Genomic DNA, 72,089 nt, shown 5'->3' on the forward strand with positions numbered 1-72,089 from the left:
GGCCATGTCCGAAGCAATGGATACTATCATCATATATACAGGGTGAGTCACTAAATATTGTCACCAAGAATAGCTCGGAAAGTACGATAGGAGCTGAAAAGATTGTGGGACATTAGTTGCAAAGGACTACGGAAGTAATGTTACGACGTTGGTTCTTTCTTGCAAGGTGGGGTCGCTTCAGAAGTACGAAGGTCAACTTGGTTGTTTTAAATGGGATGCTACAATTTGGTACACATTTTCTGATAGCAGGTATCGAGGCGAATCCAATTATGTGTAACAGTAAGAACTTTCAAGGTCAACTAAGGTCGCAAAGGTGGCATGAACGTACATTTACAGATGGTGTTAGAACTGGTGACCATTTGTACCAAAGCAATGCTACAATCTTCTTATCATGGACTGAGTGGTATACCTTATCATATTGGCATTTATCGAAGCACATGCTCCGACAATTCTCTCTCGTGTATCTTCAGGTGTAGTTGCAAACGTCTTTATAAACAATTTCTTATACGTATCGTCACAAGAAGAATCCAGAGGCGTGAAGTCTGGTGAAGGAGCCGCCCACGACACATCTCCTCCGCGTCCCGTCCCACGGTCTGGGCACTGTGTTTGCAGCTCATTTGTAGCCACTAGCGAAACATTTTCCGGGCACCCATCGTGTTGAAATCACACTCATATCCCTGTTCCTAAGGGTATTTCTTCCAAAAACAAACCTAATGTTTCTAGCAGGAATGTGGTTTAGTTCCTATCATTAAGATATTCTTCGATGAAATAGAGGCCTATAATTCTGTCCTCCAGAATCCCACACCATACATTCACCTACCACAGTTTTTTGGTGTGTTACTTGCCAAAGCCAACATGGATTTTCAGTTGCCCAATAATGCTTGTTATGCTAATTAACATTTCCATGGTTCGTAAATATACCCTCGTCAGTATGTAAAATCAAATTAGTAAATGTGTCATCCCTCTGTATCTGAAGTTGATCCCATCGGTAGAGTTCCGTGCGACACATACAATCTGAACCAGTTAATTCTTGGTTGATACTGATATGGTAAGCGTGATATTTATGGCGAAGCAGAATACGAACAACACTACTTTGGCTCATGCCAGATTCCCTTGCGATTTGACGCCGACTGCCGGCCGCGGTGGTCAAGTGGATGTAGGCGCATCAGTCTGGAACCGCGTGACTGCTACGGTCGTAGGTTCGAATCCTGCCTCGGGCATGGATGTGTGTGATGTCCTTAGGTTAGTTAGGTTCAAGTAGTTCTAAGTTGTAGGTGACTGATGACCTCGAATGTTAAGTCCCATGGTGCTCAGAGCCATTTGAACCATTTTGTTGACGCCGACGAACAGAAGGATCTCAAACCACTGTGGCAAGAGTACCAATTTTCGTTTCCTGGCTTGTAACTTCCCTTTGCCGAATATGTTTCCGATGCATTAAAGATCCAGTTGTTCTCAGTTTATCACTGACATATTTAAATGTAGGGCATGTACGGTGAGTACGTTAAGGATATCTTTCAGCGCATAATTCCTTAGCTTTCTTTGGCATTCTCAGTAAATGAGAAGCATGTCGGCTTGTTTTTCGAAGGAATACATCATTCACATTCTCTTGATTCGACGATACTAGTCTTACAGTTCCTATTAGTACTGTATTGGGAAACAGTCGAATGTTTTTTACGTGTCAATTGCTCGTTAGATGGATACGCCGTATTCTTCGAATAGTTTCTATCTGCACAATATACGAGACAGAACTCTCACAACATGTGCTTCGATAAGCACCGAGATGATAAAAAATACAACTCAATCGATGATCAGACGATTGCAGCACTGCATTGATACCAATGGTCATCATTTCGAACACCTTCCGTAAATGGATGTTCATGCAACGTTTTCGATCTTATTTGACCTTCGAAGACCTTACTGTTACACGTAATTGGATTCGTCTCGATACCTGCTATCAGAAAAACAATACCAAACTATAGCATGCCATTAAAAAAAATTGACTTTAATATCTCTGACGCGACGCGACCTAGCAACAAAAAGAGCCTACGTCATATTATAGCCCCCGTTGTCCCATGCAACATTTGTCCCACAAATGTTTGAGCTACTGTTATACTTTCGGAGTTATTCTAGGTGGCAATAGTTAGTGCCTCTCCCTGGATTGTCAGACTGCGTGATGAGTGACTGAGGGATGTACATGCAATTATTAACCAGCAAACTGTCAGTAATTAAATGTGTATCTGAGTGTTCATACCGTTGTTCTATCACGCAGTGGAAGACAGTCGGTGGTGTTGTATATTAATGAAGTAATATATTTGCTTCAGTATTTCAAATTCATAAGAATACTGATATTTGGAATTTGCCTATCTGCAAGAAATAAGTTGGAAGAAAGTTAACGTTCACTAACGACTTATTATTGATCGAGCAGTGCAACTGCCTAAAATTATGAGAGAAGCAACAACGTTCATAGGTCATAGTTTGAATCAGCCTAAGAGAAAATAACGCAGCAGGAGACAGTTGATTAATTAGGTTAATCATCAGATATTCGGCGTGTACTACGGGCGTTGCACGACACGTCTGTTCGCTGAAGAACCAAGAATTACGGAAGTATAAAGCGCCTAAAGCGTGCGGACATCCCAATAGCGAAGTCCTAGCGGCAAACGTAAGTCGTCTCGTTGTTAGCGTTGTACGTGGGCAATGCTGGTAGTTCAGGCTGTAGCGCCAGATCTAGTTGACAAGCCTACGTACTGCTGGAGCGGTTGTCGTGTTCATAGGGGAAGGATGTGTCTCCCGTCACACTTTATAATTTGGTTAGGTTCAGTCGTGTATAATTGCGAGGAAGAGTCTGGTAGAGGTAATATGATATATTAATGCTTTTTCGGAGAGTTTTGACAGCTAAATTTGCAATTTAGACAGCATTTCTTAATGCCACTTGTTCCTTTGAAGTAAGGAAATGTGTAATAATACATCGGTTCCATTTGGACGTTAGAGTCGCAGAAAGACGGTTTTGCTAAAATTTATAAATGGAAGGTTGTTGATTCAATGTGGCAGTTACCTACAACATAATGTTTGTATCAACCGATTAATAAACTAAATTGATAAGCTTTAAAATTTATACCGAGATCTGTGCGTCAGAAAAATGTTCTCCTTGTACTGTAAGGACTTGGTGGCACTTCTGTGACTTATCAGCATGAAAATATACCAGTGTTATTTGCTTAAGAGGTTATCTCACTTAGTTAACTAAATCACACCTGACGTATATAGCACATGTACAAGTGAAATAGGGTAACAGACAATAGACAACAGCGTAAGGATCGACCCAGTATAATTAATTTCCGATAGCTTTTCTTGAATGAGATGCACTGTTCGTGACTCTAGCCCAGACAGCGCACTTGTGGAGCTTACCAGGGTAAATGAGGAATTACGAAGAGAGAAATCGTTCCACCGCAGTTCGTCTGAAAACCAAATTGCTGCTTTGATTCCCCGTCATTGTACAACCAAAACTCTATCACTAAAACCGCTATAATTGGTGGGATATTAAGCGTTAATCACCACCTTACGTTAGCTATTTTTTATGGTTGACGCCAACAATAAGCAACTCTTTCAACCAAGTTCCATGAGAATCACAACAGGTGTTTATGCACAGATCGTGCTCGTTTCCTATGTTCTCGATAATTACAATTCTGGTAATCCACTCCGAGTGAAAAATTAATTTTGCACAGGAAACTGTTATCAGTGATTTTCTTATGTAAACAACAGCGATCACTGGTATGAAATGAATATTACAGAATGAATTTTTTACAACGCAGCAAATTAGTAATTGTTTACTTTTTTAAAATGACAAAACATTGGTCCTTATCATTAATCTTATCGCCAGAGGAGAAAGTTTCTGAGTAGAGAAGTTAATCAGAAAGAATAGAATAATATAATATTACTGTTTCTGAAAATACTAATGTAGGTAAATTGAGACAAATACGTTATTTTTGTTCAGTATTTACTGCAATGTAGCGCATTGGGAAGACTGTTGCATTGGATGCTCAGTATTCTGTGAACATATGGCTTAACTGCATTAATGTCATATCTGTAAATCAGTACTACTTAAAACGCAACTCAGCCATGGCTGATCCCAAGCCCGGTTGAGATAGGTGGAGGGGGACGAGTCACACCTCGTTACCCCCCGCGGTTGGCTGTGCGGTTTAATGCTCGGCTTTCCGGGCAAGAAGGAGCGGCTGGTCGCCGGCACGAATCCGCGGCGGAGTTTTTAGGCGGTTTTCCGTCTGCCTCGGCGAATGCGGGCTGGTTCCTCTCATTCCGCCTCAGTTACACTATGTCGGCGATTGAAGCGCAAATAAATTCTCCACGTTAGCTTATACCACCATTACTCTACGTTGCAAACATAGGTGTTACACTCGTCTGGAGTGAGACGTTCCCTGGGGGTCAACCGGGAGCCGAACCGCAAAATACCCCTGGGTACGGTGTGGGACAGCAGAGGGGTGAAGTGGACAGAGGTAGTCGTCATGGGGTTGCGGACCACTGCGGCTGCGGCGGGGACGGAGCCTCTCCGTCGTTTCTAGGTCCTCGGTTAACATAACATAACACAACATAACATAACATAACAACTCGTTAAAAAACCTTGACCCGGGTGATAGTACCTCCAGGGATACGGTGATGATCTCAACGGCAGCGAAGGTGGAGAAGATGGACGTCGGTACGGCGTAGCCGGCGGAAGAGGCGCCTTTTCTCTTTTCTTACAAAAAGAGTACAAGTTGCGACTGAATCCCAGGGGGGCGGCTACAGACAGAATCTGACTCATAGTGGGCGGCTGATTTTAGGCTTGGCATCCTACTGCCTATGTGGAAAGTAACGGGAAACTACCACATTACATTCACAAGCGATGCATGGTATGTCCCTCCATGTAAAAGTTTCTGCCCATAAGCCTCCCCCTCCCCCCCCAATTGGGATCTCTGGGAGGGGAACACATTGAGAGTAGACGTATTTGAAAGGAAGAAAGGGATAGTGAAGGGAGGAAACATACGGTTTGGAACGCGGAATGTGAGAACACTACTGCCAGCAGGAAAAATAAAGAATGGAAAACAGGAGATGAAAAGGAACAGATTAGAAGCCCTCGGTTTGTGTGAAATGAGATGGGGAGAGAATGGGGAGATAAGACAGTGGATATGATAAGCTCTTTCACTCAGGGGAGATCAAGATTGGTGAAAATGGAGTAGTAATGTTGATAGGCGAAAGTTGAATGATAAGATAATTAAGGTACAATATATTGATGGAAGACTGATCATGATACCACTGAAGGGTACTTCAAAAGATTTGGTATAATTACTGGTATATATGCCAACCAGCCAGCATAAATATGACGAAGAATATTATGAGAAAATCCAAGAACTCATCGAGAAAGAAAAAGAATTGCCTGCGTTATCATAATGGGGGAATGGAATGCAGTGGTGGGTGAAGTAAGAGATGAAGATACAGTAGGAAAATTTGGATTAGGAATAAGAAATGAGAGAGGTGAACAACTAATTAGTTTCTGTATAGAAAATTCATTAGCAGTGGGTAACACATTATCTGAACACCACAAAAGGAGAAGTTACACTTGGATATCAAATTTGAATAGCGAAAGATATCAGCTGGACTACAGGCTGATACAAAAAATGTTTAGGAACTGTTTGAAGAATGCTAGAGCGTATCCAGGAGTGGATATCAATTCAGACCACCACCTAGTGATGGGAGAAATACAAGTGAAGTTGAAAAAAGTCTGGAGAGGTAAAGCAAACGAAAGACTAAACATTGAAAGACTCAAAGTGGTAGGAAAGGCATGAGATTTGGAGAACAAATTTAAGGAAAAATGGCAAAGAGGTAGTGTTGATGAAAGTGTTAATGACAAGTGAATAAATATGAGGGAAGGACCAATGGACTCTGCCAGAGAATTACTAGGAATTAGAGTATCCCAAAGCACCAGGAATGAATGGATAACAGAAAACAAGTTGAAACAGATGGAAGAGAGGAAAAAGTGGAAAAGTGTAGAAACTGAAGATGGCAAAAAGAGGTACAGGAAACTGAATAATGAATTAAGAAGAGAAACTGAAGAAGCTAGAGAAAAATTGATGAAACAGAAATGCGATGAAACAGAGAAATTGGAGAGAGAGGGAAAATATGAAATGATGTATAGTTTGGCTAGTGAGGCAGTTTTTGAACGTAAAAGAAAGAGGAATAACATGAAAATAGAAAGAGCGGATGGTACTCTAGCACAAGAACCACAGGAGGTTTTGAACAGATGGCAAGAATGTATTGAATGTCTGTATAAGGGGGATGAAATGGCAAGCGAAATTAGGGTTGAAGAGGAGCAATATGTGCAGGAAGATGGAAATGGATTTACCATTTTGGAAGCAGAAGTAGAAAAGGCGGTGAAGGAGATGAAGTATAGGAAGGCATATGGAATTGATGATTTTCCTGCTGAATTGTTGAAGAGTCTGGGAAAGAAGGCCAGAAAAGAAATAGTCTACATCTTTAACGAGATATATGACAAAGGGGAATGGCCTGAGGACTTCGTTGCAACAGTTATGATACCAACAGGAAAAAGAGAAACACTGAAAAGTGAGAAGAGCACCGGATCATAAGTCTAATTTCTCATGCAGCTAAAGTCTTGCTGAGAAAGTTGAATAGAATGTTATATGGCAAGCGTGATTGCAGAGGAGCAGTTCGGATTTAGAAGAGGAAAAGGAACAAGAGGTGCTATTGGCCTGTTAAGAACTAAAGGGGAAAAGGGTAGAGATATTTTTTGCTGCTTTTATAGATTTAGAAAAGGCTTTTGACAGAGTTCAGTGGAACAAGCTGATGGATATTTTGAAGAGGAAAGGAGTAGACTGGAAAGAGGGACGACTGATAAAGAATCTATATTTACACCAGAAAGTAAGGATAACGATTGGAAATGAATTGTCAGAAGGAAGCAGCATTGGACGAGTTGTTAAACAAGGTTTCGGCCTTTCCCCACCATTGTATAACGTATACCTTGAAGAGGTTATTGCGAAAAACTTAGATGGAAAAGAGGAACATGTATAGGTGGAAAGAGAATAGAATGTATTAGATTTGCTGATGACATGGCATTCGTGGCAGAAATTGAGCGAACAGTGAATAACAAGTTCAACGTTCTAAATGAAGCTTGTGTGGAATATGGGATGTAAATAAACACAGCAAAAACAATGAGTATGGTCATCAGTACAAGACGCAAACTGTCCAATATTTAAATAGCGCAATATACCATTAGCCAAGTAAGTGAATTTAATAATTTTGTAAACACAATAACTGAGGAGATGTCAGGAGGAGGTGAAAACTCGAATTTCCACAGCGAAGGACGCATTCAACAGAAATAGAAGGCTCTTATGTGGCAAATTAGATAAAGGCCTAAGGAAAAATCTTGGCCAATGTTTTGTCTGGTGTACGGCATTATACAGGGCAGAAACAAGGACGCTGAGACGAAAGGATGAAAAAAGATTAGAAGCATGGAATGGAGAGAATAGGCTGGATGGAAAGAGTGAGTAATGAAAGAGTATTGGAAAGGGTTGGTGAGAGAAGATGGCCAGCCGCAGTGGCCGAGCGGTTCTAGGCGCTACGGTAGCAGTTTCGAATCCTGCCTCGGGCATGAATGTGTGTGATGTCCTTAGGTTAGTTAGGCCGAAGTTGTTCTAAGTTCTAGGGGACTGATGACCTCAGACGTTAAGTCCCATAGTGCTCAAAGCCATTTGAACCATTTGAGAGAAGATGTTTGCTGATGGTTGCAAGAGAAAGGAAAAAGAACTGGTTGGGACATTCATTGAGAAGCTAGTGCTTGCTAGTAGGTGCTTTGGAAGGATTGGTTAGTGGGAGAAGACTGAGAGGAAGAAGGAGAAACAAGATAATAGACGACATAAAGGGAAGAGGAAATTATGCAGCCGGGAGAGGATGGCAGAAGACCGGACAGCCTAGAGAACTACCATGTGAAACCCTGCCTTCTGGCAGAACACAGATACTGATTTAAAACGCATTATATAAGTACATTGTAGCCTCATCAGTTCTTTTCACAACGACTCATTTGTAAGACTGAAGATGACACGTTGTGGCGCAACACTGTGATAAGATGAATCCATAATACTACGAATTTTGAACAAAGACCCGCAAGCATTAAAATCAATTACTGAAACAAAATAAGAGGATACTGTTTCATGTAACTATTTCATTTCTTCTGCCGATTTACGGATGCGAATTTACGACATCCGTCATATTATGACTCTCTCTGAACGTAGTGCGGGCACTTCGAAATTATGTGTCATCTGAACTACTGAGGCATTTCGTATGTCATTAATTCATTGCATTCTTTACCATGGTATTAGACATAAGTACATAATGAATCCCCCTAATCATGAACTACGTCTTTAAAGAATTTAGTGTTTACTCTAAGGTAGATTTAGAAGAGATACGTCGCAGAAAGGGTATTCTGAACATGAAATGATGCCTTAGTGGTCATAACGACATAGTAATAGTACAGAGCTGATTCCTGTGGTCAGCTCACAAACATTATTGTCAAAACTGTACATTCACTGTCATCAGTCAGCGGGAACGGCGAGAAAATTTTAAATTAATTGGCTTGTCCCTTCGTTTAATTAATGCGATAACAATAATACCACGATGTGAAATCAGCGGTCCGTGCAGTTAGCGCTAACAGGCACATTTGGCTCGACAAATGTTTCGTGCGGCCATTACACACACTGACGCGCTTACTCAGTCGCATTATCGCCCAATTTTCAAGTGTTATCTAAATAGCTCGTAAATAACGAGGTGCGGAATTTCGAAACGGACTTATACCGAAAATCAGACAACACAATTTCCTTTTGTGCGAAACGGACTCTTCAAATTCAACCACTGACAACTGAAGCGCAAGTATAACAAATTTGTCGTATACACCAAACTCGCAAATTGGTGTACTTTCTGTACTGGTATTACCGAAAAATGCTTTGGGATACATTACTCGTGTTTGTTCGACTAATTCTGAATACTACTTTCCGTTTATCTAGTGCTGTGTGCTGTAATGTTAGAGTACACTCAGACATACAGAAAGTCGTAGCTAATGCTATCGTCTTGTACCAAGTATTGCCACGTGTCGTAATACAGAGATGCGTTTTCACTGCTTTAATAGCTTACTATTCCATCGTACAGAATCTGCAGATTCCGCTCCTTTTAAGTGGAGCGTCCTTAATTTTCTGTGGACTCTACATCTACATTAACAAGATGACCATGCAGTTAAATCTCAAGTGCTTGGCAAAGCCTTCATCGAACCACTTTCGAACTATGTCTCTACCATTCAACTCTGGAATAGCAAGAGGAAAAACTTTCCCCGAGAGCTCTGATTCCTCTTATTCCATAACTATGGTGTTCTGTCAAGTTGACAGTGGACCAAATAATTTCTCATTCGGAGGAGAAAATTGGTGAATGACATTTCATGAAATGATTTCTCCGTAACTATAAACCCCGTTGTTTTAGTGATTGCCACCCAAGCTCGCGTATAATTTCTCTGAGACCCATTCTTGCATTTCGTAATACTACAAAAAAGCAACCCTTGTTTGAATTTTTCGGTGTACTCCGCTAAATCTGAATTAGTATGCAATACCACGCACCAGTATTCCAGAAGAGTACAGACAAACGTACTCTAACATTCTCTTTAGTAGATTTGTTGCATCTTCTAAGAGTTCTGCCAATAAAACGTAGTCCTTGGTTCGCATTTTCCACGTGGTAGCTCCAAATTTAAGGTGTTCGTCTATGTGGTCCCTAGGTATTTCGTTGAACTGACACTCTTTAGATCTGTGTGGTTAGTCGTGTAACCGAAATTTAACGGACCCCTATTAGTAATAATGTGGAGCATAGAAAGAGAAGTTTATTTTCAAAACAGCCAAGATGGCTAATGTACAGCATTTATTGAGATGATCAGCTTCAAAAAACTACGTTGGCATTATAAAATCTCTAGCAGAAGATCTTATAATGCCATCGTAGTTTCCTGAAATTGGGCATCAAAGTAAATACTGTAGAATTGCGATTCTGACTGTTTGAAGTTGTACTTTGTTTCTGGATTAATCTAGGTCACGGCCTACATTCACAATGTCAAAAACGTGGAGTATCTCACGCTCACTTTGCGTCAATACTGTTACGTTCTAGGCAGTGTAGTTGAACGCAACTATTTAACTTCCATTCTGGTTTTCGTAAAGTGAATGCTTGTGCTATCGTACTTTCCTCACCACAGTTTATATTTCCTTTTCCCCTGCACACTGCTGTAATAAAAATGTATCCCATTTCGTCATCTAGAGCTACATTAGCATCTTTATTCTGACAATGTGTGTGACAGAACTTGTGCCGCTAGCTTTCCCACATTTCGCTTTCATGGTGCGTGGGAATAACTACCACATCCCACCCATACCCGAAATTAATGAAACAGCACAAACTGACGAGGCATTAGAAACCCTCACTAACGCCGTCCAAGACGCCATGGTAGACACCATACCTGATCGCAACTCACAACAACGCAGTGCGGCCCTGTCCCAGGAAACCCTGGGCCTAATCTCAATGAGGAATCGCCTCAGGAGACAATGGCAGCGCACCAGGCGTCCGTACGTCAAATGGCACATTAACAGGCTGCAGGGCATTATACACGATAAAATACAATCACAAACAACACAACAGTGGAACCAAAAACTCGAAGGGCTGGACACCGCACGACCTGGCGTGTGGCAACTAGCCCGACACTTCACCAAGGAGAAAATATACACCCCAACGCTTCAAGGGCCTGAATGACCTGCATTCTCAGCGGAAGAGAAAGCAGAACTAATGGCCCTCACACTCGCAGCGTCATTCACTCCGAACCTGGTACCATCAGATCCAGTGTTTACACTTGCTACTGACCAAGAGGTTACACACATTCTAGCCCAACCATTGCGCGACGACATTCGACATGCTAGCACAGCCGAAGTCTCCTGGGCTATAATGCATTCCGCTGCTAGAAAAGCCCCTGGTCACGATGGCATTCAAAACCGTGTCCTCCAGGAGTTCGCGGATAAAGCAACTGAGTCCCTAAGACACATAACGAAAGCCATACTAAAACACCAACACGTTTTCGCCTTTTGGAAGACCGCCTAGATCCTGATGTTCAAGAAGCCGGGAAAAGACCACAGTCTCTCCCAAAATTACCGACCCATCAGCCTTCTGAGCTCGCTCAGTGAGACTGTTGAGCAGGTGATTTTCAAACACATCACTAGGCATTGCATAACAAATGACATCCTGAGACCGGAGCAATTCGGCTTCAGGAATCACCACTCCACAACACAACAACTCCTACGGGGCGTTGAACATATAACATATGGCTTCAACGTAAAAAAGCTACAGGGGCGGTGTTCCTGGACATCGAAAAGGCTTTCGACCGTCTATGGCACAACGGCCTCATCCGCAAACTCAGCGACGCGGGAGTCCCCGACGGGCTGCTGCGTCTAATACACTCATACCTCACAGACAGGAGTTTCAACACTGACGTGCAGGGAAAACAATCAACACGACACGGTATACATGCGGGAGTACCCAAGGGAAGCATCCTAGTGCCCCTACGGTTCAACCTCAACATAAACGATCTCCCAACCACACACAACACAACGATGGCAATCTACGCGGATGACACAGCCATCCTCGTGCAAGACTGGAAACCATCAAACATTGTGTCACGCCTACAGACTGCACTCAGGGTGGCTGAGCCTTGCTTGGAGAAATGGCGTGTTAGAGTAAACGTCGACAAGTGCCAAGCCGTTCTGTTCACTAGAAGACCGAAGCGCGAGGCTCAAACAGCTCTATCCTATGCTCAACAGGCGTAGCACACTGACCAGAAGGCTGTCGAGGTCCATCTACATGACGCTTATCCGACCCTTGATGACGTACGCAGCTCCTGTCTGGGGATACTCTGCGCCTACACGCCTGCGCTGTCAGCAACTCATACATAACAAAGTACTCAAAATCATAAGCAATGCTCCACGATACACACGCATCGCTGACCTTCACCGGGAATACCGACTTGAGACTCTCACGGAGGTAATCCACAAACTCACCACAAGACTGTGCAGAAACTCCAGACACTCGTAGAATCCGTTTATTCTGAATCTGGGGAACTACGACCATAACCATAGATGGAAACATAAAAGACCAAAAGACATACTTGTAAGGACCTAACATCTATGGCCAAGCATACGCAAACATAACGGTACAGGCGAGCCCCTGTTAATCAGGCGCCATTACTGGATATCCATCTGGAATACACTGCCGAATAACTGGCACCACGCAGGGAAGTCGTACCGTACACTGCATGCAGACCAACTCCACACATCCCCCACACAATGAGATGATCTATGGCCGATCTCCCACTACTGTATAACGATTTTGATAGTTCCAGGAATGTAGCGGCTGCAGCAACTGGGATACACCGAAAATCTCTTGCCACGGTAATGATGCATGATACCAATACTAACAAATGCAAACTTGTATGAACTATCGCAGCTAGTAAGCCACTACTGCTCTTACCACCCATCCCACTGTCGCACAGGTTTTTTTCCCACGGCACGAGCCATGGCACTTTTCTCCCTCATCTCTTCAAATCGCTGCCCTCACTCGCGTTTCGTCCGCTGTCTATCACCTGATGGACGGTGTTAATGCGTAGTCTTACCTAGACGCACGGATAACATCACAGCCGAGCATCCTAACATGTTTACGGAGGTGACAGTAGAACATTTGGTTTGGTCACCACGTTCAAATGGCTCTGGTTCTGAGAAGTGTGGGACATAACATCTCAGGTCATAAGTCCGCTACAACTTAGAACTACTTAAATCTAACTAACCTAAGGACATCCCACATATCCATGTCCGTGGCGGGATTCGAGCCTGTGACGGTAGTGGTCACGCGGTTCCAGACTCAAGCGCCTAGAACCGCTCGGCCAATAACGACCATTACGGATCTGTATTACTTCTGATTCCTCTAATTTGCTCGTGGATGCCATTTCACGATACGTCTCTGCGAAGAGGTCATGTCCTGCCCGACGACTTTTCTCGGAACATACGCTCCCAAAAACCCAAGGGGAAGTCTCTGTGCTGTACAGTGCCGATCGTGTAACGTCTGCCGCTAGCAGTTTGTTAGGCGTATACGATATGCTCTCGCATTTAGTAAACGATCTTATGACGAAATCGCACTCTCTTCGGTGTGCCTACTCATCTGGTAATTCAGTCTTATAAGGGACAACACTGGTGAGCGAAATTAAAGAATCGGTCAGACAAGTTTTTTAAGTAAGGTCTTTTCGAGAAGAAGACGATTTCCTTAAGATTCCGCTAAGAACCTCAGTCAGCCATAATGGTTTCCAACAAATAGTTTTTTATGGTTATTCCACTGCAGCTCTCTCCGAACGTTTTGATGGCCGATATTGTGATGCTTTCGTATTGGATCACCTCGGCAACGTATGCGGAAAACGTTATTTTTTATGTTCAGGATCATTTCAGAGTCCTGGCACCAGTTGTCGATCTTTTCCAGATGTTTCAGCTCTTCGCTACAGTCTTTTGGCGTTGAAATCCCTCTGGACTACAGCATTGTCCGCGAACAGCACCAACGAGCACTCTCGCTATCCACGAGGCAATGCGTGCATATTAAATGCAATGACGGCCCTGTTACACTCCCTTGCGGTACTCTAGATGATGTTTTTACATATGTCAATTTAAGCTCGTTGAGAACGTCATGTTTATTAGAACAATGTTTTGAATTTAGTCATGACTCTGGTAGGATATTTGGAAACATATTTGTGTATTCTTCCCCCCACGAACCATGGACCTTGCCGTTGTTGGGCAGGCTTGCGTGCTGAGCGATACAGATAGCCGTACCGTTGGTGCAACCACAACGGAGGGGTATCTGTTGACAGGCCAGACAAACGCGTAGTTCCTGAAGAGGGGCAGCAGCCTTTTCAGTAGTTGCAGGGGCAACAGTCTGGATGATTGACTGATCTGGCCTTGTAAAACTAACCAAAACGGCCTTGCTGCGGCGTCTTCTTGGGTAAAATATTCCGGAGGTAACATAGTCCCCCATTCGGATCTCCGGGCGGGGACTACTCAAGAGGACGTCGTTATCAGGAGAAAGAAAACTGGCGTTCTACGGATCGGAGCATGGAATGTCAGATCCCTTAATCGGGCAGATGGGTTAGAAAATTTAAGAAGGGAAATGGATAGGTTAAAGATAGATATAGTGGGAATTAGTGAAGTTCGGCGGCGGGAGGAACAAGACTTTGGATTAATAAAGAATAAAAGAATAGGAATACGGGTAAGCTACTACAAACAGCATAGTGAACGCATTATTGTGGGCAAGATGGGCACGAAGCCCACACCTACTACGGTAGTACTAGCTTAAATGGCAGCTATCTCTGCAGATGACGAAGACATTGAAGAAATGTATGATGAAATAAGAGAAACTATTCAGATAGTGAAAGACGAAAATTTAATAGTGATGGGTGACTGGAATACGGTAGTAGGAAAAGGGAGAGAAGGAAACGTAGTGGGTGAATATGGATTGCGGGTAAGAAATAAAAGAGGAAGCCGTCTGGTAGAATTTTGTGCAGAGCACAACTTCATCATAGCTAACACTCTGTTCAAGAATCATGAAAGAAGGTAGTATACATGGAAGAACCCTGGAGATACTAAAAGGTATCAGATAGATTATATAATGGTAAGACAGAGATTTAGGAAGCAGTTCTTAAATTGTAAGGCATATCCAGGGGCTGCTGTGGACTCTGACCACAATCTGTTGGTTATGAACTGTAGATTGAAACTGAAGAGAGTGCAAAAACGTGGGAATTTAAGGAGATGGGACCTGGATAACCTGAAAGAACCATAGGTTGTACAGAGTATCAGGGAGAGCATAAGGGAACAAATGGCAGGAATGTGGAAAATAAATACAGTGGAAGAAGAATGGGTAGCTTTGAGGGATGAAGTAGTCAAGGCAGCAGAGGATCATGTAGGTAAAAAGACGAGGGCTAGTAGAAATCACTGGGTAACAGAAGGAATATTGAATTTAATTGATGAATGAAGAAAATATAAATATACACTAAATGAAGCAGGCAAACAGGAATACAAACGTCTCAAAAATAAGATCGAAAGGAAGTGCAAAATGGCTAAGCAGGGATGGCTAGAGGATAAATGTAAGGATGTAGAGGCTTATCTCACTAGAGGTAAGATAGATACTGCCTACAGGAAAATTAAAGAGATCTTAGACAAAAAGAGAACCACTTGTATGAATATCAAGAGCTCAGAATGGGAACCCAGTTCTAAGCAAAGAAGGGAAAGCAGAAAGGTGGAAGGAGCATGTAGAGGGTCTATACTAGGGCAATGTACTTGAGGACAATATTATGGAAATAGAAGTGGATGAAGATGAAGATGAAATGGAAGATGTGATACTGCGTGAAGAGTTCGACAGAGCACTGAAAGAATTGAGTCGAAACAAGGCCCTGGGATTTGACAACATTCCATTAGAACTACTGACGGCCTTGAGAGAGCCAGTCCTGACAAAACTCTAATATCTGGTGAGCAAGATGTATGAGAATAGGCGAAATACCCTCAGACCTCAAGAAGAATATAATAATCCCAATCCCGAAGAAAGCAGGTGTTGACAGATGTGCAAATTACCGAACTATAAGTCAGGGCTGCAAAATAATAACGCGAATTCTTTATATACGAATGGAAAAACTAGTAGAAGCCGACCTCGGGGAAGATTAGTTTGGATTCCGTAGAAATATTGGAGCACGTGAGGCAATACTGACCCTACGGCTTATCTTAGAAGCTAGATTAAGGAAAGGCAAACCTACGTTTCTAGGATTTGTATACTTAGAGAAAGCTTTTGACAATGTTGACTGGAATACTCTCTTTCAAATGCTGAAGGTGGCAGGGTAAAGTATAGGGAGCGAAAGGCTATTTACAATTTGTGTAGAAACCAAATGGCTGTTATAAGGGTTGAGTAGCATGAAAGGGAAGCAGTGGTTGGGAAGGGAGTGAGACAGTGTTTAACCTATCCCCAATGTTATTCAATCTGTATATTGAGCAAGCAGTGAAGGAAACAAAAGAAAAATTCGGAGTAGGTATTGAAATCCATGGAGAAGAAATAAAAATTTTGAGGTTCGCCGATGACATCGTAATTCTGTCAGAGACAGCAAAGGACTTGGAAGAGCAGTCGAACGGAATGGATGGTGTCTTGAAGGGAGGATATAAGATGAACATCAACAAAAGCAAAACGAGGATAATGGAATGTAGTCGAAGTAATTTGCGTGATACTGAGGGAATGAGACACTTCAAGTAGTAGAGGAGTTTTGCTATTTGGGAAGCAAAATAACTGACGATGGTAGAAGTAGAGAGGATATAAAAAGTAGACTGTCAATGGCAAAGAATGCGTTTCTGAAGAAGAGAAATTTGTTAACATCAACTGTTGATTTAAGTGTTAGGAAGTCGTTTCTGAAAGTATTTGTATGGAGTGTACCCATGTATGGAAGTAAAACATGGACGAAAAATAGTTTGGACAAGTAGAGAATAGAAGCTTCCGAAATGTGGTGCTACAGAAGAGTGCTGAAGATTAGATGGGTGGATCACTTAACTAATGAGGAGGTGCTGAATAAGATTGGGGAGAAGAGAGGTTTGTGGCACAACTTGACTAGAAGAAGGGCTCCGTTGGTAGGACATGTTCTGAGGCATCAAGGGATCACCTTTTTAGTATTGGAGGGTATCGTGGAGGGTAAAGATCGTAGAGGGAGACAAAGAGACGAATACACCAAGCATATTCAGAAGGATGTAGGTTGCAGTAGGTACTGGGAGATGAATAAGCTTGCACAGGTAGAGTAGCATGGAGAGCTGCATCAAACCAGTCTCAGGACTAAAGACCATAACAACAACAACATTTATTTATTTTTATTTTTATACAGAACGGCAGTGCAAAACTGCGTCGAATGCCTTCTGGAAACCAATGAACGCGGCATCAACCTGATTTCCTGCTCCGGATCTCATCGATGAAGAGAGCGATCTGATTTTACTAAATACCAAAAGGCTGTTAATTTCAAGTCACATCAAGTGTCAGCAGTCGGACACTATCTTTCTTTTACTTGCGACCGTTTAAATTTATATTTACGCAAGACCATGGAGTAAAACACTCTGCAAAACATATTGCAATGTCTTTGCGGCAGAGCAAAACACAAGCTTTAAAACATTCAAAGTTTCTATCAGTTTTTAAATTTCTTTAAGTAAACTCTACAATAAATTTCCAGAAAACAAGTATTCGCAGTTATTGACAAATGAAAAAAATTGAAATGTAAGTATTTAAATGGCAAGTAAACCAATCGCTCTTGCAATAAGTGAACATCAGGGTTCTCGTCTCCAATCGAATTTCGTCTATAAATGCTGTAGAGAATGCATTTTGAAATGCCAAATGTGGAGTAACGTTGATTTTCAGGTACTGTATGTTGTATTTATTTCTCATCTCATGAAAAATCTAAGCTTAGGCCCCCTCCCCTTGTGCATTATCCGCCACCTTTAAAAAACGGCTAAGAAACGGGACTTTTTTCAGTTATTCCTCAGTTACTCGCTTCCATTGACTTTTAGGCAAAATATACCACTATCAGTTTCAAACAACGTTAAATTTCCTGCAAGTTTCATATTCAATATGATAGTAAATTCGGAACAACTACTGAGATACAAGGCTGCGAAATTCTGCACAAACGTCAAGAAACATTGAGAGACGTCAATTTATTCTCATTCATTATCTATGTCTTTTACGTTTTTTAAATTTTTTATTAAACTATGAATATATATATTCTTTCACCAATTTATTATTTACGATAACTTGCCTGAGTGGCTGTGTAAAATCACTTTTTTTTTTTTAGGGAAATAACTGTCAGTTACTGTAGTGTGTGTAGGAACGGAAGGCGTAACTTTGTGGATCAGAAAATCGAACATTATCATTGAATTATCTCTGATTACTATTATCTCTGTTGTTACCAACAACGCTAATAACTAAATGATAAACAATTAGATGAGGCTCGAACGTAAATATTCCTCTTTCTAGTCATCCTAATTAATATAGAAAGTTTCAGCTACACTAGATCGACGTAGAGTTGGAGTGACGCTCGAGAGACTGGCGAACGAACCAGCAAATAAACACGGCGACTTTCTACGGACTCAATAGCACGCAACAAGAAATGTGCCACTGCTCTTTACCAACATATTACCACGCGGCAAAACATACACAAGGAGAGTTAAATTTTAATGAACATTTCAATCCTGCCTGTTTGCTTCCTTCTCAGGTTCTTCGGCCGACGTTCGTTTGATGACTTTACTGACGTCTCGCCAGCACGAGTGGCTGGCATTGTCAAAGCTTCACCCTTCATTGCCGGTGGTGAACTGGAGCCGAGCTCGCGGCCGTAGACTATCTGTACGTGGAGCGCCAATGTCCGAGGGCTTCTCGGCGTTCATTTCCGGTGCAGTTCTCCTCTTGCTGCCTGCGACGCTCGTTCGCTGCAGTACGAGAAGCCAGGATCCTTTTACCTTAAGGCTTTCCACTTTCTTGTTGAAGGCGTTCCCGTGTTTGTGTGTTTCTACAGCTTCTCTAAACAAGCGGGTGTGATAGTGCTTCTCTACAGCCAGAACGTCCGTGTCGGTGAATTTTATTACATGGTCGGTCTCATACAGCGCGTGCTCCACCACGGCCGATTTCTCCACCTGCCACAACCTGGAATGTCCTGTTGTTGATTGATCGTCCAGTTATTAAGACATAAACTTTTCCGCGTGTGCATGGTATGCGGTGTATTTCTGACATTGAAAGTGGGCCTCTTTTATCTTTTGCCGATTTAGCACATTCTTTTATCATCTTTGTCAGTTTGAAAATTGTCTTTACGCCGTGTTTGTGCAATATACGGCTGATTCTGTCCGTTACTCTGGGAATGTATGGCAGAAAGGCCATATCCGACATTTCATTTTCTGATTTCTTACTTCGCCGAGAGTTTGGCTCTGTTACACTTCTAATATAATTTGTGGAGTTCCCCTTGCTCCTCAGAACTCTTTCCAGATGTAGCATTTCGCGTTTGAGGTGCTGCGACTCACATATTCGTGCTGCTTGCGTTACGAGCGTATGAACCATACCTCTTTTCTGGCTCAGGTGGTGATCTGATAGTTTGTGCAGGTATCGGTCTGTGTGTGTCGGTTTTCGGTACACGCTATGTCCCAGGATTTCGCCGTCCATTGTGACCAACACTGCACGTCTAGAAATGGTACATTTTGTCCTTTTATACTTCCACGGTAAATTTTATGTTGGTGTGGAGGCTGTTCAAGTGTCTTAGGAAGTCACCTAACTTTTCTTCACGATGGATCCAAACAACGAAAGTATCATCGACGCGCTGAGTGAGACCGACCATGTAATAAAATTCACCGACACGGAAGTTCTGAATGTAAGGAAGCACTGTCACACCCTATGGTTTAGAGAATCTGTAGAAATACACAAACATGGGAACAGCTTCAACAAGAAAGTGGAAAGCCTCAAGGTAAACGGATCCTGGCTTCCCGTACTGCAGCGACGACGTCGCAGGTAGCAAGAGGAGAACCGCACCGGAAATGACCGCGGAGCAGCCATCGGACGTTGGCACGCCAGGTACATAGAGTCTGAAGCCGCGAGCTCGGCTCCAGTTGACAACCAGCTATGGAGAGTGAACCTTTGACAATGCCAGCCACTCGTGCTGGCGAAACGTCAGTACAATCACCAGACGAACGTCGGCAGAAGAACTCGAGACAGAAGCAAAAAAGCAGTTTGTCAACAACTGGCAACAAAAGCCTCAGAAATTATGTAACATTTCAGTAGACAACTCCAACAATATATGCTCATCTTTTATATAACACCGTAAAATACCATTAAAATAACAACATAGCTTGATAATTTTCTGTGCTTACTTCACAGTGGTTACTGAGAAGCATCCTTTATTCATTTTTTTAATGTTTTACATTTAGTTCACAAGTCTCCTAGGCTTCCGTTATCTTCCATGGCATGGACCAGCAGTTTTAATGCTTTATAGACGCCAAAGAAGTTCCTCTTCTTATTCTCTCAAACTGTGATACGAACTTTGAAGGTTCACTTCTCACACACACTTTTGGTGCTGTAAAGCGGTCTATCCGACGAAACTCTGTACAAATTGTGACAAATCACGAGCCCTCCCCCTAAGTTTAGACTGTCAGATAGAAAGGCATCTAGTTCGCTACAAAGTCTATTCCGCCTGATTGGCTGCTTTAGCGGTGTATCAGTCCCGCCCTTACAGACTCAACTGTCCTCTGGAGGCAAGGAAACGGGGCCCTTGTTGCTAGTGGACGGAAGCGAGATGAAGCAGAACTTGGATTGGTAAGCGGGCGTGTTGTCAGTGAACGCCGTTTTCTTTGCAATTCTCCCCCGTAAAGTCCGTAATTTCAAAATAATTCTGGACTTGGCTTCTGAGCCCACTCCATCAAGTAATTCAATTGAGCGTAGCCTCTCGTTGCTCACGTTTCAGTGGAAATTTCTGTTCTTAAAAATACAGCAACGCTTGATTCTCATTTCTTATGCACTTTAGTGTTGTGTGTGAAACTAATATCTCATAAAAGATTGCTTCTGTGAAATAGGTCCGTGATTCGTTGCGTTAGAGCACGTGACCACGTGGCGAAAGGTTGTCCTTATGTGAAATTAATCTCGTATCAAACGCTTACACTCGTGCTGGTGTTGTCTGTATCTGTCAAACGAGATTTCATTAATTTTGGATGGAAGGTCATTCTTCCGCTTCGCCATTTTTGTACTAATGTTTTCCGCGGCTTTTACTTTATTGGACACGGTTGCATAGTGATAATTTATTTATCTTGTTGTTAAATAACGAAACCGATTAATCACAGCGGTCAGCTACCATGATTTCCTTCCTATTACACTAACTACGCCAGAGTGGAGAGGCTAGGCTGTCTTAGACAGTTGTTTCTCTCCCCAAATATCATGTCACATTGTTGTAGAACAGGCATGGCTACCGAACCGAGATAATTCTTTTTTGTTGAAGACCATGTTTCCTTTGTAGTAGAATATGTGTGAGTACCGGGATAATTCTACATTTATATAAGACCAAGTTTCCTTTGTAGTAGAAGAGATGTGAGTACCGACATGATAATATGTTTTTTTAAGACCAAGTTGTCATTGTATTAAAACGTAATGTTGATTTCCATTACTTCTTTTACTGAAATTTGCTCCCACGTAAGAACTAATTGCCAGGTCCCTGTAGATATTTTCTGCTAAGAAAAGAACTTAATAAGTCAATGAATTAAGTAGTCGGTACTTGTATGGATCTCGCGTTTTCCGTTGCTAGGGTTCAATTAAATTTCTCAGAACTGTTTCGATCATTGCGCTTATGGAACCACTGACAGTTATATCAAATGCATCGTTTCTGAATAAGGGGAATGTCATGGTTTACTATACCCAGGGGTTGCCTTTTTTGGGTGGCTGTAATGACTAATGAAAATATAAAGCTGCGAGCTTTTATAGAATCAGATGCTAGGATCACTAATTATAATAATTCTGCACTGCCAAAATAGCGACAGCGGGTCTACTCACCCTGTTTGTTATGAAACCTATCCAAAATTTCCATTTACCAGAGAAATTAAACCACAAGGCATCGCTTTTAACATCCATAAAAATGAATTCATGGGCGAATGCACCAATGAAAATACTGTATGTGCGTCGGAATTGATTACAGTGTCACAATAACACTGACCTGTGAGTGTCCCGCGTTCAAAGATTTGGAACTCTGTACCCCATTGCCATAATATGCAACCTCATACCATAACACGATGGCCATGAGAACGATCGTGTTCGGCAATCTTCCTGGGTTAATTATATTACTGCAGAGAGCTCTTAGAATCCATAAAATAACCAACATCAGAACACTTCACAATGCTCGTCTTCTTACTTATCATGTTGTACAGGGTGAGTAATACAACACATTTGGTGAACGTTTACGCAAATCCAAAAGTGGATTCCGGCAAATTTTAGAGCTTCGGATTGCACGTAATTTTTAGTTCATTTTTATAGCGCTGGTATCAACGGACATACTGAAGCATGTACGTTTCTTAAATAGAACCGTGTACTTTTTGTAACGGCATTCGATAGCCCTTGAGAAGACAGTTACAGTGATTTAGCGATTGTTCATCTACATCTACATCTAAATGAGTACTTTGCAATTCACATTTAAGTGCTTGGCAGAGGGTTCATCGAACCACAATCATACTACACTCCTGGAAATTGAAAAAGAACACATCGACACCGGTGTGTCAGACCCACCATACTTGCTCCGGACACTGCGAGAGGGCTGTACAAGCAATGATCACACGCACGGCACAGCGGACACACCAGAAACCGCGGTGTTGGCCGTCGAATGGCGCTAGCTGCGCAGCATTTGTGCAACGCCGCCGTTAGTGTCAGCCAGTTTGCCGTGGCATACGGAGCTCCATCGCAGTCTTTAACACTGGTAGCATGCCGCGACAGCGTGGACGTGAACCGTATGTGCAGTTGATGGACTTTGAGCGAGGGCGTATAGTGGGCATGCGGGAGGCCGGGTGGACGTACCGCCGAATTGCTCAACACGTGGGGCGTAAGGTCTCCACAGTACATCGATGTTGTCGCCAGTGGTCGCCGGAAGGTTCACGTGTCCGTCGACCTGGGACCGGAATGCTGTGACGCACGGATGCACGCCAAGACCGTAGGATCCTACGCAGTGCCGTAGGGGAACGCACCGCCACTTCCCAGCAAATTAGGGACACTGTTGCTCCTGGGGTATCGGCGAGGACCATTCGCAACCGTCTCCATGAAGCTGGGTTACGGTCCTGCACACCGTTAGGCCGTCTTCCGCTCACGCCCAAACATCGTGCAGCCCGCCTCCAGTGGTGTCGCGACAGGCGTACATGGATGGACGAATGGAGACGTGTCGTCTTCAGCGATGAGAGTCGCTTCTGCCTTGGTGCCAATGATGGTGGTATGCGTGTTTGGCGCCGTTCAGGTGAGCGCCACAATCAGGACTGCATACGACCGAGGCACACAGGGCCAACACCCGGCATCATGGAGTAGGAAGCGATCTCCTACACTGGCCGTACACCTCTGGTGATCGTCGAGGGGACACTGAATAGTACACGGTACATCCAAACCGTCATCGAAACCATCGTTCTACCATTCCTAGACCGGCAAGGGAACTTGCTGTTCCAACAGGACAATGCACGTCCGCAAGTATCCCGTGCCACCCAACGTGCTCTAGAAGGTGTAAGTCAACTACCCTGGCCAGCAAGATCTCCGGATCTCTCCCTCATTGAGCATGTTTGGGACTGGATGAAGCGTCGTCTCACGCGGTCTGCACGTCCAGCACGAACGCTGGCCCAACTGAGGCGCCAGGTGGAAATGGCATGGCAAGCCGTTCCACAGGACTACATCCAGCATCTCTACGATCGTCTCCATGGGAGAATAGCAGCCTGCATTGCTGCGAAAGGTGGATATATTCTGTGCTAGTGCCGACATTGTGCATGCTCTCTTGCCTGTGTCTATGTGCCTGTGGTTCTGTCAGTGTGATCATGTGATGTATCTGACCCCAGGAATGTGTCAATAAAGTTTCCCCTTCCAGGGACAATGAATTCACGGTGTTGTTATTTCAATATCCAGGAGTGTATCTCTCTACTATTCCACTCCCGAAGAGCGCGCTTGAAAAACGAACACCTAAACCTTTCTGTTCGAGTTCTGATTTCTCTTATTTTATTTTGATGATCATTCCTACCTATGTAGGTTGGAATCAACAGAATATTTTCGCATTCGGAACAGAAAGTAGGTGATTGAAATTTCGTAAAAAGGTCTTGCCGCGACGTTAAATGTCTTTGCTGTAATGACTTCCATCCCAACTCGCGTATCATATCTGCCACACTCTCTCCCCTATTACGTGATAATACAAAACTAGCTGCCCTTTTTTGCACCCTTTCGATGTCCTCCGTCAATCCCACCAGGTAAGGAACCCACACTGCGCAGCAATATTCTAAAAGAGGACGAACGAGTGTAGTGTAAGCTGTCTCTTTAGTGGACTTGTTGCATCTTCTAAGTGTCCTGCCAATGAAACGTAACCTTTGGCTCGCCTTCCCCACAATATTGTCTATGTGGTCCTTCCAGCTGAAGTTGTTCGTAATTTTAACACCCAGGTACTTAGTTGAATTCACAGCCTTGAGAATTGTACTATTTATCGAGTAATCGAATTCCAGCGGATTTCTTTTGGAACTCATGTGGATCACCTCACACTTTTCGTTATTTAGCGTCAACTGCTACCTGTCACACCATACAGAAATCTTTTCTAAATCGCTTTGCAACTGATACTGGTCTTCGGATGACCTTACTAGACGGTAAATTGCAGCATCATCTGCGAACAATCGAAGAGAACTGCTCAGATTGTCACCCAGGTCATTTATATAGATCAGGAACAACAGAGGTCTAAGGACGCTTCCCTGGGGAACACCTGATATCACTTCAGTTTTACTCGATGATTTGCCGTCTATTACTACGAACTGCGACCTTCCTGAAAGAAATCACGAATCCAGTCGCACAACTGAGACGATACCCCATAGGTCCATAGCTTGATTAGAAGTCGCTTGTGAGGAACGGTGTCAAAAGCTTTCCGGAAATCTAGAAATACGGAATCAACTTGAGATCCGCTGTCGATAGCGGCCATTACTTCGTGCGAATAAAGACCTACTGCGCTGCACAAGAGCGATGTTTTCTGAAGCCATGTTGATTACGTGTCAATAGATCGTTCCCTTCGAGGTCATTCATAATGTTTGAATACAGTATATGCTCCAAAACCCTACTGCAAACCGACGTCAATGATATAGGTCTGTAGTTACATGGATTACTCCTATTACCCTTCTTAAACACTGGTGCGACCTTCGCAATTTTCCAATCTGTAGGTACAGATCTATCGGTGAGCGAGCGGTTGTGTATCAGTGCTAAGTAGGGAGCTATAGTATCAGCGTAATCTGAAAGGAACCTAATCGGTATACAATCTGGACCTGAAGACTTGCCCTTATCAAGCGATTTGAGTTGCTTCGCAACCCCTAAGGTATCTACTTCTAAGAAACTCATGCTAGCTGATGTTCGTGTTCCAAATTCTGGAATATTCCATTGTTACTGTTGATGTTGAAACTGTTGTAAACTAATTCGAGATATGTCCTAGAATGTGAGATCTCGTGGTCGAAAACGGTTTCTGCAAAGAAAACGCTGCCAAGCGGTTGTCCCGAATGCAGTTTCAAAAAGTATACGGTTCCATTTAAAACTTAAAAATGAAAGTACTTGATTAAATATCTCGGTTGATACAACACATTAATCAAACAGAAAAATACGTGTCCCTTGGCGCTCTCACATTTCCCGAACACCATATATCGATAAGTGTAACTGATCCCAAAAAAGGGGTTGTTACGTAGTACGTGACTCACACTGCATATATCAGATTTAGCGGGCACACAATCACATAAATTTGCCCTCCCGATGATTTAGTAGTGAAAGTCCTTTGAACAGTTAAAAGCTACGGTGATCAGTGATCTACGTACTCTATATGAGTATTATACCAAATGGAACTTGGAAATTAAATCTTTGCACGTCTGGAAATATCACCATGCATGTCAACAATGAAGAAGCTAATGAGAAACTAAGGCGGAAATTCAACGGACAGCCACTGACATCTATAAAGACCCTGATGCGTGTTACAAACCGGACACGGACGAGGCCCCTTTGCTTTTTTTATCACTAGTTTATTACATCACAGAAATACACATTTTAAGACATAATTTAAGTACATGAAATATTGCTCCCACTTAAGGTCAACATAAGTAGTGACAAAACCTAGTTCTCTTAAGGCTTTCTCCTAGCAACATATTTTAAGGAGTCAATGTAGGGTTTATATCAATTTAGCTCAAAACGTAGCTAGTGATTGAATCACGAAACAGACACTTTAACAATTTCGGCAAATAATAAATAACGTGAATTTGTACTCACAGTAACCAACTAATCAACCGCCATTGAATAAGTAGCAGGCCTTTTGTGACGAATTATCAACACCCAGCGAGTAGGGGAGTTAATACCAACAGTATTTAAAGGTCTTACTCCCCATTTAATAAACAAACTTACAGTAATTAAATGAATAACAAATCAAACACACTACGCTCCACTCGAACTCTTCAGTGGAGGCCAAGCCAAAACGAAAATTCCATTAACTGACTAGCACTGAAGTCACACTAAAGCTCATCTCTGTGTTCCCAGACGCACCTGGAGCAAACTTATACAAGACAAGATTCTGAAGGGAGCACATCAGTAAAACCGGTAGTGGAGGTAACTCGTGTCAGTGAAAATTTAGGTATTAGACTGTGGCACAAGGTGGTGTACAATGAGGTTGTCTTAGTGCTATACTGCGCTCAAAAATATTAATTCAAATGGCCAATTCAAAATTAGGTACAAATAAACCAGCATTAATGAACGATGAGTGACACCAGGTCGCTCGAAGGGATGACAACCCTTAATTTAAAAGACGAATGACTTCTCCGAGTTTTAACCAGGAGTCACTTCCCTCTATACAAGTAAACATTTAACCAAGCACAAGGAAGGAACCCCAAAGAGAAAATTCAAATAAAACCCCCAAAAGATTATAAAGGACAGGAAACCCCAACTATTTAAATTTAAAAGAATTAGCTCTCCCCAAAGGCAGTGTAACGCTAAGGCCACACTTAAGAGGCCACAAAAATTGGTTACAGTCTCATACATTTACTCCTTTTCCTTAATAGAGACACAAGGCTGCGTAACTTATGCTGAACGTCCGATATGGCTCGTGTAGGATACACAAGGCAGCAACCCAAGCTAGGCGGTCGCAAGGCACGGCGAGCAAAATCAAGAGAGCAGACAGGCAGACAGCCAACACATATCCTCCATCCTGAACCGGTAGACCGCGTACAACCAACTCCACATCTACGTGGTTGCTTCCCACCTCGTACTTTGCGACATCTCAGCAGGTCGCCGAATCAAACGTCAACTGCCACTCACCCCGCAAAAGTGGAAAGAACAAGGCAAGCACAGATAAGAATCATCGAAGGATCGATAATGGACATGCAGGAGACTGTCGCGGAAAAAAAAAATCGCAGCACCAAGAAGAATGACAGAACATGGAGAACCCCGACAACTCTGCTCGTGTGTGAGGGGCAATTTAAAGTAGACTTGGGCGGCAATGGAAATTTGTATCGCAGATGCAAGAGTACCAAGGTAATCCGTGCAGATATTTGAACCGTTGTTCCAAGATGTCTTAATGACTACTGCACTTGCCTAGTAAGAAGGAGACTCGGGTTCGATCCCCGGCATTGTTAAAATTTTCGCGCGACGCCTAAACTATGTGCTTAACGCTAAGAAGGAATTGTAGCGACATGAACGATAGTTAATGGGCTACTCATATATCTATTCATATTTCGCGCCAGACACATAACATTGGCGCTAGTGGCGCCACTATGAGGATGCAATTCGGGTCACTTTAAATACTGACTTTAAGGGCCGTGAGTGTTACATACCTTTGAGAACGACGTGATGAGTCGATGTTAGAGAGGAATGTCTTTAAGGAGAGTAAGACGCCGTTATCAGCACCTCACAGAATTTGAACGAGGTCGTGTAATAGGGCACAGGAAGATGTATGCCACCCGGAGTGGCCGGGCGCTTCTAGGCGCTTCAGTCTTTCCTTAGGTTAGTTAGGTTTAAGTAGGTCTATGGGACTGATGACCTAAGATGTTAAGAACCATAGTACTCAGAGACATCTGCACCATCATGAAGATGGGTGTTGCTTCGGCGATATAACAAAGAGACTTGGTATGAATATAGCCACGTGTAATAGGCTTTGGGAAGCTGGATGATGCTTCCACGATATTACGGAAAGACTTGGCAGGAATGTAGCCACTGTACATAATTGCTGGCAGTGGTGGTCACGAGAATGTGCAGTTGCAAGGAGATCTGATTGCGGACACTCACGTGACACTACGGAGACGAAAGAACATCGTGTTCGGCGTGTGTCTCCGCCGCATCGCCGCACCGAACCGCATTCGCAGCAGCAATCTGAGCAGCAGTTCGCAGCACAGTGACAATACGATCTTTTACAAATAGGTTACTTAGAGAACAACTGTGAAGCATAGACCCTGTCCGTGCATTCCACTGACCCCAAACCGCAGCCGTTGACGACTTCGGTGGTGTCACGCAACAGCTCTTTGGATGGTAAGATGTATGTCTTTTGTGTTTCCGGATGAAAGCTGGTTCTGCCTCGGTGTCTGTGATGGCTGTATGTCGGTTAGGAGGAGATACGTTGGGGGCCTGCAAACAATTTGCCTGTGCGCTTGATACGTAGGGCTCCATCTTGAGTTAGTGTGGACGATGCTATTTCATATGACAGTATGATCACTCTTGTGGTTATCCCACGCACCCTGGCTGCAACTTCCACGTCAGTGTGGTGACTCGAGCTGTTGTGCTGCCATCCCTTACATTAACCTCTGATCTTGCAGTGTTGATCTCTTAAATATGGTTCAAATGGCTCTGAGCACTATGAGATTTAATCACTGAGGTCATCAGTCCCCTAAAACTTAAAACTACGTAAACCTGTCCAACCTAAGGACATTACACGCAACCATGCCCGAGGCAGGATTCGAACCTGCGACCGTAGAGGTCGTGCGGTTCCAGACTGAATAGCCTAGATCCCCTCGGCCATATCGGCCGGCTCTTAAATATGTACTTAGACAAATGTAATCACCAAATTTCGATACCCCGATACTCAACTATTAATTTTTGTTGTTATTGTTCATATACACTCCTTGAAATTGAAATAAGAACACCGTGAATTCATTGTCCCAGGAAGGAGAAACTTCATTGACACATTCCTGGGGTCAGATACATCACACGATCATACTGAAAGAACCACAGGCACATAGACACAGGCAACAGAACATGCACAATGTCGGCACTAGTACAGTGTAAATCCACCTTTCGCAGCAATGCAGGCTGCTATTCTCCCATGGAGACGATCGTAGAGATGTTGGATGTAGTCCTGTGGAACGGCTTGCCATTCCATTTCCACCTGGCGCCTCAGTTGGACCAGCGTTCGTGCTGGACGTGCAGACCGCGTGAGACGACGCTTCATCCAGTCCCAAACATGCTCAATGGGGGACAGATCCCTTGCCGGTCTAGGAATGGTAGAACGATGGGTTCGATGACGGTTTGGATGTACCGTGCACTATTCAGTGTCCCCTCGACGGTCACCAGAGGTGTACGGCCAGTGTAGGAGATCGCTCCCCACACCATGATGCCGGGTGTTGGCCCTGTGTGCCTCAGTCGTATGCAGTCCTGATTGTGGCGCTCACCTGCACGGCGCCAAACACGCATACGACCATCATTGGCACCAAGGCAGAAGCGACTCTCATCGCTGAAGACGACACGTCTCCATTCGTCCCTCCTTTCACGCCTGTCGCGACACCTCTGGAGGCGGGCTGCACGATGTTGGGGCGTGAGCGGAAGACGGCCTAACGGTGCGGGACCGTAGCCCAGCTTCATGGAGACGGTTGCGAATGGTCCTCGCCGATACCCCAGGAGCAACAGTGTCCCTAATTTGCTGGGAAGTGGCGGTGCGGTCCCCTACGGCACTGCGTAGGATCCTACGGTCTTGGCGTGCATCCGTGCGTCGCTGCGGTCCGGTCCCAGGTCGACGGGCACGTGCACCTTCCGCCAACCACTGGCGACAACATCGATGTACTGTGGAGACCTCACGCCCCACGTGTTGAGCAATTCTTCGTTACGTCCACCCGGCCTCCCACATGCCCACTATACGCCCTCGCTCAAAGTCCGTCAACTGCACATACGGTTCACGTCCACGCTGTCGCGGCAATTCACCAGTGTTAAAGACTGCGATGGAGCTCCGTATGCCACGGCAAACTGGCTGACACTGACGGCGGCGGTGCACAAATGCTGCGCAGCTAGCGCCATTCGACGGCCAACACCGCGGTTCCTGGTGTGTCCGCTGTGCCGTGCGTGTGATCATTGCTTGTACAGCCCTCTCGCAGCGTCCGGAGCAAGTATGGTGGGTCTGACACACCGGTGTCAATGTGTTCTTTTTTCCATTTCCAGGAGTGTATTTTGTCCGTCCACGTACTTAGGATTTAAACATCACCATACACTTTGCTACATGCACTATCAATGAGTGAATCCAAAACTTGAAAGCAGAAGGTCTTTAGTAGCCAAACTAGCAGGCACGTCATGGGGGAACGAGGCCTATACATTGCATACACCAGATCTGGTAAGACTATACGATACTTTAGAGTAATGCGCCTCAATAACAGCGATGAGTGCCCACAGAAAACAAGTTAATGTGCAGCTCAGTGCATTGGTGAGGATAATAACTGGCTAACTAATACCGAGGCACAAATTCCAGCTGTAAGTGCTACCCATTATCGAAGCACCGAGGCTCAAATCATCGATACAAAAGGAGTGGACGATGGGTAATCAGGGCGATCTCCCATTTCATAGTCATTTCCAGTAATGGAACCGCCGTATATCGCAGACGCCTCCTTGAAAAGTATCCAGTTACTTGGAGTTCTTTAGGAAGAAATGGACTGGCAAAAGTAATGGCGATGTAACCCCACACGAATGGATAATTTATTGAAGACATGTCAAAGAAGCCCGTGCTCTTCAAAGAAAATTCTGCACGTGATTAATCAGAATAATGACTGAAACGGACCACTGCAAAAGCTTAATGATAAAATCATATCCTTTCGGTATGTGGTGTGAACATCAAACTATGGACCATATGTCAATATGAGTAATTTACTGTTTAAAATGAGGTGGCATTAAAAAAAGCCACATTGTCGTTGGAAAATTGGAAGTGAGCGTTTGGGCTCACTGCCCAGGTGGCCACTTGTGGGGCAGGTCCGGCTGCCTAGGTGCGGGGGTTATTACATTCGGCGACCTGCGTGCCGGATGGCGACAAAATTATGATGAAGACAGCACACTACCCAACCACAACCTACCCAGGAATCGAACCCGGGGCCGCAGGACGGCAATCCGTAACGCTGTTCACTCAACTATCGGGGCGGACAATGTCTTTGCAGAAGCCCTCTAATGGATGTATAGTGTATTTTCTTAAGTGTTTAATATTTTTGGTTTTTAATTATTTGACTCTTTTACTCCGTAATGCACGCTGAAGCGCCAAAGAAACTGGCATAGGCATGCGTATTCAAATACAAACATGTGTAAAAAGTCACGAATACAGTGCTTCGGTCGGCAACACCTGTATAGGACTACAAGTGTCTGCTGCAGTTGTTAGATCGGTTACTCCTCCTAAAATGGCAGGTGATCGAGATTTATGTGAGTTTGAACGTGGTGTTTAGTCGGCGCACGAGCGATGGACTCAACATCTCCGAGGTAGAGATGAAGTGGAGACTTCCCCGTACCACCAATTCACGAGTGTACCGCGAACAGCCGGCCGCGGTGGTCATGCGATTCTAGTCGCTTCAGTCTGGAACCGCGGGACTGCTATGGTCGCAGGTTCGAATCGTGCCTCGGGCATGGATGTGTGTGATGTCCTTAGGTTAGTTAGGTTTAAGTAGTTGTAAGTCCTAGGGGACTGATGACCTCAGAATTTAAGTCCCTTGGTGATCAGAGCCATTTGAACCATTTGAACCGCGAACATCATGAATCAGGCAAAACAACAGATCTATGACAATACTGCGGCCGGAAAAAGATCCTGCAAGAACGGAACCGTCGACGACTGAAGAAAATCGTTCAACTTGACAGACATGTAACACTTCCGCGTTGCTGCGTATTTCAACGCTGCGCTGAGTTAGCGTGCGAACCATTCAACGAACAGCATGGATAAGGGCTTTCGGAGCCGAAGGCCCTCTCGTGTACCATTGAGGACTGTAAAACACAAAGCTTTACGCCTCGGCTGGGCCAGCCAATACCGACATTGCACTATCAATAACTGGAAATATGTTGCCTGATTGGATGAGTCTCGTTTGAATTTGTATCAAGCAGATCGACGTGCATTGCTATGGAGACAACCTCATGAATCCATGGAGCTTCCATGTCAGCAAGAGACTGTTCAATCTGCTATAGGCTCTGTAATGGGGAGGGGCGTGTGCAGTTGGAGTGATATGGGCCTCCTGATACGTCTATACTCGTATGTAACAATACTGTCTGATCAGCTGCATCCATTCATGTCCATTGCGCATTCCGACATACTTGGACAGTTCCAGCATGACAATGCGACACCCCACACGTCCAGAATTGCTACAGAGTTGCTCTAGTAACACTCTTCTGAGTTTAAAAAATTCAGCTGGCCTGCAGACTCGCCAGACATGAACATTATTGGGTATATCTGGGATGCCTTGCAACGTGCTGTTTAGAAGAGGTCTGCAGCCCCTTGTACTCTTACGGATTTGTGGACAACCCTGCAGGATTAACGGTGACAATTCCGTCCAGCACTACTTCAGACATTAGGGGAGTCCATGCCACGTCGTTTTGTGGCACCTCTGCTTGTTCGCGGTGACCCTAAACGATATTAGGCAGGTGTACCAGTATCTCGAAAGAATATACAATAACGTTACAAGCCATTTTATCGTTGTTCTAAAGTTTTTACACAAGATAGAGTGCTTATGACACACACACACACACACACACACACACACACACACACACACATACAAATATATACACTAACTCATTATCACACTTTCACATATCTAGAACCATAAACATGCAGTCTTGTAAAAGACATGGTTTGTCATGTTGCGTTTTAAGTGTGGAACTCAGTCTAAGAAACGTTGGATCAATTTCGCTGTAAGACTAGGGAAATTCGCAAGTTAAATCTTATTCAGTCTGAAGGAAAGAAAATATTTTGAGAATTAAATATGCACTAAGTGCAACGCTATCATGAAATGTTCTTTAACGAAGTAATATAATATTTCACGTCAACGAAATTAAGTGACAGCCCTTTTGAAATCACTATACTCGACACGGCCAAGGGTATGAATTTGCGTTTAGTAAAGATAATACTTCCATCGCCATGGATATTTCACTGTCCATTAGTCTGTGTCCCATTTCTCAATGCTGGAATAAAAAAGTGGCACAAATTAAGCATCAGTTTTTAATATACCTTGTTCAGATATGCAATTGGCATTCGTGTTCTGGTGTCAGACTGTGTATCTGTACAATACGCTTATTGCAGTTCAGTGCAATGAGTATAATAGAGCACAAAACGATAACTTCGTTGCATACTGAATTCACGTTATTAAATCTGCGGTTGCGAAAACTGAGAAATTTAACTGCATGTGCTATGTTTCAGAGAAGTTTATTTAATATAGAAATATATACAATTAATTGATGTGAATAGATTCTAATGCAGGTAACCTATTTTCTTTGACCAGTGTCAAGTCTCTTTAATGAGTAGCTTCTACAGTAAGTTTAATTTTTTTATAAACGCCGACCGGGTTGGCCGTCGGTTCTAGTCGCTACAGTCTGGACCAGCGCGACCGCTACGGTCGCAGGTTCGAAACCTGCCTTGGTTATGGATGTGTGTGATGTCCTTAGGTTGGTTAGGTTTAAGTAGTTCGATGTTTTAGGGGACTGATGACCTCAATAGTTAAGTCAAACAGTGCTCAGAGCCATTTGAACCTTTTTTATAAACATCTTAGAAATCAAACCAATTATTTTCGTAGAAACAACACGCCGTTACCACTAATATAAATTGAGGTGGTACTAAAGATATTTCTGTGTTCATGCACGGCTATAGCTGATAGATTAGAACAGTATTTGAAGTGTGAAAAGTAATCCTGCATTCTTAAATATTCAAATGTTATTATATTTGATGTGGAATCGCTGTTTCCCTATTTTGGTAAGGGTATTAGAGGTTCTTGAACAGTCTGGCCGAAAAAGAAAACCAATTGTATCATGAAAACAGACTTCACAAAGAGATAGAGATAAACTTAAGAAAAGCCACTTCTTCTGTGGAGTAACTAACACAGATTGAAAACAAAAGTGAAACTACCAGAAAAGGAGGAAAAAAAGTTACGAAACTTCACTGATTGATGGGGAATGTGATGTTATATGAGTGATTACAATATTGACTCAAATTCACACATAACATAGCAGTATGAACACAGTTATCAGTATGACAATACAATCATTCTGGCCTTGATGCAGGCACTGATTCGTGTTGGAAAGGTGTCATAAGTCCATTACACCTTCTCTGAGGCAGGCTGGACGACAACTGTTTAAGTAGTCCTTGATATCCTTTATGCTAGCAGCTGAATGGAACTGATGTGGCAACTGGTTCCGCACATATTCAGTCGTGTACAGATTTCGGTACGTCAACGGCGACAAGAATACCCAGCATCACGTAGACAGTTCACAGGAACTCAATCATCTATGAATGAGCATTGTGCTGTTGAAAAATGGCGCCATATTATAGGCGCTTGTGAGATAGCACAAGTGAATGCAGGATGTGCATGATGTACCATTGTGCCATTAGAGCTACGTGGGTCACAACCAGCATTGACTTGAGGTCGTAGCAAAAGGCTCTCCACACCCTGAGGCCAGATGTAGTACAGCCTTGCCCTTGCAATACATAGGATGAATGAGACAAAACCCCATGTCCTCTGGGGGAGTCGAGAACGGCGCTGCGTTTCCAAAACTTAGAGAAGCCATTCATCAGCATTCCATGATTCACAAAAACAGCACCAGCCAAATTCAGCTGTTTGTGGTGTGTCGTTATTGGTAGCCTATAGACGTAATGGTAATTCCGTAGTCCGATTGCTACTAATATTCGATCAATGGTGTGAGAATCCACGGAATGTTTCAGGAGTCTATTACTTCTCAGAAGACAGATCCAGATGTGAAGAGGTTTCAGTCTGCTTTACGTTGTCGCATGATCGTTTCTACCATTGTGCCTTGTAACTCCAGTAACTTATTTAAGCGCATGAGAAAGTGTCCAATCAAATTATGCTGATTCAGTTTCCTTGAGATAATGTTATGTGAATATCTACTTGTGACTGCCAATACTTTAATGTTTAAATCACAAATTCCTGTGTAAACTGTTTGCACTGTGAAAGCAGGCTGGGCTCCAGGGAGAAATAAGGGACGCACTCTAGAGCTATAAAGTGTCAGGGAGCCAGGCCCCCGTCCTTTATATAACACAGCCAGTCGTTCCCCATGAGAAGGCAAGCACCAGAGATGTACAATGTCGGGCAGAGCTGTGCTTTTTCGGAATGGATGTTAAAGAGAAGCCAGCGTGGTGACGAGCGTCTAAAGTCGGATAATGCAGAGTACGTTCCATGATGTGATTGGCAACAGAGCCTGCTTTTCACGAACTGTGTAGCCACGGATGTATGCCGCTTAAAAGTAGAGTTCTGGAAGAACGGTTGTTGTAGAGGGAAACAGTAGGCAGTCAAACTTCACTGAAAAACGCGGACTTCTAAAACCTCAGGGAAAGGAACAGAAACAATGTTTGTAGTTTCTTTGAAGATTCTTCAGCGTCAACATCTGCCCGGTGCGGCCAGATTGAGTGTTTAGAGAAATGTAAAAATGGCTACTATTGGTTGACATAATTAATTTGGAAGTGGAAGTAAGCAGCGAGAATGTATATACATAGGTCTTTCTATACTGGTATACTGGTCAGTCCACAAAAGTAAGTAGTGTAAGGGAATATGTGGCATGAAGTCAGGAGTGCCAAGCTGTAACTTGGTGTACCCCATCCCATGTATGTCGGCAAAGTGCACCAGTGGCAGCAACAGATGGTTGATAGAGGGAATGTGTAAGCATCCTCGACAGTGACTTGCCGAACATTGCAGGAGTGATTCTGCACATACAAGAACTGGGGGCGTGGTGAGGGGAACCACATAGGTCGCCACCAGCTATTTGGCCGCACCCCCCCCCCCCCCCTCCCCATCAGAAACAAGGAATGGAAAAGGCAGACAGTGCTGGCACTGGTTGAATCAAGAGTAGTATAGTATGCCTGCACTTGGAAAACGGATAGCGGTAGGATGTTGCCACACGTGTCAATGAAGCGCTCACCAAAGCATGCAGTCATGCAATCGACCTCACTACTGATGGCAACGACAGAGGCTGTAGGTTATATGAAAGTAATTTGCCCACATTGGGCAAAGCGACAGCAGTAGAGTATGTCTATATTAGGCAGATGAGCAGAGGTAGAATATTAGTCATACAAGTCAATGAAGGATGTACCAAAGCATGCGAAATCGAGCCGTGAACCCGAAAGTAGCGACAGTGGCTTGAAGCGATGGAGTATGCTTGAACCAGCTGCAGTAGACCATGCCCACACTAGCAGAAGTGACAGCTTCGTAGTATGCCTACACAACAGAGACAGGCAGCTAAAGTAGGGTACTAAGCACAGGATATGCAGTTGGCGGAAGTGAGTCAATAGGTGGCGCTCGAGCTTGAAGACATCACCCACGCCAAGTTCTAGCAGTGTCCAGACTTAGGTGTACCAGGCAGCCCCTGTAGAGTGGGTAGCAGTGGAAGGTAGATGATCCGTTTCAAGAATTGAAGTGGTGCAGACTTCCTCTCGAAGCTGGCTGCAGGCTAATGCTTGGATGCAGTAAGCCGTATTTACGCCGGCTCGACCTGACACTATGTTGAAAGGCCATCGTTTTCCTTCGTCTGTCGCAACAGAACCGAAGTGTGAGGCTTCGTCATTTGGCAGTCTGGTCGTCATCGCAGCATTATGTATGTCAAATGCATTAGAGACAAAAATAATAGGACCCTTAAACGATATTGACTTCTTACCTTGAAATTTAACATTAATACCAAAACTGTTCCCTTCAAACAAACGTTTCAATTCGGGAGAATATCTTTTCCAGCTCTCCCAGGAAAACTCCTCAAACAGGATTACTTTATGATAGGGAAATAAATTTTGAGATGCAAAATCTCCTGGTGTAGGACTAAAAACATAATCAGAGTTCTGTTTATAGTTAATAATCTGTTCGACAAGACTTGACTTACCTACATCTTGAAGGCCATACAAATACAACATCCTAATAAAACCATACATAAGACCATGATTCCACCACTTAATAACTGCGCCAGCCCACCCTCTGTAGATGAATGGATAATTTTTGAGAACAATACCATTTCTGTTTTCCGTCCATAATTGTTTATGGAAGCTCTGTATAAATCGCCATCTATTATGGTGCTTAACTATAAAGGGATGTGTCGTACGTAGCACTAGATTGTTCTTACAAAAATAATGCAACTGTATATAAAAAGACAACTTCGATATAGAGACACTGAGGAAGGCGTCTTTATCATCTTTGGTGATACACTTGTGAGTGTTTCGGGACGACTTGAAAAATTGAACATCAAACGAACCAAATGAGAAATATGTAAGATATGACTGCACGTCATTCCAATAAACAGGTTCTTCAAAGGCAATATATGCATGCAAATGAGAGTAGCTTTCTGTTAGACCGTCACGTTCACATGCTATACAGATTTGGTCTGCGGCTTTCTGCTTGTCAGCTGAGTTAAAGATCGGGTTTTCCCTTCAGGATTTTAACGTGTGGCAACTGCCCCAAGGGGCAGCTGGCCATTTTTGCAGTGGCAGCGTAGCTTCTTGTGTAAGACTGGCTAGCATGTACTGCTTTGTCGGGATTTCTTCCATCAACGCATGCTAACGTTTTGTCTTTAATTCACGCAATCCAAGTAAAGCACCTGCAGCACAATAGTTTTACGATGTTTGTCTCTGTTTATTTATTATTCTATTTCTTCTGATGAATACAGTTTCCTTCGTTTACATATGAAGTTTTATATTGGAATAATATAGTTGATATTTCGTGTTGTATACCTGCCTCCTGTCAAATGTGTAAGTGATTATCATTCAAAGACTACAAGTTAATGGGTGCATGAGATAAGCCAATGCAAATGTGCAACACTAGTCCATTTATAACCAGTGTAACTGCCAGAATGTTGACTGCAAGCATGCAACATGTATGCATTGTGTTATACGGGTCGGACGTTAGTTTGTGGGATGGAGTTAGATGCCAGTTGTACTTGTTCCGTCAATACAGTGACAATTAATGCTGTTTGTGGATTATGCAAGAGGTATTGACTGATGTCTCATTGGAAACAGATATGCTGATTGAGCAGGCCAAAACAACATGTCTACACTCTGTAGGTCATGTTGAGCTGTAACAGCGGGCCGGCCGCGGTGGTCTCGCGGTTCTAGGCGCGCAGTCCGGAACCGTGCGACTGCTACGGTCGCAGGTTCGAATCCTGCCTCGGGCATGGATGTGTGTGATGTCCTTAGGTTAGTTAGGTTTAAGTAGTTATAAGTTCTAGGGGACTGATGACCACAGCAGTTGAGTCCCATAGTGCACAGAGCCATTTGAACCATTTGTAACAGCGGTATGTGGGCGAGCGTTGGAAAACATCACCTGGAGTGCTGTTCATGAATGGCGTAACAATAGGTCGAACACCCAGAGTGCATTACAGTTTTGCAGTCAGGGTGCATTGGATAGCCTCGAGAATGCTCCTGCTGTCATGCAAAATAGCACCCGAGACAGTAACTCCAGATGCATGTCCAGTTCCAGTGTGTTTAGCATGTTCTCATCTGGCTTCCTTCTAAGCAGCACACCGACACAGAACCAGCATCCATCAGAAAACACAACAAACCTCCAATCTGACCTCTCACTTGACACCACTGAGTTCGCAAACAGCCGTGGTATAGCGTCAGTCGAATGCACGCGACAGTGCATCTTGCTGGGAACTGTTCTTGAAGCAACCCACTTAGGAGTTCGTTACGTCACTATGGTGACAACTGTTGCGGATGCGTTACGATCCTCAGAACCCATACACTGAACACGATAGTCTTCCCTCTTGTGCCATTTCGCCACCCAGTGCCTGATTTTCTTGTGACCATACACAGTTGCCAGGAATCCCGTAATGCGGCTACGTTTCTGCCAAGTCTTCCTGCAGCGTCGAAGAAGGAATATCTGTTGTATCGCAGCCTTATTCCAAGACCTCGTTCAAACTTAGTACGGTGTTGATAATGGCATCGTTGTCGATTTAGAAGCATTCTTCACTGATAACTCACTACGTCGGATGTAAAAGGTAACTAATGCTCTCGACCGTTACAGTGTGCATTTAAAGCAAACCTCATTTAAACCCTCATATTAGAGCTACATTTGACAGTCTTATGCGAATTTCGCGAAATCTGAATAGGCATCATTCTTTGGATATAGAAACACGTCTACCAACTTTCGTGTATGTTGCACATCTACTTGTGTGTAGATACGACATCTACAGGCGGAGTCTATTAATATCTTCTTCAAAACTATGTTCATATGTAGGTACAGCCTACAGTAAGAGCTGTGCAACTTTGTGTTCCAGGATGGACTACTTATTTGCTCTCTTTTCTACTACTTTGTTTGATTACCATATTAATTTTAATTTTTATTTGCTCCAATCCCGTACCTGCATGGGTCAACATGCTTATTATGGCAGTACTAATGTCAGACGGTTACTGGATCCGATTTCCTTCTCCATCTGTTTACGCCGGGTGAGAGAATTCGTGTACTCAAGCAGTCTACGTGTAGTGTTATACATGTGGAGGCATGCAAACGTATTCTAAATGTTTGTGAATCGTGGAACTGAGGTGGAACGTGAGTACCAGCTCTCAGTATTCACCTAGTCTGACCTTGGAAGCCGCCTAAATACCACATTTAGACTGGCTGGGAAAAACACACCTGTCATTAACCCACCAGGCGGATTCGGTCCCGTGCAGGCGCACTTGCCCGAAAACTGTAATTGACTTGCTAACACATGCAGCTATCCAGGCTGGTTAAGTTCGCAGGTGCTATTACGAGCGTAATACATTACTAAGTTAATTTCATTGACATCGTGAAAATAAATTTGCGCTCACATATTTTACTGTAGTAATTAATGGAGCGGGACCCACTACCACCTGTTTCAATTTGCCTCTTTACTGGTAGTTGATTTCGTCCACATGGATTCACGTGTTGCTCCACAGCAACCATTCAGTGTTCCACTCGATCCCACGATCAGTCTTACGAATTCTTGAAACATTTGTAGGGACTTCTTTTTGTATCCCTTTGTTGACCCCTCTTAGCAAAATGGTTCAAATGGCTCCGAGCACTGTACGTCTTAATTTCTGAGGTCATTAGTCGTCTAGAACGTAGAACTGCTTAAACCTAGCTAACCTAAGGACATCACACACATCCATGGCCGAAGCAGGATTCGATCCTGCGACCGTAGTGGTCGCGCGGTTCCAGACTGTAGGGCCTAGAACCGCACGGCCACTCCGGCCAGCTCTCTTAGCAAGTACTGTTTCTATAACTGCTCCCAAAAAACTAGATAAGCGCGTCACATTTCCAATGTGGGGTATCAATACGGCGTCATATACTCCTAAAAACTCTAGTCGCACCATCATGCGTAAAAGACCTCAGTGTACTGGCTGTCAAACCCTGTCATTATGCTCGTTCCAATGCCGTGCAAATCTGCAGTTACAACTTCACTTTAGTGCACAGCTACGTTTTGCAACATGATTACATTTCATTACCTACTATTTGTACAGTGATATCGTGTAAGTGCAGTTGTCCGATTGAGTGACAACCTCATTACCTGATTGCCCTGCTGATGTCGTCTCTTTCTTTTGAGATATCGGCTACGCCCTGCTCCTCTCTCTGCAGATCTATTCTCACCACTGGCGCTGCCATTCGAGGTGAAAGAAAAAGCACCGACAATTCTCTGGCGGTGGCCCTGCAAATTGCCTGTCGTTGGTGGTTAGAAGGCTGTTTGTGCGCGAAGACTGACAAATGCTTAGCCTGTGGGAACTGCTCTGTTCGGTGCCCCTCAGTTTAAAAAGCATTCTGCACACGATGTTGTTGTACAAATGGTGCCTCCTTCACCCCTGTAAGAGCACTGTTCCTTGTAAAATATTATATACCGCCATATGAACAGTAAACAAGACGAAGTAACTCATAAATTGTACCATGTAGCTGGAACCCAGTTTGTGTACAGGAGCTAAACGCAAAGATGGCAGCTTAGATGTACAACAAGAAAATATGAGTATATTAAGGGAGCTGTAAATGGAAAACATTATAAATATATTGGTCCAGTTAACCACAATTAGCAGGATGAACGTATTTAAGACTGTCTGAACGTAGAACAAAGCATATGGTCGCAGATTATCAGATAATTATGTACTCTGATTAATCGCCATATTGACTTTAAAGCTCCTTTTCAGAAAGCGCATAACTAAATTCAGTGCATTTTGCAACATATTTAGACAGTCGCACGTTATCTTTTTATTGGGAACACGTAGCAAAATTTTTTTAGTGTGTGCACGAGCATTTAGAACAGAGCTGCCCACCTCGTGCCAAGCTCCACGCAGGCCATTTGTGCGTGCCACGTATGGGTCGTGGCTCGGCCTTTCTCGGCTTCGCTCATTCTTTCCCGGAAGAAGTCTCTATAGCGGGAAATTTCATTTAGTACTTCCGTGTGGCAGTTTACGGTCGGAAAAACTCTCTTCAGCTCGTTAGAAAAATGGTGTCAGCGCAGTTTACCCTGCGCTCTTTGTTCATAGTACGAAGGATGTTCAAAAGTGGAGTGTCTCCCTTAAAAAAAAATAGTGTATAGTCGCAAGACTTTAAAAACGAATGTGAATAACAGACGAGAGGGATGAGAATTCTCATTCTCAATATATACTATATAGTCATATAACTGACGCGTATTACAACTTAGCTGTGAAATGATGTTACTACAACATCATCCAGAAGTAATATAAAGATTTAGTCGATGATGAAAGAGCAAAATATTAAAATGATCAAGAAACACGTTTAATAGGTCAGTACATCAACAACCACTTTGTGCTAAATTACCAGGCACGCAAGGCGTGTAGAAATGGGTGGTACAAATAGCAAAAGTTCTGAAGTTGCACGCATTACTCCACTGTGAGTTGCAACAGTTTTCGATGGTACTGAACGAAGAGTATGGAGTCTTTTCAGAGCACTGCAATGTATGTCAGTTAAGTCAAGGGGCACAGGTGGAAAGATTTTTATATCTAAAACCTGCTGTTGTTGGATTCATGAAAGAAACACGAGTGCAGGAACAAAAATTAAAACATCTTGATTGGTTACAGACCTCGCATTTTAAATGGACTTGACTGTACACTGCCTATATCAACACACTGCAAACTGAGAAACAATTTCATTCTGATTTGATGGTAATGTATTTGTAGGAGGGATACGTTCTGAAATACCATCCCACTCCTTAAACTCATGTTCATTAAATAAAATGCAAGGGTTGAAGAATACATTATGGTCTTGAAAGAATTATAAGAATAGTTTCCTAAACGTTTCGATGCCACTAATAGTATTATATATGTTTTCAAGCTGATTTCGAGACCGTTTTGTGTTACCGTCGAAAGCGCCCCTGTTCGTGTGCAGATGAAAGTGGTTGACCTGCAGGGCAATTCCCATTTCAGTGAGAAATCCATTTATGTTAAAACTGTTCCGGACGTCTAAACTGCTTTCTTCAGGTAGAGTGTCCATATCTCCATAATGTAGCTGAAAAAGTGCTACAATATTTCGATTATCATATTGGTGTGAAAGACCTTTTTCAATTATGAAACTGAAAAAGTCACGATTACGTGGCAAAATAATGCGAGAATCTGTGAAACTGTTTGTGTCTGTCCATACACAGACAGTTTGCACCAGATAAAAATTATATTTAGTCTTTAGCCCGCCAAAAAAAAATTAAATAATATTAAATTTTAATTCTTTGTGATCTATGTGGTTAAGAAATGTGACATATAACATCAAGTCGTATGCTGTGCGACTGCACAGCCATAAAACTTGGTGCATTCGCAGTTTCCCCTCAAGCCTCCCCAAGCGCTCAAACACCTTGGTGTGGCGGTGGCCAATGTTTGCAGTGGCGCTGAGCGGCTTCTGCCACGGCACGACTCGTCAGAAAAAATCTCTCTCTCCATTTATTTAGATGGTGTGTACGTAATATCTCGTTTGTTGGACATTATTAACCAAAGCCTCTCTTGTGGGACCAGCGATACAACCAAAAATCTTAATGAGGTAAGTCTCGGAACCCTGATGACTACAAAGCTCTATCCAATGCAATAAAACGATTGGAACACGTTTCTTAGGACATCGCGTCACTTATCATAAGAATATTGCAGTTTGGGTCTGAATATGACCTGTAAGTGGGAAATGAAACATAAAACACAATAGATTAAGATCCTTTAATTTCCAGAATGAGATTTTCACTCCACTGCGGAATGTGCGTTGACATGATTGGAAGGTAGGGGACGGGGTACTGGCCGAAGTGAAGCTGTGAGGACGGATTGCGAGTCACCCTTGTGTAGCTCAGTTGGTAGAGCACTTGCCCGCGAGAGGGACAGGTCCCAATTTCGAGTCTCGGTCCGGCAGACAGTTTTAATGTGCCAGGAATTTTCATCTAATTTTTCTTGAAAGAACTCTCCTTTTCCGTACTTTAGAATAGTCATATTTAGAGGAAAAACAACTACAGTTATTAACATTTCCCTTGCAAATGGTCGGCATGTCAACGTGTTAGAGCGTAAGCGTGACCTCCTGTAGCATACGGCAATCTTAAAAGGGTGTATGTCGTAACGTGGAGAGCCATGGACACCCTATCTTTAGTTATGTTCATAAACTGAAATATTTTCTGTCTTCACGACAGTCCAAGAGAAAACTTACATGGACATCCCTCATGTTATAATTTGAAATGCACTCTAAGCCAAACAAACGACAAAAAACGAAGGAATTATCCGAATAGGACGAAAATCGGTGAATATGATGCACTACGATCAACAAAAGTATCCGAACGACGTTAATTACGTTTCACCTTATTTTCAAGCAGCCAACATAATGTAACTTTCTTTCAGATCCCCTCATTTCTTTGCGGTACAGTAATTTGAGTACACAATGTGAATACCACAAGCGATGTTTAAGATAGCAGGTTCAGATGTAAATGTGCAGCACAAATCGGGAATACTAGGAAGAGCGTCATTAGAGATGCGACAGTCTTAACCAATGTAAATTCAGTTTTACTTCAGTAAGTGATGTTTCAAAATCACTACCACACTCATTAGAATCTGAGTTAACCAATTTTGTTACATAAGTCATTCCAGTTTTCCTTAGACAGAATTAAATATTTTAATGTCTATTTGATTGTGAGACAATATCTGGACTCCTAAGGTACCTCTCAATAGGATTACCACACCTATGGAAAGTCGTTCCGGATACCAGTAGTTAGTCGTAAATTTGATGTTGAACTAACCAGTTAAAAGCAACGTGATTAACAGCGGGGCGAGCGCACTTGGTTGACTGTTCTCCAAAAAGCCAATGCTGTTCTCAGGACCCCTAAAACCGTAAACAAGAACTTAATGGCTGCTTCTGTCTCACCCACAACATCCGGCGTGCCGTCAACCGCCTGAACAGCGGTAGCACGCAGAAGGGCGGCTATGGATCTGTTATATTCCGGGAGTTTCGCTAGCGAGCCCGGGAATAACGCCCTTATGTCTTCCGAGAGGTTAGCTGGGGCGTTTGATAAATTTCCTAATCCTCTGGTACATCTGTCACGAGACGTCACAGAATTAGCTATAGACCGACTCGAGCAAATTCAATGTGTGTTGTGGTTGCTGGTTCAGTTTGAGCAACACGCAGATGCTTTTGGTGCTTCGCATCAGGTAATTTTGTCTCTATTATATCCGTTAACTAGAGGCGAATTGACGACTCTGGTGTCCAGGACCATGGCAGAAGGGTTGTCCGTGCACCAGTTGAGGGAACCTGTGATTAGCGAAAGATTGACCACGGGGATTGGTAAACAGCTCGAGTGTCGCGAAGTTTGTCAGATGCATCAAGAGAGAGAGGACTTGCGTCAATATGCGGGAAGAGTTAAGACGGCCTGTTCGGCCTTGTTAGTCGACTTGCCCGTACGCGAGTTAGTTTTAATTGTCCTGATGGAATTGCGAGCGGCGGATAAGATAGACGAATGGAATATTCCAGAATTTGAAACACGAACATCTGCTAGCATGAGTTTCTTAGAAGTAGATACCTTAGGGGTTGCGAAGCAACTCAAATCATTTGATACGGGCAAGTCTTCAGGTCCAGATTGTATACCGATTAGGTTCCTTTCAGATTACGCTGATACAATAACTCCCTACTTAGCACTCATTTACAACCGCTCGCTCACCGATATATCTGGACATACAGATTGGAAAATTGAGCAGGTCACACCAGTATTTAAGAAGGGTAGTAGGAGTAATCCATCTAACTATAGACCTGTATCATTTGCAGTAGAGTTAGGAGCATATACTGTATTCAAACATTATGAATCACCTCGAAGGAAACGATCTGTTGATATGTAATCAGCATGGTTTAAGAAAACATCGCTCTTCTGCAACGCAGCCAGCTCTTTATTTGCACGAAGTAATGGCCGCTATCGACAGCGGATCTCAAGTTGATTCCGTATTTCTAGATTTCCGGAAAGATTTTGACACCGTTCCTCACAAGCGACTTCTAATCAAGCTGCGGGCCTATGGGGTATCGTCTCAGTTGTGCTACTGGATTCGTGATTTCCTGTCGGGACGGTCGCAGTTCATAGTAATAGACGGCAAATGATCGAGCAAAACTGAAGTGATATCAGTTGTTCCCCAGGGAAGCGTCCTGGGACCTCTGCTGTTCCTGATCTATATAAATGACCTGGGTGACATTATGAGCAGTTCTCTTAGGTTGTTCGCAGATGATGCTGTAATTTACCGTATAGTGAGGTCATCCGAAGACCAGTATCAGTTGCAAAGCGATTTAGAAAAGATTGCCGTATGGCGTGTCAGGTGGCAGTTGACGCTAAATAATGAAAAGTGTGAGGTGATCCACATGACTTACAAAAGAAATCCGTTGGAATTCGACTACTCGATAAATAGTACAATTCTCAAGGATGTCAATTCAACTAAGTACCTGGGTGTTAAAATTATGGACAACTTCAGTTGGAAGGACCACATAGACAATATTGTGGGGAAGGCGAGCCAATGGTTGCGTTTCATTGGCATTACACTTAGAAGATGCAACAAGTCCACTAAATAAACATCTTACACTACACTCGTTCGTCTGTTAGAATATTGCTGCGTGGTGTGGGATCCTCACCAGGTAGGATTGACGGAGGGCATCGAAAGGGTGCAAAAAATGGCAGCTCTTTCTGTATTATCACGTAATAGGGGAGAGAGTGTGGCAGATATGATACGCGAGTTGGGATGGAAGTCATTACAGCATAGACGCATTGCCGCTCTCAGACGATAGACATAGTGAAGTTCAGGTTCAGCCAGTGGTCGTCACCGAGCGGAACTCCGAATTACCAACACCAGCTGAGTCTCCCAAAGAGAAATCGTGGAATTGTTTCAGGTGCGCTCGTACAGGGCATATAGTTCGTGCTTGCGTTCAGCCGCGGACGACTAGAGCTAATAAATTACGGTCCTCTGGGCAGTGACCCCGTGATCGAGCCTTGAAACACTGGAATGCCCGTGTCGCTGCTCCGTCGTCACCCCCACTGCCCTACATTTGTTCTCGAGTAGGTGGTGAACCTATTTGTGCCATTTCTGATTCTGGTATCTCCTGTTCATTGCTGAGCTTGGAATCGTTTCTTGAATTTGGTCTTGTGAGGCTTAGGCCGGTCTCTTCTTCGGTGCAGATGTGTCGGGTTGCCAGTGAGTAGTTGTTGCCTCTGTATGGCTTGGTCCGAGGGAGTATCGAAGTTGGGGATTTCTCCTGATCCTTGTCTTTTGCCTTGGTTAAGAGGCTAATTGTTGATTTGATTTTGTCCGCAGCTCGTGTTCGTGCGGTAGCGTTCTCGCTTCCCACGCCCGGGTTCCCGGGTTCGATTCCCGGCGGGGTCAGTGATTATCTCTGCCTCGTGATGACTTGGTGTTGTGTGATGCCCTTCGGTTAGTTAGGTTTAAGTAGTTCTAAGTTCTAGGGGACTGATGACCATAGATGTTACGTCCCACAGTGCTCAGAGCCATTTGAACCACTTTTTTAATTTGAGTTTGGGATGGATTTTGTCAGTAAAACTGGTCTTGACTTGAATTATTCCGAGTACACTTTCTTCTCTAAGCCCGCTTCTGAAGTTTGGGTTCTGTGAATGTGCTAAGCGTAAGGTGCGTCGGAATGCCGGAGTGCCTGCTGTTGATGCTGAGGTTAATGAGTTTGACCTCACCAATCTGTCTTCACAGCAGGCCTCTGATCTAGGGGATTTGTTGCAGAGTCTCCGCGAGCTTCTCTGTGATAGATTGGGGATTAGCAATGTTCTTGGCTACCATATTCGTCTATCTGACCATATTCCCGTCAGGCAACCCCCTTATCGTCTCTCACCGCCTAAGATGAAGACACTAAGATCAAATATCTCTAAAATTCTCGAGCAAGGAGTTATTAGGCCGTCTACATGTGCTTATGCTTTTCCCATATTTCCTTGTTCCTAAGAATAAAAAAAAAGTTTGAGATATCTTATGGGACTTAACTGTTAGGTCATCAGTCCCTAAGCGTAGACACTACTTAACCTAATCCTAAGGACAAACACACACACCCATGCCCGAGGGAGGACTCGAACCTCCGCCGGACCAGCCGCACATGCCAAGACTGCAGCTCGCTGACCGCTCGGCTAATCCCGCACGGACCCTAAGGATCAAGTTCGGTGTTTTCAGCTTTTTGGTGACTACCTGTGCCTGAACAGCAAGGTTGCCCTCGAATCAGTTCCTTTACGTGATCATCATAACTCTTTTACTATGTTTGCCGCCGGTAACTAACCAGTAATTGTGCTCGAACTGAAGCAAGACTATTATCGGATTCCCTTAGCCGAAGAGTGTAAACATGTTACATTGTTTTGTAATGATTGGAATCTGTTTAACAGTGTTCCTTATGGTTTGGCTACTGGCGCAGCCGTTCCTCTCGTTTGCTGAATAATGTTCTTGGAGACGTGAAATTAGTCCGTGCTTATAATTACTTGGACGACTTGGTGGTTTATAGCCGTTCGTTTTATGAGCATCTGGAACTTATCCTGCAAGTTTTTGCTAGGTTGCAAGAGGCCGATTTGAGTGTTAAACCCAGTAAGGTTACATTAGCCAGGCAGCAGGTATTTTTCTTAGGTTATCTAGTATTAGGCGAAAGCATTCGCATTGACCAGGAGCGGACTGAGGCATTTAGTGCTCTCCTGCCGCCTGCTGATAAACGTGGAATTGCCCAGTTTATAAGCACTCCATCTTCAGGCCACAAGTGGGCCAACGGACCGCCGTGTCATCCTCAGATGAGGATACGGATAGCAGGGGCGTGTGGTCAGCACACCGCCCTCCCGGTCGCTATGATGGTTTTCTTTGACCGGAGCCGCTACTATTCGATCGAGTAGCTCCTCAATTGGCATCACGAGGCTGAATGCACCACAAAAATTGGCAACAGCACATGGCGGCTGGTTGGTCACCCATCCAAGTGCCAGCCACACCCCACTTCGCTGAACTTCGGTTATCTCACGGGAACCGGTGTGTCCACTGTGGCAAAGCTGTTGCCGCCAGGTTAATAGGCATGGCGAATTATTTTAGGTGTTTTGTCCCTAATTTTGCTCAATTGGTGGCTGCTTTAAATGAATTACTTCGAAAAGGGGTTCGTTTTGAGTGGGGACCTACCCAACAGCCCGCCTTTGAGCACATTAAAGCAGCTATAGCCAACCCTCCGGTTCTAGGATTGCCTGACTTTAATAAAAAAATTATTCTACAAATTGACGCATCTAATGCGGGAATTTTTGCCGTCTTCCTACAGGAGTTAGAGGGTCAAAGGCAGCCACTAGCGCACGCGTCTTACTGTTAATCAGTGCCGAACTTAAATATTTCGTTTACGAATGTGAGGAATTGGCCGTCTTGTTCGCGCTGGAGTAGTATCTCTTTTGTCTCGAACATAGATTATTTCTTCTAGAAACCGACAAAGAAACATTAAGCTGGGTGCTAGCCAGACCGCGTAAAACTGATCGTATCGCTAGGTGGGCAGTAGCATTTCAGCGTTGCAATTGGAGGGTAAGCACATTAAGGGGATTGCGAATGCGCTCGCGGATGTCCCCAGCCGTAATGTTAACTGACCACACATCTAGTGAGCGGGCCCAAGAAACGAAGGAAGCCAATCTTAGTTGTGTGGTGTTAGGCGGTAATCCTCATTTGTTTAGTTACGTTGCCGACCATCTGGATCAGGACCCCACTTGGGGACCCGTTAAGGAACGGCTGTCGGCGGGGGTACCTTTGCATCGATATGTCATGAGGAAAGCCATGATGTGTAATGGGGTGGGACGTGCCAAGGAGTTGTGATGTGTCTACCTGCCACCCTGGTACGTCCCGTTTTCCATTACTTTCACAACTCGTTGTTTGGCAGGCATTTATGAACCTATAAGACCTTGCAGAAAATTAAGGAGAATTTGACCTGGCCGTCTATGAACCAAGACGTTATAGAGATGGTTTCTCGGTGTCGGTTGTGTCGTGTGGCCGAGCATAAGATCGGTCTCCGTCAGGGCTTCTTAAGTTCTGAGCACGACTCCTGCCCCGTGGACAAGCTCTATAACGATCCTGTTGGGCCTTTACCTTCACCCATAACAGGCCATCGATATGTATTAGTTATTATTGACGCGTTTTCGACATTTACTTGGCTTCTTCCGAGTCGTAACGTGACTTCTGCCACTACCATTGCCAATTTAACAAACCTTTTTTTTGGGGGGGGGGCGGGGGCTAAGTAAATTGTTTGTCGTAATGCGCCGGATATCCTTTCGGCTACCTCCCCAGTCCCCTATTCGATCCTCCATGTGGGGTCTACTCAGGAGAATGTCATTAAATCGAGAAACAAAACTGACGTTCTACGGATCTTAGCTTGGAAGGTCCCATCAATTAGTTTAGAAAATTGAAAAAAAAAGGAAATAGTTAGCTTAAAGTTAGCTATACCGAAACTTAATGATGTTCAATGGCAGGAGGAACAAGACTTCTGGTCGGGTGAATAAATCTTTATGAATACAAAATCTAATATGGATGATTCAGGACTAGATTTAATAACGAATAAAAACATAGGGACGCTGGTAAGCTACTGTGAACAGAATAGTGAAAGTGTTATTGTAGCCAAGACCGACTGGAAGCCCATACACAAAACAGTAGTGCATGTTTATATGCCAACTATCTGTGCTGACTATGAGAAATTCAACAAATGGATAAAGAGATAAAAGAAATTATTCAGGTAGTTAAGGGAGAAGAATATTTAACAGTCATGAGGAACTGAATTTAGCTAGTAGGAGAAGGAAAAGAAGGAGAAATTGTAGGTAAATATGGGCTGGGGGAATGGAATGAAAGAGGAAGCCTCCTGATAGAATTTTGCACAGAGCATAATTTAATTGTCGCTAACACCTGGTTTAAGATTCATGTAAGTATGCTGTATACATGCAGGAAGCTTGTACACACTGGAACATTTAAGACTACACAATGGTATGACAGAGATTAAGGAAACCTATTTTAAATTGCAAGACATTTGAAGGGGCGTACGTTGACTCTGACCACAATCCATCGGTTATGAAAAGTAGATTAAAATTAAAGAAATTGAAAAAAGGTAGAAATTAAGTAGATGGGACCCAGATGAGTTGCAAGAACCAGAGGATAGTGCAAGTTTCAAAAGGAGCACTGGGAAATAAATACAGATGAATGGGTGGCTTTATGAAATCAAATACTAATGGCAGTAGAGGATCAAGTAAGAAATAAAGTCCTTGGATCACACAGGAGATACTCTATTTAAGTCATAAAACGAGAAAATAAAAAAAAAATAGTAAATGAAGCAGGCGAAAAGGAATACTAACGACTACAAAGTGAGATTGACAGGAAGTGCAAAATATCTAAGCAGGAATAGCTAGAGGACAACATTTAGGCTTTAGAAGCGTATATCTCTCGGAGAAAGACATACCGCTTACAGGATAGTGGGAGAGGCCTTTGGAGAGAAGAGAAGCAGCTGTATGAACATCAAGGGCACTGATGAAAAAACCGTCCTAAGCAAAGAAGGAAAATCTGAAAGGTTCAAACAACATATAAAGCGTCTATACGAAGAAGATGAAGTGGCTGGCAGTATTATAGAAACATAAGGAGACGTAGATGATGATGAGATGGGAGCAATGGTACTGTAAGAAGAATTTGACAAACACTATGAGACCTAATTCGAAACATATCCCGGGAGTAGAACAAATTCCGTCAAAGTTACTAAGAGCCTTGGGAGAGCCAGCCATGAAAGGACTCTTCCATTAAGTATGCAAGGTGTATGAGTCACGCGAAGTACCCTCAGACTCCAAGAACAGCATAATAATCTCGATTCTAAAGAAAGCTTATGCTGACTGGTGTGAATATTTTCGAACTACCAGTTTAATAAGTGACGGTGGCAAACTACTAGCCAGAATTCTTTACAGAAAAATGGAACAGTTGAGAGAAACCGACTCGGGGTCGATCAGTTTGGATTTCAGAGAAATGTAGGAACACGCCAGGCTGTATTCACCCTACGACTTCCCTTAGAAGGTAGGTTAAGGAAAGGTAAACCTACGTTTCTAGGGTTGGTAGACTAAAACAAAGCTTGCGACAATATTGAATGGAATACTGTTTGAAATTCTGAAGGTAACAGGAGGAGCTAAAGGCTATTTACAACTTGTAAAGAAACCAGACGCCAGTTATAAGAGTCGAGGGGCAAGACAGGGATTTAGCGGTTGAAAATGGAGTGAGACTGGGTTGTAGCTTATTCGTGATGTTACTCAATCTTTACACTGAGCAAGCAGTAAAGAAAACTAAATAAATTTTTTTAATATGAATTAAAGTCCTATTAGAAGAAACAGAAGCTTTGACGTTTGCGCCTGACATAGTAATTCTGTCAGAAACAGCAAAGTACATGTAAGAGCAGTTGAACGGCGTGGTCATTGTCTCGAAAGGGACTTATAAGATGAACATAAAAAAAGCAAAACGTACAATGGAATGCTGTCGAAATAATAGTCTAATTACAGCAGATGATACTGAGGGAATCAGTTTAGGAAATGAGACACTTAAAGTAGTAGACGAGTTTTGCTATTTGGACAGAAAAATAACTGATGATGGTCGAAGTAGACAGAATATAAAATGTAGACAGGCGATTACAAGGACAGCGTTTCTGCAAAAGACAGATTTGTTATCATCGAGTATAGATTTAAGTAAAAGGAAATATTTTCTCAAAGTATTTCTATGGAGTGCAGCAAGTTATGGAAGGTAAATATGGAAGATAAACAATTTAGACAAGAAGAGAACAGAAGCGTATGACATATCGTGCTACAGAAGAATGCTGAAGATTCGATTTGTAGACCACGTAAATAATGAGATACTGAATAGAATTGGGCAGAAAAGAATTTAGTGTCACAACCTAACTAGAAGAAGCGATAGGTTGAGAGGACAGGTTAATTGTGTGGCATATAAGGACCACCAATTTAGTACTGGAGGGAAGCGTGAGGGGCGGGGAGTGGGGGGGGGGGGGGTAAAAATCATAGTCATACCAAGAGGTGAATACAGTAAGTAGATTCAGAAGGATATAGGTTGCAGGAGTTATTCGAAGACGAAAAGATTGAGCAGCAAGGTGTAGCATGGAGAGCTGCGACTGAAGGCTATATCAACGCAATTACAGATTTACAAGTTCGTATTTTTTCTTTTACTTGCACTGTGAAACCTTACCTCCTGCCGAATTTCACGAGTCTAGGTCAACGGGAAACCTTCTATAGGTTTTGATGAGTGTGTTTTCTGTTATTAAATGATTCGCACCACTGATCGTATCTTCGGACTGCATCGACTTAGAATCTGTAGATTTTTACACTGCTAACAGACCGTAGACTACAGTAAGTGGCATAAATACACTATTGCAGAGGAATATGGGTTTTAACAGAAGGACAGATACACAGCCGTACGGATAAAAAATAGCAACAATATTTGCTCGTCTTCCATAACTATAGATTAAGAATTTTTATATACTTTTTCCCCTTGAGTAGTGCTGTGGAACCTTGCTCCTTGCCAATATTAATTGTAGGTCAACGGGCAAGTAACCCATAGGTTTGAATGAGTGGGTTGTCGAGTATCAAGATATTTGACATAAATGCCCTTATCTCTCGATTGACTTGACATAAAAGGTTCAAATGGTTCACATGGCTCTGAGCACTATGGGACTTAACATCTATGGTAATCAGTCCCCTAGAAATTGGAACTACTTACACCTAACTAACCTAAGGACATCACACAACACCCAGTCATCACGAGGCAGAGAAAATCCCTGACCCCGCCGGGAATCGAACCCGGGAACCCGGGCGTGGGAAGCGAGAACGCTACCGCACGACCATGAGCTGCGGACACATACAAGGTCACACCTTTTGGACTGCCAGAGGACCATATACTTTAAATATGACATACATTTAAAGTTGATACATCTACCCGTTCCAGAGTAGTCAGAAAGGCTGGCAGACAGTGAGACGATAAAACGGTTCTTTTAGAGTTCTGTTTCTCCAGGATGAGGCACGGAACATTAAAATGGGGAAGCAAAAGCTGCCTGATGCCTGAACATTAAACAGCGCATCAGAACACTCTAAAATACACTCCTTGAAATGGAAAAAAGAACACATTGACACCGGTGTGTCAGACCCACCATAATTGCTCCGGACACTGCGAGAGGGCTGTACAAGCAATGGTCACACGCACGGCACAGCGGACGGACCAGGAACCTCGGTGTTGGCCGTCGAATGGCGCTAGCTGCGCAGCATTTGTGCACCGCCGCCGTCAGTGTCAGCCAGTTTGCCGTGGCATACGGAGCTCCATCGCAGTCTTTAACACTGGTAGCATGCCGCGACAGCGTGGACGTGAACCGTATGTGCAGTTGACGGACTTTGAGCGAGGGCGTATAGTGGGCATGCGGGAGGCCGGGTGGACGTACCGCCGAATTGCTCAACACGTGGGGCGTAAGGTCTCCACAGTACATCGATGTTGTCGCCAGTGGTCGCCGGAAGGTGCACGTGCCCGTCGACCTGGGACCGGACCGCAGCGACGCACGGATGCACGCCAAGACCGTAGGATCCTACGCAGTGCCGTAGGGGACCGCACCGCCACATCCCAGCAAATTAGGGACACTGTAGCTCCTGGGGTATCGGCGAGGACCATTCGCAACCGTCTCCATGAAGCTGGGCTACGGTCCCGCACACCGTTATGCCGTCTTCCGCTCACGCAACAACGTCGTGCAGCCCGCCTCCAGTGGTGTCGCGACAGGCGTGAATGGAGGGACGAATGGAGACGTGTCGTCTTCAGCGATGAGAGTCGCTTCTCTCTTGGTGTCAATGATGGTCGTATGCGTGTTTGGCGCCGGGCAGGTGAGCGCCACAATCAGGACTGCATACGACCGAGGCACACAGGGCCAACACCCGGCATCATTGTGTGGGGAGCGATCTCCTACCCTGGCCGTACACCTCTGGTGATCGTCTAGGGGACACTGAATAGTGCACGGTACATCCAAACCGTCATCGATCCCATCGTTCTACCATTCCTAGACCGGCAAGGGAACTTGCTGTTCCAACAGGACAATGCTCGTCCGCATGTATCCCGTGCCACCCAACGTGCTCTAGAAGGTGTAAGTCAACTACCCTGGCCAGCAAGATCTCCGGATCTGTCCCCCATTGAGCATGTTTGGGACTGGATTAAGTGTCGTCTCACGCGGTCTGCACGTCCAGCACGAACGCTGGTCGAACTGAGGCGCCAGGTGGAAATGGCATGGCTAGCTGTTCCACAGGACTACATCCAGCATCTCTACGATCGTCTCCATGGGAGAATAGCAGCCTGCATTGCTGCGAATGGTGGATATACGCTGTACTAGTGCCGACATTGTGCATGCTCTGTTGCCTGTGCCTATGTGCCTGTGGTTCTGTCAGTGTGATCATGTGATGTATCTGACCCCAGGAATGTGTCAATAAAGTTTGCCCTTCCAGGGACAATGAATTCACGGTGTTCTTATTTCAATTTCCAGGAGTGTACCTTGTTGAGTACTATTAAATCCACCCCAGTCCCTTGGCTGCATACTCTAAGCAATATCCCACCTCCAAAATTGAGAAGGCAAGAAACAGCAGCAAAAGAGCGGTCCAAAATTCATGACTCAGGTTACACACAGAATCTACCAATCGATGATGTTTTGAACGAAATACCATCGACACGCTTGAAGTCACGGAAGCCTATATGTGTTAATACACAAGAACATCAACCTGACATCAAGGAGCAATGGCGGCAGTTTTGGAACAATTCTGGAATTAATGAACAACGTGTCCAAGATCCTCCTCTGGGATTATCGGGCTTTGACGTGAAGAGATTTACCCGGACTACATTAAACCTTATCAGATCGGGCCATGCAAGATGCAATGCATATAAGTACAGATGGGGTGTATGCGACTCACCAGCCTGTGACTGTGGAGCCACAGAACAGAACGGCCGCCATATTATTGAGGAATGCCCCTTAAAAAGATACGCCGCACCTGTCTCTGAGGTTTTATACGTGAAACCCTCTGCTTTGGATTGGCTGTGCAATTTATATATTGAGCTTTAAATACATGAATGTGTTTCTAGTCAGGCTTGAAAAGCTTTTAACGTGTAGTTATTTTGTCTTGAGTGTTTGTACTTTATCCTTTTGTGTTATTGCTTGTTTTTGACACATGTACTATTTACACATTGATTGTTTCATACATTTTGTTTATATATTGTTGTACGTATATAAAATATTGTCGCTGTATTGCCATACGCAATATAAAAATAAATAAATTACCTTGTAATACTGTTTCGTTCATCATGAACAATTATATGGGAAGTGAAAGAGAAGGAAAAGGAACGTATAAATTGTACGCACACATGAAGATAAAGTTCGGGCAATTACACATAATCATAAGCATACAGTTAGGGCAAAGAGATTTATAAAGTCCGAACAACTGCAACACGTGTACGACATGGGAACTCCTGTCTACAATACAGACGATGAAAGTGAATGAACACGTTAGTGAATAAATTGCTCAAATTTAATAGACACACATCCTGCAAATGGAGATGAGATGCTTCAGTTAGGCTGAACAACTTACACATTTACAAATACTTTACAGTAGCAAGTCCACGCTTAGTAACTACGAACCGAACTCACCAAGAGCCAGAAGCACAGTGCCTCTGCAGGGACTGCACCCAGACAACCACGCAGGTGAAAAGGAAATACCAGAATAGTTGTTTCCGCCACCAAAACAACAGAGGAACAAGACACGGACAGTGGGGTTTGACTTCTATGCCCCGCTGAAAGGAATACTAAGTTTGTCCCCCAGAACCAACTGCAGACGGAAAGCAGCTAGACTGAGACATGTCTTATAAAACCGAAAAGACACATATATTCTCTCACTGTTCCATTGAAAAGCCAAGGGAAAGGTGATAATAATGGATGTCATTATATAAATATTAATGTGGATTACACAATGTGAGTAATGGGAATTCATAGCATATAAAATTTCTGAGGCAGATCACAGGTTACCTGCATCGAAACGTCAGTTAATTCATGAAATTTTATCAGTCCCACATCTCAGTCCTTCTGGAGTAGTTTGAAGAAGTACATCGGTGATAAGCGGAGCGGTAAATCAGACTGGAGCCAACAGTATTGACTGTATATGTTATGAAACGATTCTATGCCGACCTTTTAGCAAGTATCCTGCTGGAAGATGCGGTCGCAGTCGAGGAAGATACTGTACAAAGAATGAAGAGACTGTAGGAATTACAAACATGTTGGGTTCAAACTTGTTACTTAGGATTACTTTCTTATGAAAAAATAGCGAGCAGTTCATGTGGCAAAAATGTGTCCTGTTTGGAGAAACGCAGCTACTGTATATACATAAAATTTTGTAAAAACGAAAAAAAACTTTCTTATTGCATCTGAAAAGGTTCATTTAGGCCCCGTAATTGATTCTTATTTGTGAAATAGATAACTAGGCTGTGGTCTGTCTGCACACCGCAATAATGTGGAGTGCTGAACTGTGTACCACAAACAAATCCCTGCGTGGCAAACTACGTCATCTTATTTATTTTATTTCTCAAAGTGCATAAGCAAATCGAACTTCTTTCAGCTGCCCACTGAAATTTTGGGCAATCTATTTGGAGAACCATTGCCGCTCTGTTCACTTGGCAAGAAATAATCCTGCCTATCTCACACATTGGCAATCGATTTAACTCAGTTACAGCTCATTTTGCAGTGTAGCTTTCTGGTATTTCCTTCACTTTTTTACGTCCATATCATTATAGACGCAGTTATATTGTTAAGAATCTGAAACTTAAAGACATATATTTACAAACAATAACAGTAAGTCTGAACAACAATACGACAATGTTGTATAAAACGATCTAAAAAATAAACATATTATTATTATACATTTTTGCCCTGAAGACATTAATTGAAGTTGAATGTTACATGATTATTCAATTTTCCTCTTTTTTCATGTTTTCTTCTTTTTATTCTTTGTCTGTGCTCGTGTTTCCTTTGTTCTGACCACACTTTCCCTGATCTCTTTCTTTCCTTCTCTCCGAATTTCGTGTTCATAATTTTGTTCCTGAATTTGCCTCTTTCGTCTATCACTTCTTTATTGATTCCTGCTCGCTTTAGCACTTCTTCTATAACATGAAATCAGTTGGATTTTTTTTATTGAACTGTTGACCACATCAAAAATCCTCTTTGTGAGTCTGGTGTTGTTCATTCTGTGTATGTGCCCAAGGAATGGTAAACGACGCTTCCTGGTTATGTCTGTCAGTCTGTCTGTACTGCTCCAAAAATTCTTCGAACGATTTTACGTTCTATCATTTCTGTCTCTGTGTTGCCTGATGCCCCGATTGTGGTCGTTTCTGATGCATAGTGGGGTTCTGGTAGTATTGCAGTGCTTGAGTGTCGCCTGTCTCGAGATGATTCTTTTACTGTTGCGGTCCTCGTGAGTTTGTACGGTTTCTGAAGTTATTCTGTTCGTTCTGTATGCCCTGCATGATCCAGCTAATTCAATTGTTTCGCTCTGTTAACCAATCCGTATTTTGTGTGCATGACTTGTGGATGGTCGCTCTTTCTCGTATGATATCCCAAAACCCATTTTAGCAGAGACTTCATGTAAATAATCTAGGGCTTCTTGCGCTTTTTCTCTGTTGTTGCTGAGTATTGCCAATTCATCTGCAAGTGCCATGCATTTTCTGATTGTCTTGTTTGCAACTGCTCTTTCTAACTGAATTCCTTTTATTTTTTCTTCCCACTGCTTGACAATATTGTCCAGGACAATGTTGGATTGAAGTTGTGAGAGACCCACTCCAAGTCTTACCCCTGTATGTGTCTACAATGGCTGTGAGGATTCTCCAATTAATTTTATTTTGCATGTGGTGTCTGTGAGCGTCAGTTTCTGTCTATTCCATGTTCATCTAGTGAATCAAAGAGAGTCTGCCTGTCCATGGAGTCGTAGGCCTTCTTAAAGTCCACAAATGTAAATACAGTGTACTTTGTCTGTCTGACCTCCGAGAGTGTTGGCAGACTCCAAATTTGTTCAAAACAGGATAATTTCATTCTGAGCCCTGCCTGTTATTCACCCATCTTTGTATTCACTTGTGGTACCATACTATAATACAGTATATATTACTCATGAGGTGTCTGCAAACACTGATCGGTATTATTTTGTTCTGTGGAAAATGGTTCAAATGGCTCTGAGCACTCTGGGGTCATCAGTCGCCTAGAACTTAGAACTACTTAAACGTAAATAACCTAAGGGCATCACACACATCCATGCCCTAGGCAGAATTCGAAGCAGCGACCATAGCGGTGGCGCGGTTCCAGACTGTAGCGCCTAGAACCGCTCGACCACCCCGGCCGGCTGTTATGTGGACATAAGGTTTCAGTTCTACTGTATTACGAACACCTATGGGCTTCTTTGATTTACGATTTGCCAGGTAGTATTTGTTAGTACTAGGTGATCCTTGCACTACAAATTGGCCATTATATTTAAATGTGTAAATAAACACGCTTAATTTTCAACTGGATCTGCCCAACGCACTCAATTATAATGCAATAAAATAAAATAAACCTCCTTAATTTAGACCTAAATCTGAGATATTCCCTCTAATTATGGAATCAGTATATGATGTTGTACCTCTTCGTCTCCTACTGCCTTTATCCTACATCATGCGCAGGGTCGGCAGGGTTACGTACGGAGTTTGCATGCTTTATTTTGAGGGGTGGACGGACGCCCTGCCTGCTGCCACCCTGTACCCCGTGGGACGGCATTAGTGTACCCCCGCTGTCTGCGTCTTGTGTAAATATTGAAATGGTGTGAATGTGTTTGAAATGTCTGCGGGTCGTGTAACTGTGGCGCAACAGTGGGACCACCCCGATATTCACCTAGTTGGATGTGGAAAACCGCCTAAAAACCACATCGAGGCAGGCCGGTACACCAGTATTCGTCGTTGATCCACCAGGCAGATTCGATCCGGGGCCGGCGCGCTTACCCGAACCCAGGAAGCACCTCACAAAAATTTTTGGCTGCACTGGCGGGTCAGTATGTGATATTGTAAATTGAATAAATTCATTTTCCTGACCTTTCCATAACAAGTGTTAAAGAGATCGGGTTTTATCTGAAGAAATGTTTTTACAATTCCTTTTACTATATACGACAGCGTTTTTTGTTTTGCGATTTCAAATTCTTTCGCAATTTGAATCCGTTTTTGATAGTATACAACATTGTCTGGTGGTTCTTTGTTTCATCGTTTTGTGTCTACTCCAGGGTTTTGTTTTGATATTATCTCATCTGTTGGTACAAAATAACATTTCGTCACACATTCCTTGATCTATGTTGTTTAAATATTTTTTTCCTACGAGCTATCTTCTATATCTCACCATTCTGGTTTACTGTTTGGTTCTAACAGAAACACTTTTTTTGGATTTCTGTTAATTTTCTTATCTTTCCTTCTGTCGGTTCTTAATTACCAGGATCAGGGTTTCCTCCTAATGTTATTAACTCTTTTCTTTTACAGCGTGTTCTCCGCTTGAACTGTCATTTATATCGGCTGTAATGACATCTACCTTTACTTCGTATTTTTGTATTGTCTTTGTGAACTTCAGTAATTCCATATATTTCTTCTGGCCTTCTGACAACTGTGTGGCGATTCGTCAGTCAGGAACACTTCATGAGCAATGCTGAAGTCTTCATCTTCTTCCAGGCTCTTCATTGAGAATGTATTTCTTCTCTCACTAATAATCTCAGTATTAGTAGCAGCTCGCGTACTTTGTGCGGTGCCCTTTTGCTCACCACTTGGCACCTCTTTACTAACTGCTACTCGCGAAATTTGCACGGCGCTAAATATAGTCATTTCCTCTTTGTAATCTGGTCACGTCCTATTCTCCTCGCCCATTTTTCCTCCTTGCCCCACAACCTAACATTTTGGTTCGCATACTTCCTCTTGGAATTCTCCCATGCAGACCGCTTTAGCCCTTGATAGAGATCATCGATTTGTTCACACCAACTTGTAATCTCCGACAACTCATTTTCGCAAATTTTGTCGTCGGCACTTCTGTCCTCACTTACAAAAATGTTCCCTTTTGTTTGCCCCGGTGTCGTTATCTGCCAAAGCTGATTCACTACATTCTACTGTGACCCCCTCATTCTACTGCCATAACTGTAGCTTTCATAAGAACAACTTATCGGCCTGATGGATCCTTTGGTGGTAGACTCTTTGACCCAACAATAGTGTTCCGTGCCTGCCATGACCCATTCCTGAGCACATCTGTCGCTTTCCTTGCAGCGACCTGCGGTGCTTCACAGTCGCAGAGTCTTCGGTTTTCTGAGTTGTTGCTGTCATGGCAATGTCGCGGTGGAAATACTTTTCCACGAACGGCTGAAGAACAATGATCTCAGTCCCTACCACGTTGAACAATTTTAACGCGACGTGTATGCCCTCATTATGTTCACTGTCATTGCGATTAACTCTGTTGTTAGAATTACGGTGATAATGTCGATTACTCTACCAATGATCGTCATCCTAAACCCTTTCCAAACACGTAGAAAACCTTTTATGATTGCTTCCTAGATATCTCCCCGAATCCTCTGGCAGCTTTCTCCACAGCTCCCATTAAATGTCAGATTACAATAGTGTGTTTCTTAGGTGAGTCGTTTTCGCTACCAGGATTCACAGCAATCTTTCATAGAATTTCTGCTCTTAGTGTCATATAATCTATCCATTATGAATTCTCGTCATAAATAATCTTGTTTTTGATCTGGCCCGTATTCTTCTATAAGGTTTTGTTTTAATTCGTTAAACGTCGTTTAATCAGTGATCAAATTTAGTCCCCATCGCTTAGTACCAACTGCTAATGTACTAATAATTAAGTTAACCTTTTTGATGATTTGTCAAATACTCAGGAAAAATATTTTGACAACATTTCAGAAAATCTAGTGGTTGCCAGCAAGTATGTCTTTTGGCAGAATTAAAGCTTTCTTTATCCGCTAAGAGTCTCTTACGTGTCCTATCACTGATAAAACAAGAATTTTCTCCTACTTTATTTTCAGGGTCGCAGATCTTATCTTGAATTTGTAAAGTATTTTGGTTATACTTCAGTTCGCAAATTTTTACCTGTTTGCTTATTTCTTTCTCAGTAAATACCAAACAATGTATTTCTCAAATGTGTGATTTCATTTCTACATCAGTCAAACATTTCGACCGAAAACGTTTCCGTCCACTTTCATTACTACGTTTAGTTGATACCACTGACCTGCCCCTACATACCGGCCACATTGGTAATTATGGTATTTATTACAAGTTTCATGTCCATGACTGCATAACTCGAAACGCCCACTGTTACGTGTAAAAGAAAAAAAATGGTTCAAATAGCTCTGAGCACTATGGGACTTACCATCTTTGGTCATCAGTCCCCTAGAACTTAGAACTACTTAAACCTAACTAATCTAAGGACATCACACATCTATGCACGAGGCAGGATTCGAACCTGCTACCGTTGCAGTCACGCGGTTCCGGACTGAATCACCTAGAACAGCTTGACCACCTCGGCCAGCTGGTTCGTGTAGCTGTTCATTTTATTATCGATTTTATCGCTCAATGTTCTCCTGACACCAGCCTGGATTTTCAGCTGATGATTAAGACCAGTAACTTGTGTTTTTATATGGTTATCAAAACAACAAACTTGAACTTAATTTGACTATTAATGCTGCTACTTTGTGATTATTTTGCGTAGAACAATATTTTAACATATCAGTCATGCTCAAATGCTTTCCACTGATTTGCTCTAACGTATCATGAAGTTCTGTTTGTACCTCATGTTTCTCGATAGCTTCTTTCTCTGTTTATGGCGAACTGAGCACATCAACAGATTCATTCGTATAATCACTATCTTCCACGTAGTCTTTCCAATTTATTCTTACCTTTAGTTACTGTATCCTTTATGACCTGCTTATCACCTGAATCTGATCATTTGCATTCGCTTTGTATGCCACGCAAAACAATTGCCGTTCTATGAAGCTTTCTGTGTCTTCATTTCGGTACCCGCTATCGGGGTCATGATCTTTCTCGGTACGTCCTCTGCCGTGTCACGTTTTGTTCTCATTGATCTACTACTGCTATTGTATCCATTTAATACTGAATATGAATGCAGTTAACTGTCTAAGTTCCGGTAATATTTGCTGTTATTTGTCTTATAGAAATTGCTGCAATTTTATGGCGCTGGGCTTTCAGCACTCGTAATACGATTTTCGCTTAGTACATACGCTATTGTCTGTATTTTACTGTGTAAGAAACTAATGAATGTCCTGTCACGGTCACCATGTATAACAATACTGGCTTCTACTAAATTAGTGATATGTCAATAACGTTATTCCTGTGAAAGTATTTTTACTTTGTGGGTGGTATGGTATAGGGCTAATGTTGTTTTCCTAAAGATTCATACTGCAGTAGCACGATAAACGGGAATCGAAAGAAGGTTCTATAATTAATCAAGCAATCTTTAAGTACGGCCTAATAAAGTAAAGTTGTACCCAGTACTGGCATGGTGCATACAGAAAGTATACTACTGGGGCTGCCTTTACTTGATACCGAACTTGTGTTTTGGTGATTAGAAACAAGATTACGGCACAGTTTAGCACGTAATGAATCTGTGATTTGACTTGATGTACACAGGACGAAAATTACTACGTTTACGCAACTACTGGCTCTCAGTAACACTTGCTATCTGTACATTACTGTGGGAAGATAATGATAGTTATAAGGTAAAACAAAATTCTGGTGGAGCACTGCTGACTTGGACAAGAGGTTCATTTGTGAATTTAATTAAGGGAAATTTGCTGCTATTGAAATAGTTATGAAGTAATTGTGGCTTATGTAGAAATTATTACTTGCATTCTGAAGGAACATTCACTTCTTCATTTATTTAGCTCAAGTGGAACATGTGATACCTGGATATAATCTAGTTTGAATATTTGCAGCCAGTTGCTTATTCTTAATTGCTGTTATTGTAACATGAGTGAAATCTGGCTCCACTATTAGCATGGGGACCAATAAACTAGTCTATCGGTAGACCCAGAGCGAGGCTCAACACTTCAGTTGCAACACGCTATGGGAAACACTGTTAACTACGTAATACATGAAACTGTATAAATGCTTTAAATATATCTTCTCCTAGAACATATACCTTGATGATATTTTAACTGCTCATTTATGAAAACTACGTGGAATATTTCAAAACTTATACTCACCAAATAATTATGTAAGAGTACACTACAGCTCCATAAAGCTTATCAACATTTGTTAAGGAAGAAGACGGCTTTTCAGCTCAGTAAATTAGTATACTCGAATATGTCAACATAAAGTTTTGCTCAACATAAAGTTTACACAACACAAAACTATTATTGGAAACCAAACCACGTAATTGGTCCATGTAATTATACAATAATCAAATGATAATTTGATATGAGGGTCGTGGCAGCGTTAATCTCCTGTGCGATTCAAAAAAGGTGGTAAAAGTATTCATGGCACTTCTTGTGTAACAAGCTCTGAAGAATCTCCTCTATACGTCGGACTTTTATGGTATACACTCCTGGAAATGGAAAAAAGAACACAATGACACCGGTGTGTCAGACCCACCATACTTGCTCCGGACACTGCGAGAGGGCTGTACAAGCAATAATCACACGCACGGCAAAGCGGACTCACCAAGAACCGCGGTGTTGGCCGTCGAATGGCGCTAGCTGCGCAGCATTTGTGCACCACCGCCGTCAGTGTCAGCCAGTTTGCCGTGGCATACGGAGCTCCATCGCAGTCTTTAACACTGGTAACATGCCGCGACAGCGTGGACGTGAACCGTATGTGCAGTTGACGGACTTTGAGCGAGGGCGTATAGTGGGCATGCGGGAGGCCTGGTGGACGTACCGCCGAATTGCTCAACACGTGGGGCGTGAGGTCTGCACAGTACATCGATGTTGTCGCCAGTGGTCGGCGGAAGGTGCACGTGCCTGTCGACCTGGGACCGGACCGCAGCGACGCACGGATGCACGCCAAGACCGTAGGATCCTACGCAGTGCCGTAGGGGACCGCACCGCCACATCCCAGCAAATTAGGGACACTGTTGCTCCTGGGGTATCGGCGAGGACCATTCGCAACCGTCTCCATGAAGCTGGGCTACGGTCCCGCACACCGTTAGGCCGTCTTCCGCTCACGCCCCAACATCGTGCAGCCCGCCTCCAGTGGTGTCGCGACAGGCGTGAATGGAGGGACGAATGGAGATGTGTTGTCTTCAGGGATGAGAGTCGCTTCTGCCTTGGTGCCAATGATGGTCGTATGCGTGTTTGGCGCCGTGCAGGTGAGCGCCACAATCAGGACTGCATACGACCGAGGCACACAGGGCCAACACCCGGCATCATGGTGTGGGGAGCGATCTCCTACACTGGCCGTACACCTCTGGTGATCGTCGAGGGGACACTGAATAGTGCACGGTACATCCAAACCGTCATCGAACCCATCGTCCTACCATTCCTAGACCGGCAAGGGAACTTGCTGTTCCAACAGGACAATGCTCGTCCGCATGTATCCCGTGCCACCCAACTTGCTCTAGAAGGTGTAAGTCAACTACCCTGGCCACCAAGATCTCCGGATCTGTCCCCCATTGAGCATGTTTGGGACTGGATGAAACGTCGTCTCACGCGGTCTGCACGTCCAGCACAAACGCTGGTCCAACTGAGGCGCCAGGTGGAAATGGCATGGCAAGCCGTTCCACAGGACTACATCCAGCATCTCTACGATCGTCTCCATGGGAGAATAGCAGCCTGCAATGCTGCGAAAGGTGGATATACACTGTACTAGTGCCGACATTGTGCATGCTCTGTTGCCTGTGTCTATGTGCCTGTGGTTCTGTCAGTGTGATCATGTGATGTATCTAACCCCAGGAATGTGTCAATTAAGTTTCCCCTTCCTGGGACAATGAATTCACGGTGTTCTTATTTCAATTTCCAGGAGTGTACAATTAATCAAATTATGCCATGAGTAATAGGCCGAATTACTTCCACATCATAAGCTATATTATATAATCTTGCAGTTATTATCGACTCTTTCGTTTCAGAAGATGCGCACCCTTTGTCTGCTAGCCATCGACTGACTTATGCCACATAGAAGCTTTTCAGCTATACGGACATATTCGCCTTTTCTATGCCCGCCTAGCCATTTCCGTTGAGGAAGGCTTTCCATTAAAGATTTACATGATTAGAAACTTACTTTCCCTATGTGTGAACCAGTATTATAGTTAAAGTTTTAACTCTTACATTATTTTACAACATATAACTTCTGAAACTACATCCACAGCTTAATTACAATTACATACATTATCATAAATAATTAATAAAACGTTCACATAGCTATAACATAACAGATTGGGGCTATACGTAAGTCACATGAAGTAAAACAAACAAAGAAGTCAGATAACATCATTACAGGTAATATCGAAAGTAGTGTTACACCCACGCCGAGAGATTGCTAAGTAAAATTTTAGAGCCATAAACAGAGATGGAAATCTGAAGTAGTACCACATCCGACAGATGCTACTTATGGAGTTCAGAGAGATAATCCATCACTAGAATCTATCTTTCATTTATTTCATTGGTAATTGGAACATGAAATCAATGGCTCACACGACGTAACTTAGGCATTGCACCGAATTTTGAAAAGTCGTTAAACAGTAAACAGTTCGACTGCATTCTATGGAATAACGATTGGATTTACCAGGCGCCAAATATACCACTATCGTAAGCTGCTTAAAAAAAATGACTACGTTCTCTATACTCGTAAAAGCTACTAACATAAAAAAATTATGTAAGTGTGAGAGTGAGTATATGAATAGGGCAAGCACACTAAGCTGCCAATTACAAAAACAAACAGATAAATCGTTGCTGCTACTAACTTTTAACATCCAAAACACTGACGTGCGATATTTTGGGGAAACAGAAATAATATTCGTTTCTATAATGCACTTTGTCCTGACGCCACTATGTAATGCGGAGTTCAATACTATATGTCACGAGAGAATGGGTTCACACTTGTACTAGTCATTGAATGGCACATGAGTAACAAATCCATAAGGGACATTTCAACCTCTCTAGAGCTGCTAAGGTAAGAGTTGATAAGTGGTGGTGTGGTAACATGAACAGCTAAATTATGACTAGGCTGACCTGATGTACCGACGGACAGGTACCGTCGAGGGCTGTGGAAGGTGGCTCTAAAACTCACTTGAACTCAGCGCAAGGAAACTAAGCACTGCCAACCGTCCAGCTAACACAGTGGCTGTGCTTATGGATTTCTAAATAATGTGGTACAAGGTCCCAGAAGCTCCTCATAAGTTATATATCTCTGTAGGCGTTGCTAAGCGACTACTGCTGTGGTATGAAGACTTACAGAGCTGGACAACGGATGATTTCGTGCGACGAATCACGCTGTAGCCTGTGGCAGTTCGTTGGCAAGGTTTGAGTCTGGCGAATGCGTGGAAAACTTTGTCTCGCATCACATGTCATGCTGTCTATGAAGTAACGATGATGTGGAGTTACGGTAAACTGGATAACGTTCGTGATGTGGTTCGCTTATTGTGCTCAAAAACAGATAGATTCGGAACGATATGAAAACATATATGTTCTCCATATTGTAGAGGAATAGGATTGTTTGGGTGAGCATGAAAATCCACCCCATCATAAAGCATGTTTGAGGAGCTAGTTTGTGTACAATAATATTCCGAAGAGTGCTGCGCTGCCCGGACGCTTGACCTGAACCCAATGGAACGCATTTGGGAAGAACCAGAAGGTGAATTTGCTCCAGACACAGCGTCCAAGATCCGTACTCCCTCTCGTTTAGCCTCTTAAGAATGTGCTCCCATTCCTCTACAGATATTCCGGGTGTCTCTTTGACAGAATCGCCAGCAGATTTCAAGCTGGCGTAAAGTAAAACGATGAACACACCCCATTCTAATGAGCCCTAATAAGTGTGCACATGATTTGAATCAGATAACATACGATTCTGTATCGCAGTGTCTGTCATGGAGAATTACGCACTGCGCAAACTGTTGCTTTGACACTGACTAAGTTCGTCGAATGTTTGTATCTGTTTGTTTTATTTAGTTTATGATTCGTTTGACATTGAAGCACTTTGTAGGAAGACACGTTCGCAACGGAACTTACCACGAATTTCTAATCTCTGTACGTAAGCGGCAATTCCTGACTGACTCATCATCAACCAGCCCTAACCGCGAAGGGTAATAACTTGAAGTTGGTGTGGATCTTATACTGTACGAGTCGTTTAAGAAGGGATTTTTCGAAATTGCTACCTTAAGGTGGATGGAGGTTCTTTTTCTGAAAAATATCTCTATTAAGGCAATTTTGGAGATAAACCTGGGAAAACTGGTATCTGAAAACCCGCGACTGTAAAAACAATAGGTTTGTTTATAAATAACTAATGTGCTAGCAATTACGATTATCTTAATTTTATTTTTCGCATAACGTGTTTCAGGAAATGATTCCCATTTTCAAGTGATTTTTTTTTGTGGTTATTATGTCATTCGTATGTGATGTTGTCTATGTGTGAGATTCTGGTTCATTTCGTTGACTTTACTGCAATATACAAGAACACAAACGATTTTAGTTGGTTATCTATCTCTTTGTGAAGTATAAGTTCTTCTAAATTTCACCACTAACTTCACAAAAAGATCGAAGTACAAATTCTTTTAAATTTCACCACTAACTTCACAAAAAGATCGAGAACGAACTAAAAATAGCGTGGTTTCTTATATATTGCAGTAACGTCAACGAAATGAAGCATATCTCACACTTAGACAACATCTCTTAGGCGTGACATAAGAAATACAAAAAATGCACTTCAATATGGGAATCGTTTCCCGAAATGAGTCTAGCAGAAACAAAATAATAACGAACTACGTGCTAAAATACCTTTAAAACAACATCTATGAACGATGGTATGTGACTTCTCAGTTCCTAATAAAAAAGTACGTGTTTTTGTGTTTCTTCGAATTGAACATCTAACGGGGTGAAACAGGCGAATGGATATTTTTATGAAAATATTTTATTATGACAGCATCTTAAACCCACATCCCATACATCGGCCTTCTGTACCAGAGCGAACCCCTTGTCTCCCCTCACCTCTGAGCTCTCCAATCCTGAGTAGCCTCAAGGCAGGCTCTGTAGTTAACGAGTTGCCCTGTCCGCTTTGCGGTCCAAAAGACGCCGTGCATCCTGAAGTTGTGTGGTTTTGTTTTTCAGAATTGACAGCAAGTCTGTAAAATTGGAGAAAATTTATGTATGTATCTGTATATCAGATGTGTGCGTGTAGTGTGTATATGTGGGCGTACGTGTAATTGTGTGTGCGTTTGTGTGTGTGTGTGTGTGTGTTTGTGTGTGTGTGTGTGTGTGTGTGTGTGTGTGTGTGTGTGGGCCTGTTTGTGTATGTCTGTGGTGCGCCTGCGGAATGTTTCAATGTCAAAAAATTGTTCATATACTGCTTTTTTTGCTTATGGACAACCGAACTGGCACAAAAAGCTTGTACAAGTGGAAGAATCAAACTCCGCATTGACGATCCGGATTTCTCAGAAATAGTGCACAGAAACTTATTTGGAGATGATTAATACACTGTTAAGGACATTACGCATCACCATCAGATGAAGAAGATGGTGCCAATAGCGGAGCAGAAGATGACACTTTACTGGCTGACTCGAAAGTCGGCATAGAAGTTGATGTTGATTATCAGCCGTCATCAGCAGTTAAATATGATGGTGACATTGATAGTGATTAAGAAGACAGCAGTGCCCATTCACGTCCACAAACAAGACTGTAATGAAAAACGAATCGCAAAGGCTACTGAACGAAATGTTCGCTTATGCATCCCTGGAACTTACTTAGCTGAAGACGGTTGTGATTGGCACTCGGTTCCTCGTAGTAACAGAGTAAGGAAAACCAGAAGTAATACTCTGGTTCCTACTCCAGGCGTGAAATATCCTGCCTGTAATCTCGATGACAAACCAACTGTCAAATAACCTTGGAACTCGTTAATTTCTCAAGTGACTATTGATGAAATAGTCTTATGGACTAACAAGAAACTGGCATCACTTCGGTAAATAATAAGACTGTAGTACACGAATCGGCAAGAACAAAGATGAGAAATTTTCTGTACATGTATGGAGATACAAATTCTGATGAAATAAATGGCAAAATTTTACTTCTTTCCATTGTTTCGATTTACAAAGCATCTGAAGGAGGTATAAAATTTCTTTTCTCTTTTAGGATTTCAGGAAGACCGATTTACCTTGCTGTCATGTCGGCCAAACAGTTTGAAGTTTCGAGCGAGGCCATCGGGATTGATATTGCAGAAACAAGGGTGACGAGATGAACAAATGTACTATATGATCCTATTTCGTTCCTTTTGCAAACATTCATAAGAAATTGGCAAGCCCATATGATCCTATGCAGTTTTGTTTGCATTGACCAAATATTAGTGCCTTTTCGAAGGCGATGAAATTCAAGCAGTATATGCCAAAAAGGCCAGTGGATTATGGCCTCAAATCTCAGTGATACGAGGACTTAATATTTATACAAAGCACATCTCTATATAGGCCGAGGGGCAGATGGTATAGGACAACGAGGAAGAAACCCAACTGTCAATCCCAACACAATCAGTGCTATGATACGGAACAACCTACAAAAACACAGGGAGGAAGATAGCTGCTGACAACTGGTTATGTTCTCTTGCTCTGTGCAGGAATCTGACAAAGCGATGGGTAGCTTTCCTTGGAAACCTAAAAACAAACAAAAGGGAAATACCTCCAGATTTCGAAGCATCCGGAACGAGACCTCCGAATGATACAAAATTTGGCTATGCACAAGATGTGACATGGTTGTCACTTCTCTCTCAAAAATATAAAAACGTCTTACACATCTCGACTATGTTTCACGACAAATCTGTGGAAGGTTCTGCTGGAAAACCAGAAACGATTATGTACTATAACAAAACTAAAAATTCATAAAGTGTTTTGTATTATCTTTGAAGAGAGAAACATAGAGATGGTCTATGGGCCTATTTTATCGTATTTGCGATACCAGTTGGAGCAAAACCGATTTATTGTTTCTTTGCTTTCGACAGAACCCTCTGCTAGAAAGGATGAACTTCTTGCAACAGAACTAATGACCGCGCGTTTACTAAAGAGTCGTGAAGAAAATATTAGATACGACTTGAAAGCCCTCATCAGTGCTGTGGCTGGTGCAGGCACGAATACAATAGGAGATGTGCTTCAAGAAGAAAATGAGTAGGATGCGCCTGGGGAACAAAATTCGTCTCTATCAAAGAAGATGAAAAAGATATGCAAGTTTTGCAATCGGAAATTGAAACGTAAAACTTGACAGTTCGGCGATACATGCGAAGCTTTTATTTGCGGCGAACATTCAAATACGATTAAGTCAAGCATGTTCAAGGAAGTGAAGAATATCGAGATTTTTATGATGACTGAATTGAACTGAATTTAATTTTCATTGGGAGTTGTCATTTCGTTTTCTATTGATAAGGTTGTTTATGTTTAAAAATTTGGTATATTTTAAATATTTTTCAGAATTTTTGTTGATATAAATTTATAACAAAAATTTTTACCGATTATTGTTATCCTCAGGAAAAAGAAATTACTTGCTCCAGAGGGTAGAACGTAAGGGTGGGGGGATGGAAAATGGAGCACTGAATGGGTTTTAAATGACTTAGATGTTAAAATTGTAGAAAAAGGCTAATACAAGGGCACCCAGTCTTCAAACCCGAGGGTGCGTTCTATGTACCATAGGTTTGTTTACGGTCTGAAGGTTAAACTTAGATCTATGAAAATTAAAATTTGGCTTCTCAGATGGAAATTAAAAAAAATATGCGTTTGGCTGTTTTTTTTAATTACAACCCCTCTGGGGTGAAACAGTGGCTGAAAATTTTATGGAAATATTTCATTGAGCAAATTTTTTTTAAGCTAAATCTATGAAAGTTAATATTTGGCTTCTGTGTTAGCAGTTCTTCGTTTCGCACTTCAATCCTTCACAGAAGGTTTAACATTATTCCATAGCATCACATTGTAGAAGGTCAGCATTTAAGTTTCGCAATATGATTTGCCCGAGCTATATACATTTACATTCTTCAGTTATGTATCAATCACGATTAGTACAGCTCGTTTATAGAAGCCTTCTTCTGCTGTCTCAAGTTTCTTCTGACATAAACACCGCTCTCGTTGCCCTATGAATTTAGACTG

This window comes from Schistocerca gregaria, chromosome 1 (assembly GCF_023897955.1).
Source record: "Schistocerca gregaria isolate iqSchGreg1 chromosome 1, iqSchGreg1.2, whole genome shotgun sequence".
In the NCBI taxonomy this organism is placed as follows: domain Eukaryota; kingdom Metazoa; phylum Arthropoda; class Insecta; order Orthoptera; family Acrididae; genus Schistocerca; species Schistocerca gregaria.